Here is a 72,089-nt window from a genome sequence, read left to right on the forward strand (position 1 = left end):
TCGAATGCCCAACAGCATCCTATGCGACAACTCCATAGCCAATACAAGAAAAAAATGTCTTGTTTTCTGACCTAAATCTAGGGCAGTGCGATGGGAACACAGTTGGCTTGTCATTTGAAAACATAAGTTAGTACAAGTTAGTGTATAATAAAATTGTCAAAATGCATCACAAACCCATTTTTCAACTCATATTTGATGAGCTAAATTGTTAATGAGTTAGGTATATTCAGTAAATGGGTTTATAATGGTTAAGCCCAAATGGGTTACTAACTTATAATATCCATTTTTATAACTCTCTCTTCACTCTCTCTCGATCTCATTCGATCTCGCGCGTGCTTATTTTGTGCTCCCATCTCAATTTAAGTATAAATTTTTCAAGATTGTGTTAGACATAGAAGTGTTTGAGTAATATGGATCGGGTTCAAGTATGGATTACTCGATTTGAACTTGCAAGATTTCTCTATCTATTTAAAATGATCGTTAGTTGTCCGATTCAGCTCATCATCACTGCTAAATCATATCTTCACTAATTTAATGAGTTCAATTTAGAAAGAAAATTCAAAATGGTAAGTTCTCGATTGATGCAATCAAGAGTGATATACTTCCGTACATCATTGTTTTTCGACAAAAGGATACTAAAAGCGTCAATATTTGTGTACGGGACTCACTTTAGTGTCAATATATATATATATTATCCATTAAGTGTCAATTTTTTTGAAAAATAGTTATTTCAATGCCAACTCCGATGAGTTTCGCCGGAAATCTATCGTGATATTTACATGGCTCATCGAAGCTTCCAAGTGAGCAATAAAAAAATTGAAAAAATTAAAAAACAAGCTAAAAAACTAAAAAAAAAAATACTGGAAAAACTATGTTGAGCGGCTAGGGGTTGGAACCCTCACCGCCGCCTCCCACCATTGCCGACAGTGCTGGTGATGGGTGAGGGATTGCCAACGAGGGTCGCCGAGTGGTGCATAAGTGATCATTTTTTCTCCGATTTGGCACTTAAGTGATTCAAAAAAAAATATTGATACTAAAATGAGTGATGTACCCAAATATTGACACTCATAATATCCTTTTACCATTGTTTTCCGCTTTCAAAACGGTCAACCTTCGTTCCCTGCAAGTGATCTATCGTGATCTTACAAGATCGATTCGGTCGAGTATATCAAAGGTCATCCAAATATTAAAGCTGCCCTTACTTAGGACAAGAATAAGAAAGATTATCCCCACGGATTCGCAGATTAAGGAACTCTTTGTCAGAGTTTAAGAGTGACCCGTGATACGAGGGACACAGCTCAAAACCATATTGTAGCCTCAATAATTAGGTTGATATCAAGTTATTAATCGCGTTGTTTGAAAAGTCTAAGCCAAGATTTGTGGAATCCAAGCTGATTCGCAGACCAAATCAACCGAAATCTAACCTGCTTTGCCGGTCTCTGTCTTGGTAGGGATGAAAAAAAATAAGCAAACCAAACCTCTCGGGGTCTGGGGCGATTCTCAATTTCTAAAATTTGGAACCAATGAATATCAATCCAATCCCCTATTCCAGACGCGGATCCACCCACCTGTTTTTTTTTTCCCTAAGTTCTCATTACTTCAAATTTTCGAAACTCCAATTCCCATTCTTTAGACTTGTTCACGCATGCTCCCGCTCACACCTCTCGTTCTCACTTCTTTCTGTCTCAGTTAGGGGTGAGCCCATATCAAGTTGGAAGCAATTCTTTGGCAGTAAAATCCAGAAAAACTAGCATAATATTGTGGAAAAGAGAGCTATAAGTGATGGTGCATTGAAATTATATTAATCTAGCCCAAAAATATTTACCTCCAAACAAGAAGAAAGCACAAAACATATTGTACAACGAGCCAATTTAATACAAAATTTTTCAATTTGGCCAATTAGTCCAAAAAAATTTGCCGATTGGGCATAAACGAGTCGAGGGTGTGTACGTATTATATTACGGCTGCACGTGTCTTATTAAGACCGGTCCATGGCAAGATTAACTTAATGAGAATCATAGAATAAATAGAACACAATCACCCCAGGGTCAAATTTGGCTACGCCAGATCAAGTTGGGAGTTAATTTCTTATGCCGCGAATCTGGTGTCCTCATCGGCAATGTCCACGCGACGTTCTTATCAGGAAACATAAAAATGTTGTGGACATGGATCTAGGCATATGACGGTTTGCTTATAGTCTAAGATTTGGACACTTGGGAGTAATAGCAAGTCAAAAAAATTACTTTGAAACCACCTTAAAAAATTCGAAATTCAACGGCCGTTATTATGAGTGTGCTGACTGATGAGCTGTGGGATCTTGTCATCTTCGAAAGCCCTTCTGCGGGCCACTCCACCGGTCAAACTTTGACTTACAAGTAAGAAAGAGGGTAGTGTGAACCGAAGAGGTGGCTCACCGTTCATTGACTATGAATTTTCTTTATTTCTATTTTCTTTGCCATTTTCCTAAAAGAATCCAGAATTGTTCCCGGGGAAACATCACTGCTCCTAAATTTGTCTCGCCAGTGACCCCAAACATGTGCCAAATTCTGTCGATATGACCGTTGAAATTCGTCGTGACAGCCTACATGGATGTTAATAATCTGATGTGGCTACGCTCGAGCTCGACATATAAGCATGCTTCTATAGTCACATCAGATCCGTTTGCTTGTTGTTGTCTATAAATGCCGTCACATCGAATTTTGAATGGTTGCAGTGAAGCACATATAATAGAAGGTAATTTCGTGTTACGGGTACAAGTTTGGAGTTATGGTTGAGATGAATAAAGTTTAAAGCATTGACAGACCATAAAAATATATTAGAATTCTTCCTTGGAATTATCTCTTTATTTCTCTTTTCTGGTCGGTATGGGATTATCCCTTTTATTTATTTCTTTTTTATAAACCTCCTTTTTTCCTGTTTCTTGATAAGATGGCGGCAGATCTCTCTACGATCTTGATAAGGATAGACGACAACGTCGGCCAAAAGCACAGCACATCAATCCGCTGCCATTTTCCACAGCAATTCAAGTCCAAAGAATATGAATACGCTACATGTGTGTTGACAATAAGACTCTGGGGTTAGAGCTAGTTGACCTGGTAAAGGATTTGGGGTATCAAAAAAAGTAATTTGAAAACATCCGTCACATTTTCACTATTTACTTGCATCCACTTTTTTTTTTTTTTTGAAAAATCGAACATTTTATCTTTGAAACCACTTGACACATTCACATCAATCATCTTTTATGTTTCACACTATGTTGGTTTTGCGAGAAATGATATTTGTACCGCTTGAAATTAATTAATCAGTAAGAAATATTTTCATTGTCGACAATAATTAATGTTTAATATCTTTATGGACGATGAAAGTATTTTTTTTCGTTCATTTTTATAAAAAATACAAGTGATAATTTTTAAGAAAATGCGTTTTTCAAATCGTTCGATATTTCACAAGAGAAACAAATGGGGCCTCAATTTATGATTTGCTTTCGAGAAATTGCCCATCACCAAAACTCTGAATACTCACGTCTGCTCAAAACATGCAAAACCAACTAAAAGTGAGACCACCTTTAAACATGCAAAACCAACTAAAATTGAGACCACTCAAACTCTAAATAAAATGCTAATACGAGTTTCCAAGAAGGGGGAATTTGGTCTTTCAATGTGGGTTTTGGTTAAGAGTATATGGATGGTATTTGCAAAAATACATGTATGTAACTAACAATTGAGTCAAAAATGAGGTACCTTTTTCTCCTCTAAAACATTCTTGTATATTCTAAAATATGTAAGAAATGACAGCAAGACTAGCCTTCTTTTCCCTGTATAGCTTGCACCTCACATCACTTTTCAAATGTTTACCCACATTCCATGTACCTTTTTCCACTTTTTATAATTTAGATGATACTTTGAATTTTTGCTTTTTCATATTAGCGGCAAAGAAAAAGATTACGATGGAACACTCGAAGACAGATAATGATTCAATCTGGATTCATGTGGCACGAAAAGATTCGTGCTACTCGATTAATCTATATAATCACTTATCAGAAAAAGAAATTTCAAATTGTCTTCCAACGCTTTACATAGACAATCAATCGCCTTCAAATTATTATTCATTTATTTTCAATTTCGAACACCATACAAATTCGTTTGGGAATAAACTCTTTAATATTTTTTTTCTGTGTCTTCTTTTTGGCACATACTTCATATTTTCCATAAAAATCATTTTGTGTATACATTTTTTACCATAATCAAGAAAAGCAAAAAAATTAATGCACTATAGTTAATCCCTTTTTCTAAATTTTCATTTGCACTGCATTCCTTCTTCGGATTAAAGCCAAGACTTCAATTCACCGTGCATCGGGTTTGTTTCGCAAAAACTAAATAATTAGGAAAAAAAGATGGCTTGCATGTCTTACACAAATCAATAAACTAAAAATCAAATTTCATCATCTACGAGAGATGGCTAGTAATAAATTATTACTCTTAATGGAAACGATCTTCATCGATTAATTATTTAAAGCGATGCAAAGCTATCAACCTTAAGAAAATATTTTTCATATTATTTACTTTTAGCGAAATATTCAAAATCGAAAATAAAAAAGAAAACATCAAAAGAGGGCGAGGGAAAACTCGAGAGAAAATTTTCTCGTTTTGGGGGGTTTTTTATATTTTTGGCAAGAAGTAAGAAAAAAGAGAAGAACAATAATTGAGGTTCTTGGAATTTGCTTTCCTGTCATGGGTCCTTCCCATGCTTTGATGGGAACCAGCACATCATTTTGGACTTGGGAGACGTTTGGACACATTATATGACTTTTCGCACACGCATACCTTTGATCATCTCGTACGTTTCGATCTCTCTCTCGTTGACTTGCCCTGGTCGACTTGAAGAATCCAACTTTCTCGTGTGTTTTTTCTTCCAAAGCATTATGATTTGATAACTGTAAATGTGGACAACATGAACCCACCAAGTCAAAAGGGGCATTATAACGTTATTTGGTCCCAAAAGGTACATCCACTGTCCAAAATCATTTTCATTTATTAAAAATTACTACGTCAATATTGATAGATAAAATAAAAAAGAATTAATATTCAAATGATCAAAAAAAATATTTATGATTGAATTGGTACAATTACAATATATTTAATATTTTTTTATGATTTTTTCCTTAATTTGGATCCACCACCACAGACTGCTAATAATAATATTTTGGGCCACACGATCAATCTTGACTTACCCGTTGCCCAGTTCATGAGGTTAGTTGCTTTTCGAACTTGAAGCTTACATATTCGCGGTAGACTTCCTCGACATTAATTAAAAAAAAAAAAAAAAAAAAAGGAGGTGGTCTTGCATGATGCTTAAGACTCACACTTGTGATTGGTGCACTATTCTAACATCATTTTGTAATGTGGCTTCCTTCCGTTTCTTTGGCTTTTAAAATGCATCTCTTTGCATTGTGTCACGAGAAAGTGAAATGTGGCTCGCGTGAAGAATAAAACAATCCCTTTTCTTTCTTTCTTTCTTTCTTTCTTTCTTTCTTTTTTTTTTTTTGAAAAATTGAATGGTTAGTCAAAGAGTAGCTGTTCAAGTCGCATTAGGAAAAGTCCTATTGTCGGCGTGTGGAATACGAATTTATGAGATTAAAGATTGAGACCCTCCTAATTTTTAAAGAAAAGATTTAGGTCCTTTAAAATTATGACAAGCAAATTGATTCGTATTACCAAGTAATTAAGTAGATAGATCTTAAGAGAAGGATAAATTGGTTATTTCACCAAGAGTTTTAAGGAACGATGATGCTAATTGGTTTTAATATGCTGAACCCCAAAAAAAATTGTTTTGGATGTCCAAAGTATCTTGGATGGGGGGCTAGCAAAAGTAGGCTCACCAGTTGTCAATGTGATTCTAAATAAAATATCAAAAGTTTTTGTTTGGATTTATTGGGTAGGGATTGCGAATCTTTTGGCTGGTAAGTGACAATTGGCACGTTCACATTTGGTTTAAAAAAAAATTACACGGTAATTATTGAATTATTCGCATGTGAAACATTTTAGTTACAAATAATATTTATCCTAAATTTATGATATAAATATTCCTTTTGATATGTCCAGAAAAGCATCACCATGAAACATTATTGACAACAAATGTTTATTTTTCTTTTTTCTTGTTTCCTTCTCTTTTTTTTCTCTCCACCCTCCATTTCCAATCGTGCAATACAGCTCCGCCGCTTATCTGTCGCTCGTCACCACCCCGCCGTCGCCATTGATCTTCGTCCAAGCCGAGTGACCTCCGCCGCGTGTGCTCTCCACATCCCAGCTAGGTATAACAATTTCCACATGATTGTTTGGGTGGGATATTTCCATCCTCATTTTAGATCCAGCCACACCTTTTTTTTTTTTTAATATTTAAATTATACTATTCAAATAACAAGTGAATGTTGCTTTCGTACCATTTTCTCGAGTTGTGTGGACAGCACGTGCGGTTGGCCGCTTGGCTCGGACGAAGGGCTGTGACAATGAGGGGGTGGTGATGGCGGATGAGGGGCCGAGCTGGGTTGCACATTTGGAGTTGAAGACTGGTACAGAAACGAAAAGGGCAAAAAAAGAGGGAAAAAAAAAAAACTTGGTTGCCCATAATTTTGGGAATTGTCGCTGACTGAATTTAAAGTTTACTTCGCATTTTTTTTCAACCTATTTAACTAGTGAAGTCTCATTTATTCCAATAATTTGTGTACTCGTTATTCATTCCAACAAAACTAGAGAAGGAATCTTCGTATAGACATATTCCCCATCAAAAAAGATAAATTCTGTGCGAAATATGGCAGATTCTATCATAAATGGAAGGCAGTTTTTTTTTTTTTTACATGGGTCCAAAAGTGCGGATTAATTAGTTTTATCGTGCAATTTTAGGCTGAATTCCCTAAAAAACCCTAACTTTAGGTCCAATCTCAAATTTACCCCAAAATTATTTTTATCTCAAAACAAACCCCCAACTTTAGATCTAGTCCTAAATCTACCCCGAACTTTTTTTGTCTAGAAAAATCATCAATTTTTCTCTAATCTCAAATTTTTCTAAGACAAAAAAAAAGTTTGGGATAGATTTGAAATTGAACCTAAAATTGAGGATTTTTTCTGAGACAAAAAAAAAAGGTTCGGAATAGGTTTGAGACTTAACCTGAAATTGAGGGTTTTTTTTAGGGAATTATGTCTGCAATTTAATCAAAGTAGTCAATTCTTTTGCACTATTCTGTTTTGGATGGAGCTGAATTTCGTTGAAATTTGCATTATGTTTGCTAAACAATAGTTTGTACTCGTCTAATGTAAAAAAAAAATTAGATACTGTCATTCTCTCTTCAGAATTAGTTTTATATCTATATATATATATATATATATATATATATATATATATGTATATCTTAGGTCGTCCTTTCAGTTGCGGATAATTGTAGGAAGTATGAATTGGTGATATTAATTAACTATATCTTAGATTTAAGACTAAACCTTGAGGGTTTTGTCTAAGACAAAAAAAAAAAGAGTTCGGAATAGATTTGGGACTCGACTTGAAGTTAGGGTTTTTTAGGGAATTATGTCTGCAATTTAATCAAATTAGTCAAGTGTTTTGCACTATTCTGTTTTGGATGGAACTGAATTTCACTGAAATATGCACTATGTTTGCTAAATAATAGTTTGTCCTCATCTAACGTCATCAAAGATTAGCTATTGTCATCCTTTCTTCGTAACTAGTTATATATCTCAGGTCGTCCCTTCATTTCTAGTCTATAGGATTGAATCAAGAAGAGGTGACAAGATTTAAGACTAAATTGATAAAAGTACGAAAGGTTTAGGACTTTTTTGATAATTTTCTCGGAGAATTTGACATATACCCACTCAATCTGAATAAGAATTTAATTAAATTTGTCCATAATCAAGTTCATGTGAAAAACCTGGTAGAAATCTCAATTCCAAAAAATAATCCAAGCAAACAATCCATGCAGCACACTATAAAAATAAAGGAACAGAATCAGAAGAACACACTAGAAAATTTATTATCGAACTTCACTCAAACTTAAGCTACATCTCGGCGTAGAGCCACTTTACGAATCCACTAGCCTTCGAGAAAGTAGGAATACAATTGATGATCTTTTCACAAAATCGGAGCACAAAGAAATTGAGAACACTTATAATACCATCATGACCTCTCCTTTTCTTTTCTCTCTATTCCGCACTAAACCTATTGCATCTCTACGCTAAATATTACTGTGTATCTCCAATAAATAGTATGTTGCATCACTACACTAAACATTTGCGCTAAATATTCTACTGCATCTATGCGCTAAATATTATTGCATCTCTGCACTAAATATCTACTGGCGTATCTTTTAACCTAAAAGCAAATAAAATAGAAAAGAAAAAAAAATCCTTCAATAAAATATTTGGTTTCATTTGCCAACAATCTCCCACTTTATGATAAATATATTTGATGCACGCAAATCTCCCACTTGATGACAAAATATATTCGATGCATGCATCCATTCTCTTAAAAAAAAAAAAACTAGTAACTAAAACTTATGCCTATGCAATATTCCTCATCAATTTATATGGAGTAATGTCAATAGTAGTAGTACAGAAAATATGTTTCTCTCTATCTACTATCTTGGTAAACATGTCAGTTGAATTATTTGAACTATCAATCTTTTGTAGCTTTAACTTGTTATCTTTCAATGCCGACTTGATGAAGTGATAAGGCTTCTTGATATATATATATATATATATATATATATATATATATATATATATATATATATATATATAGTATTTGAGTGGTAAGCTGCATTCTTTGCTAATTGTGCTACACTTTGACTATCACTCCACAATGTGCTTACCGGCTACTTTCGATGAAGCTCCTCCATGTAATCTTGTAACTACATGATTTCCTTAGAGGCTTCCGTGATTGCAATGTACTGCTTTTCTGTTGTCGATAGTACAACTACTTTTTGTAATTGAGATACCCAACTCACTGTTGTAATCGCAACTGTAAAGACATATCCAGTGGTACTCCTACTACTATCTTGATCACCCAAGTGATCTGCATCTACATAACTCTACAACTCTAGATATGTACCTCTATAACAAAAGGAGTAATTTGTGCACTTCTTAGACATCTCAATATCCATTTTACTACAGTCCAACGCTCTCTCGCCCGAGTTCGGGAATATCGATTCACAATCCCACTGCCCGTAGAATGTTTAGTCTCATGCTCACCATGGTATACATTAAACTTCCCACTACCGACACATACAACACTAATGACATCTCATCTTTCAAAGCCTAAGTACTCTGACACATATCCTTGAAAAGGTTTGAAGTGAACCGCTAGAGGAGTCACAATTGATTTTGCCTTATCCATGTTAAATCTTTTTAACACACTGTTCACATTGTCTTCCCGCAACAAATCATAATTTCTTATTTTTTCCTTTCCCCAATGATTTTCATGCCTAAGATCTTCTTGGTTTCTCCCAAGTCTTTCATAGCAAACTATGATGCCAAGATCTTCTTCACTTCTTTGATTCTGTTCATATTGGAACTTGCCACTATCATATCATCAACATATAAAGAGAGACACATGATATCACCATCGCTATGCTTGCGAAAATAAACACAATGATCAGCTTCACAGTGTGTAAATCCTTTTTCTTTACCGCGGAGTTTGCTTCAAGTCATACAAGCTTTTCTTCAAGCAACACACCATATGTTCCTTACCTTTGACCTCAAAATTTCTAGGTTGTGCCATATATAACTCTTCATCTAGATCACTATGCAAAAAAGCCGCTTTTACTTCTAACTGCTTGAGATGAAGATCCTACACTACTAGTAAAAATATCTCTAAGTAGTCGATCCCTTATTTTTTAGAAAAGCACTAGACGACAAGTCTCGCCTTGTATCTAATACTAACATCTGCCTTATTTTTTATCTTCTACACCCATTTATTTAATAACTCCTTTTTACCAGTGGGCAACTCAGTCAACTTCCAAGATTTGTTTTGAAGTAATGAACTCATCTCGTCTTTCATAGCACGTCCACTACACATGAGATGTGTTGCCTCATCATAGGTCTCTAGTTCTCCCGAATCTTATGGGTAAAAAATTAGCTTTGGCTTTCTTACACATGTAGATTTCCTCAAAATAGATACTTTAGGGCCGCTGGTCTGTTTCATCATAAGTCTCTGGTTCTCTCGAATCAACTCCCAAGTTTTGTTCTGAACAATATTATTGGAGTTATCCCACATCGCTTGTAGAATGGGTTGGTGGTAGATTTATAAGTATAAGGGAAAGTCTCATCCTTTAAGCTAGCTTTTGGGATAAGAGATGCCTAAGATTGCTCAACACTAGTAATGAACTTGGTTATAGTCCAAGTTATAAAAAATTATGAACTCAATAGTCACACGGGAGATATACGAGTTGTTGCTGCATCAACCAAGGGCCCGATGTGTGAGGGGGAGATTGTTGACATTATCCCGCATCAATTCTGGAAGGAGCTGGTGGTTGGTTTATATGTGTGAGAGAAAGTCTCATCGTTGAGCTAGCTTTTGGGATAGAAGCTCAAGACAACCCAATAAATCCATGCAAGCTCGATTCGGATCATGTAATAATGAATATTGTGCCAGCGGTACTATGTAACTCAGGATCGAATGGTGTAGTATATTTATCCAAGTTATCACAAAGTTATAATTTACGCATGTTGTAGTTACACACAAATTTGGTCATTCAAATTCCCTTTTTTTTCCTCATATTAGTGATATCTAGTGAAGGCAAGATTTTGTAACTAGTTCACGTAATAGTACAAATAAAGAAATATCTTCACCTACTATATGGATGAAGGCAGAAAAAAAAATATCTTGTTAAGGAAAAAAAGCGAGATGAAAAATGTAAGGGAGCCGGGAGGAGAAAGAAATGTCTAATAAGATAAGTATTTGTTGCTTAATTAAGTATTGTTAGCATAAAGATGATATTGGCATTTTAAATGAAAAATGTGTGGTTCCATTCCGCATGAGAGTAAAAATAACCCCACATGTCTCCCGAAGAATTTATTATGCAAAAAGAAAAAAATCTTTAATTAAAGGAAGATGTGTGTCATGATATTGATGATATATAAGACAAGATTGGCAATGAACTTGGTTATAGTCCAAGGACACAAGCCCCATGAATTATCAAATCTAGGGCTTTGGCCTATGAATGTGATCATGACACATAGTAATCTATGCATAGTCAATGAGAGGAATAATTGGTCAAGAGGTCCTAAACCTATTGTGGGGTAGTGCGGCAATCAATTCAGTATTAAACATTTTAGTTGTGCCAATTTAGTCTTAAATCTTTTTACGATTTGCCAATTTTATTCTAAACCTTTATCGTATCAGTTTTGTCCTTAAACCTTTTGAAGATTTGTCAATTTAGTCATAAACCTATTATTTGGATATTTTGCAGAAAGGACTATAGTGACAAATCATCAAAAATTTTAGAACTAAATTGATAAATTATCAAAAAAATTTAGGATTACTGAGCACAATTGAAAGGTTTAAAATTAAATTATCAAATCGTCAAAGTGCTTAGAACTAGATTGACTTCCGTATAATAAAATCAGGATTTTTTGGATAATTTTCTCGTTAATTAGATTTGAAACGATTATTCTGCAGATCGAGAGTTGGTAATCCTTTTACATGTACACTAACTATGCCAACTCTCGAGGGTTGTTGTAAATGATTAACCTTCCATAGAGACCAAGTCCCCAATTATACATATTCTTAAACGCTACTCTTAACTCATTAAAGGCAATCCAATCTCTGTATTCATGATAAAATCCACAAATTAATTGGAGCAAATCAATTCAAAACTTGATAATTTCTTCTTTTACTCATAATGGTGGAGCATCTACCGCCTTTCGTGTATCCGATAAATCTTCCTCGATTGAACTCGAGCATAAAGGTTTGTGCTAGTTCCAAATTGGATAAAAGGAAAATCCGGCAATTGAAAAATTCCCATCTTGAGTGAGGAAAACAAGCATGCTTATAATACTTAGAGAACCGTTGGGCTGAGTCTGCACTTAGAAGTTACTGTTACCGTAGACAGTGACCATTTTGATCCAATCAATGAGTAAATCAACTGGTCAAGAAAATAAAAAACAATGTCAACAATCCAGCCATCATAATAAAAAAATAAATCATTTCTTGGCTGTGGGCAGCCTACAATTAGCACACTTCTTAAAGTCATCAAATTCACATACATAATAATATAATCTTACAAAAATATAGCTTTTTTTTTCTTATTTTACATTGCAAACAGCACATACACTTTAGGAAACCTTGAACTTTGGACATAGTGCTTGTACCTATGTGTGATAAATCAGTATCTTATGAGTCAATAATTGGTGTTTGTTCACATCTAACACAATTGTCCCAATTGAACGTACAGCTGCGTTATGGGTGAACATCCCTAACCCTACCAGCTAGGTACAAAGTCTCCGCACGATTCTTATGAACTTTTTTTATATTTTATTTTTGTCCTGTATGTCATAGAAACTTCAAATAAACAACTAGTCGTCACTCAGCTCTGTCCAAAAAGAAAAAATCACTCAGCAGCAATGACTATTAAACTAGATAAACAAATAATTTAATGGACGGAGGCTTTTGGACCAAATCTAGCAAGCCCATTCCCCCTTCACTTTGATCAAAAAGCGAGTTGGCAAAGTCAAAGTTTAGAGCACTTGCTAGAAAATCGCTTCCCCATATGCCTTTTCATAGCCATTCGACCCTGCTAGGGATTAGGGGTGGGGACGCAAGTATCAAAGGTACGGGGTTCTCTTCTCGTGCTTTGCAAAGAGGCTGAGCAAAAATAAGATAGAGGAAAGTCGGAGATATGACAAATAAAAAAAAATATATGCATTTTAAAATACAGAAACAATCAAAGTTTTATTTTTTTTTTCATTAACACGTTGCTATAAAATTGAGGATCATTTAATTACTTCATTGATTAATCCACAAGTGAAGGGACGGCCTAAGATGCATCATCAAATATGGAAAAATAGGGATAAAGATAGAATTGAGGAAATTAGAGGATAAAGTTTCTATATATGGTGATTAATCGGCAGTTTTGGAACCCACATCAAATATTAATTACCTTCCACTTTTATGAACTAAAAATTCTTATTAAATGTGTAGATTTTACCTTATATAATTTTTAGGAAAATTCGTAAGACTAAGGTTCCACCTCTAGTGGAAAAACTGAATATATTACATGAGAACAACATATAATGGAGAAAAGTACACTTGAAGTGTCATAACTTTTGTACGACGTTCACTTAAATGCCATAACTTTCAAAACGTTCACTTAAGTGACATAACTTTCAAAAATCGTTCACTTGAGTGACATGTTGACGTGGCAGCTGGAAAAGCCGACATGGCAACCGGAAAGTTGATGTGGCACTAGTGGAAAAGTTACCGTAGACGCCAGAAAGGCGATGTGGCACATTGGAAAAGTTCTTGTAGTACTCAAGTGAACGATTTTGCTCCGACGTAGCACTCAAGTGAACGATTTTTGAAAGTTATGGCACTTAAGTGAACGTTTTGAAAGTTATGGCACTCAAGTGAACGCCGTACACAAGTTATGGCACTTCTAGTGTACTTTTCTCCATATAATGATACTTATCATATGACGAAAATTTGCTCCATGTGAGATCAAGATGAGACAGCATGACATCTTAGAGGGAGTCTATTCCGATTGATTCAATTCGGTTTCGACCCACACGAAAGGCATGAAGTTCCGGGCCACCGTTTTGGGAAGAAACTCGGTGAAATAGATATGGATTAAATGCAATTAGGAGCATCTCCTAAAAGAATTCCTTGTCGGGGTCAACAAAATCATGAAAAAACGTTTCGATTTATTTTCTTTTACATATAAATAATGGATTTGCCTGGACCAACACATGATTTTCTTATAGTTTTTGCTTTTCATCTTTGGTAAAAGGTAAATGGACGATGAAGACACCCACGAGAGCACAGAATCGTGGTCCAACGGGTCACGTCAGCTTTTGGTTTCTTTCCAAGACGGGAGACGCGAGGTTTTGGCCTATATAAGCACTCCCCATCCCTGCACACCAGTTTTGTGTACCGCCTTCTTCACTCCCCCCTTCCTCTCATTTCTTCTCCGCTCGTTATCTTTCCATTCATATCACCACACCAGAAAATTCCCTCTCTAGCTCTGTGGGGGAAGGAAGATGGAGATGGCTGACCAGAAGACAGTGGCCAAAGATGCCGTCTCCGGCAACGGCGTCCAACGGAAGTCGATCGAGGACTTCGATCCTCCGGCGAAGCCCCACCTTAACAAGTATGCTTCCGCCTGCGCCATCCTGGCCTCCATGACCTCCGTTTTGCTCGGTTATGGTAAGTCCCTTCCCTCTCTCTCTCTCTCTCTCTCTCTCTCTCTCTCGATGCATACGATGTTGTGACAGCATGGGAAGGCTCGTCCTGGTGGCTGTCCATGATGTTTGGAACTCTCTATAACCACATATATCTCTGCCGAATGCATACAGTGGATCATAATGATAGATCTATTGCGAAAGGTCGTTTTTTCTTAAAACGGATAGGAAATGAAGAAAAGCAAAAAAGCAAAAGCAAAAGCAAATAGAGATTTTGTCATTTCTGTGCATATTCGCATCTATTTTTTTTTTTTTTTTGGTCCAAATATTCGCATCTATTGAGATGAATGGTTTCGGATAACATCATCAATTTTTTCTTTTCTTTTCTTTTCTTTTTTCGGAGTTAATTTTGAATAGAGTCCATTGTGCTTATTATTTACTATAGCTCCCGTTTTATCGATATAAAGGAAAATCAATTTGAAGGAAAAGGGAGGACAAATGGTGTGTGAGATTTTATTTTTCTGTTAGTTTTTCAATTTCTTGTGGATAACCCTTTTTTTTTTTTTCAAATTTCGGCAGATATAGGAGTGATGAGCGGGGCAGTGTTATACATACAGATGGATCTGAAGATAAGTGACACTAAGGTCGAGATCTTGACCGGGATCCTTGCCTTGTACTCACTCCTCGGGTCGGCGATGGCGGGACGAACCTCCGACTGGATCGGCCGCCGTTACACCATCGTGTTGGCTGGGGCCATCTTCTTCGTCGGGGCCCTCCTCATGGGATTTGCCCCCAACTACAGCTTCCTCATGTTCGGCCGCTTCGTCGCTGGCATCGGCGTCGGCTACGCCCTCATGATCGCTCCCGTCTACGCGGCTGAGGTCTCCCCTGCCTCCTCTCGCGGCTTCCTCAGCTCCTTTCCCGAGGTACTTACTCAGTTTCTTTTTTGTTCGCCCTAATTTGGTAGCATCTTTTTCATTTTTTCATCCGTCGTCAATTTTGTCTTTTTAGTGTTGAACGTGCATTCTTTTTCTTACGGGAAAAATTGAAGTTAGATAGGTGATTCTAGGTTTAGGGCTTATTTTTCTCATTTTGAACTTTTTTTTGTTATGGTTGCCAACGTGGAGCCTATCGGGATGAATAGACGTCGTTTTGGTGGTTCAGGTTTTCATCAATGCTGGCATCCTCCTCGGCTACATCTCCAATTATGCCTTCTCCAAGCTCCGCCTTAACCTCGGGTGGCGTATGATGCTCGGAGTGGGAGCAATCCCCTCGGTCATGCTTGCCTTCGGGGTCCTCGCCATGCCGGAGTCCCCCCGATGGCTCATCATGCAAGGCCGCTTGGGAGACGCGAAGCGTGTCCTAGCCAGGACCTCCGACTCCAAAGAGGAGGCCGCGCTTCGGCTTGCTGACATTAAGGAGGCTGCTGGTATTCCTAAGGAGTGCAATGACGATGTTGTCAAGGTCACAAAGCGAAGCACTGGGGAGGGCGTGTGGCGCGATCTACTCCTCCACCCGACCCGGTCCGTCCAACACATCCTCATCTGCGCAGTTGGGATCCATTTCTTCCAACAATCCTCTGGTATCGACGCTGTCGTCCTCTACAGCCCTCGTATCTTCGCGAAGGCAGGTATCCACTCCTCCAACAAAAAGCTCCTTGCCACCATCGCAGTCGGCTTCGTAAAGACGATGTTCATTCTCGTTGCCACCTTCCTCCTCGATCGGGTCGGGAGACGGCCGTTGCTGCTGACCAGCGTGGGCGGGATGATCGTCTCGCTGGCCTCCCTCGGAATGTGCCTCACCATCATCGACAATAGCCATACAAAAGTCATGTGGGCGGTGGCTATGTGCATCGCATCAGTGTTGTCCTACGTGGCCTTCTTCTCCATCGGGATGGGACCAATAACATGGGTGTACAGTTCAGAGATATTTCCGCTGAGGCTACGCGCGCAAGGGTGCGCGATCGGCGTCGGCATGAACCGAGTGGTGAGTGGAACGTTAGCGATGACGTTCATATCACTATACAAGGCGATCACGATCGGAGGGGCCTTCTTCTTGTACGCGGGGATCGCTTGCGTCGCATGGGTGTTCTTCTACACGCTGATGCCGGAGACGCAGGGGCGAACGCTAGAGGAGATGGGGCAGTTTTTTGGTAAATTCACCAAATGGAGGTCTGCGGCGAGGGAGCTGGATATGCAAAGGAGCAAAGTGGTGGTCAATGGTGACGGCACCGGCGAGGGAACGTTAGGAAAATGATTATACGGTGGGGGGTATCAGGTAGATATCAAAAGCCTTTGTTAGGGTTTTTTGAGTAATTACACATACATAGTGTGATGGTTGATGATGGATAACGACGAAAGGGGTTGCTTCTTGTTTGACATTTTTAAGAAACAGAAACAAATTACTATGATGAATATTAAAAGAAGAAGCCCAGAGAAATTCCTCAAGAAATTCAATTGTCGTTGGAATAAGAAATCTCCTCTTTCTCCTTTGATATTGTGTTTAGGATTTTCGTTTTCACGTACAATTTGAATCTTTACGTAGAAAAGTTAGAAAGGTTATTGTCTGAACTTATTCTGTCGAATTAATCATTTGGAAGAACGGCAATTTCCACTCGTCTTATTCAGTATTACTTAACACCATCTCAAGTTCGGAACTTGGGTCGTTCTTATTTGGTACCGCTATGCTAAATCTAAAATTTCTTTTTGCCGCACTAAGTGAATCCACGTGTACAATTTTCCAATTTAAGTCTATAAACACATGAAATTCAAATTCACATAATTCATAGGTTGAATGAGAAAAAGGGGATTGGTGATCACTACACAAATGATCACGAAAGATACGATATTATATAGGATAAATTTATCCGTCGATTAAGCTTCGAAAAAGAAGCTTTGGTTTGATTTTCCTTTTTTGAAGAAGGTACATCATACAATGGAGGAAGATTAAAATCCGCACAAGTTTCTGGTGTTGTCCAATCTTACTCATTTTACGATCTCAAATCACAATCTTACCGCGATTCAAATCTCCATCCTATCTAAAAGAGTACTTTAAACGAATGGGACCACCCAGATAGTGGAGGTTTAAGATACTTTAAATTCACGATTAGTGTAGACGACATGCTATGATGTCTTAGATTTGGTATGTCCAACATCTTTCATTAAGGCTCGAAAAAATTCGATTGGCAACGTGTGTGCTTATGCACTGGATTTGCTCAATTGATGTTTCCAAAAGCCACCATGGTAATTGACTTGGTTAACAGGAACATCTAGGAATAGGAATGAAGATGTGCGGCCGCATTCAATACGGCAACTTCCAAATTCTTCGCTTTCTTCTTCTTCTCGGCCTTTGCTTTTTGTCTCGCTTGATTGAAGAAGATTATTTTTCAAATGATGTACCATACAATATTATATCGGCTTCGCAAGTATTTCGATACAAAATATAATTTTTTTTTGCTCTCAATTTCATTGGGACGGGGTGCTCTCATCTGATTTCAATGGTAACAGGTCATGTTGCTCATTCAAAAAAATACAAATAAAAATACAAATAAAAATAAAAAAATAAAGAAAAAACTTTCAGCTGTAGTCTATAGAATCATGTGGTGCTTGTGCTTTTAAGAAGAGGGTCCACTTTGTGAATGATTGAAAGGGTGGGAGGATCGCTTATGGAGAAGATTTAAAGAGGGGCATGAACACATTTTCAAATGAGCTACTTGTCCCCTAATTATTGATGCTGGGAGGGACTGAATTTTCTTGCTCCAGTCACCGTCGGTGCCACTGTTCTCAGTCATCTACCTTTCCCCTTTTTTGTCTTATTTCTCAATTTCCATTCACTTTAGTTTGAGATTCCTAGTTCTCATAATGGTAGGACCACAAAAATTTCACACCCACAAGATTTTCTATATTGCACGGGTAAACAAGCCGGGCCCAAGAAAAGGGAAAAAAAATTTCAAGATGTGGCGCAGCATTCATATGGTACACATAAATCAGACTGAACTACGTGAGGAAAAATTGTCAAAAAAGTCTTAAATTTTTTGCACGTTTGCCAATTCAATTTTAAACCATTTAAGTTTGTCGATTCAGTCATAATAAACATTTTTACATTTTGTCAATTCAGTTCTATTGGCCAGAGTTATCGACATGGACGCTAGCTGCCCTACGTAGTACCGCCGTTCTTGGTGTGAACAATTGGTAATAATATTTTAATATTTCTCTAGTATTTTCCTTTTTTCTATTTTCCTTTTTCCTTTTTCTTTTTTTTTTCCTTTCTTCTCTCCGACTATAACCGGCATCCTCCACCGGTGTTAGGCGTGGGACGCCCCCACCGGCCCCTAGCACAAGATCGGGCAATGGTTGCCCTGGCCGGGGGCTAGTAGGGGCAGCCCTCTCCCGCTCAGGCGAGGGTGTCTCTCACCCAATGCAAGGCGATGGTCGGAGGGAAAAAAAAAAGAAGAAAAAATGTAAAATTATTTGAAAAAATAATAAAAATTTATTAAAAATTATCCACGTCGTTGTTGGAGGTGCCGCATAGGACCGTTGGCGTCCAAGTCAGAAATTTCCATTCAATAAGATTGAATTTGTAAAAGGTAAAAAAGATTTATGACTGAATCGATAAATAAAGTTTGATGACTAAATTGGTAAAAACATAAAAAAATATTTCGGATTTTTTTGATAAATCTGTCGAGCTATATGAAAGTAGTGATGACAGCTTGAAGGGTACAGGACAAAAGCTGTACCAGACTTCTTCATTAGGATTGGCTTCATCTGTCATGCAAGGGAGGCTTGCCAAAAACAGTGCACGTTCAATTAATTGCTGTGTCTAGGAATCTGACAACTCAATCTGGCTCATCTCCTGATCAAATCCGGCGGTCCAATGTTCTTTCTGAGTTGTCAACTATGGAGAGTTTAAAGCAACGATTGGGGCAGTGTCTGGTCGGCTAACAAGGAATATGAGAAGAAGTGCATCAAAATCAACTAGATGGAGTGAAGTTGCAACTGTGCATAGAACCAGAGACTAAGCTTATGTTATCGGATGCAACTACTGGGGAAAAAGTCATTTTGACGATGCCTTCAACTGATTAGCACTTGAGAAAAAAAGTCAAATTTAGTGACGCGTAATGCCTCGTAGCAAGGGAAGTGATTAGTCTTCAACTGCCAACATCGATTATCGATTATGCGTATCTCTCTCATCGATGATACTTTTATATTTCTCGGATGTTGATATTTTGAGTTGCCCGTAGATTGATTCAATCGAGGATCAGAAGATTAAAATCTTCAGATCTTTCGCGCGACGTCATTTTCACCGCGGGAACTAGGAAACCTGCATTTGAGAATGTTTCCAGATTTCGTGAGTTGGAGGTACAAGTTGTTGACATTAGGGTTTGCAAATGGGTAGGAACTCCTTCCACCAATTCACAGCATTCGGTATTGACGAGAATTATTTACACAGATCCCCCCTACCATTTCGTGTTGTCCGACCACAATATATATATAGTAAAACAGAAGAACTTGCGGGATAGAAAGCCAACATCAAACTTCTTGTGAATTTGACTAACATCAAAATGGAAATCGTTCGAAAAGGCACACTTTGACAAAGTATTGGTGTACGTACAAGGACATCTAGAGGAGACGCTTAAGTACCTATCAAGGCAAGGCAAGAAGTATGTTATCGCGGAATCACATAGAGCATTCAAGTCGGGAATACGTCTCCTTCAAACATCTACATGTAGAGTAACACGTTCCTCTGGCAATGTACGAGACACAAATGACAAGACCCGCTTCCATAACACACAATTGAAGTATGATAGCCAATATGTGTACCCACTGCAACTTTAAAAACTTAACTTGTCTCTTAGGATCGCCACAATATCGTGTGGGAGTGGACTTGTCACATCAAACGCAGTTAATGATAAGCGATCTTGGCCTTAAAGGATGCGCTCACCGTGCTGCCGCATGATCGAGAGCATTAGAAACAATGCTCGAAAAGCAGTACATCCTTGTCCAAGAGTGAGAGAATGAGTGCCAATCAAACCGAAGATACGACTTATATAAGCTCAGCATCTTTACATAATAAAATGTGAAGACAGCCCCTGTTCGAAAAGCTCATCAGGAAAACCCCCCATTGCGGCCAATAACTCAATTGCACATTAAAGGTAACTCGGACTTTCCCGTTAGGGGGGAGGGGGTTTCCCTGTCACAATTGCGACTAAAAAGAGACACCTACAAGGTAGAAGCATTAATTTACAGTGGAAGACGAGCTTCACTAAGAATCGAAGAGGAAATAGGAGAAGGGTTAATAACAAAATCATTTCTCTATGCCTTGTTGTAGATACTGTATCAGGTCATATCCAGCAGTAGTCCATTTGTTGTACGCATCTGTGCAAGTGCGGATCATGAAATTAGCCGCCTCACGCTCGCTCATTTCAGGATGAAATCTCTTCCGCAAATTGCCGATGGGGTCACCCCGGCTAAAGCAAGGCAATCCACTGTCCACCATTAACAACACTGTGTTGATGATACCATCCATGTGACGACGAGCAGCAAGGTAGCCCTTCACACACAATCTAAAAGGAACAAGACAAACATCAAGTTTTGACATGATGACTGATTAACAAACAAGGGGATTCATTAAGCTAATTATAAGCATCGTGAGCAGGAGCAGCCCTTGTAACTTAACCAAAGTCAAAAGGCATTGGACAGTAAAAGTCCCAAGAACGGAGGATTATGGCTGGCAATTTGTGTTTTATCACATCGAATTTGAAGTATAATGTACATTCGTCGACCCAAACATGGCAAGTTCATTAATCACAATTGCATCCTTGCAACCAACATCATCCAAGAACGGCCACAACAACAATAAACTAAGCCTTATCCAACTATGTGGGGCCCGTGAATAACATGTTTAGCACATTTTAAAAAGGATTTCCCATATGTGAAAGTGTTAAAACATGTTTGAATATGTTTAAAAGCATATAAACAGATCCAAATGCATGGAAATGTCATTTAATATCAATAAAATGTTAAGCTGCTCAATCAAACATGCTTAAATGTATTTATGTAGGTTGTGAAGGTCACCTCACACATCAGAAACTTAATTTGCCTTTTATACAATTAGTCAACCACATGTACGAGACAAAAGGGATTAAGTTTAACTGGGATACACTTAACCGTGTGCCAGGTTCCTGTCATGTGAACAAAAGTCTACATTACCTCACAAAGCGATTCCAAGTCTCGCTCTTCATGACTCCAGAAGGGTCAAGTAGTTGAGTCATTTCATGACTCAGCTTGAAATGTGCACTTTCAAACCGCATATTTCCACCTGGTGACGTTTCTAGGATGAAACCAAAATCGATATGTACAAGCCGTCCCATGCTGCATGAATCATATTGTTAGGGCTCCTTGATTTATCTACAGAACTTTTCAGAAATATAAAATAAGTTTTACTTGAAATATAGTATCACCAGTCAACAGAAAATGAAACCTCTTCCATGGAAAATCAGATGAACAATCTAATCACTACAGCTTGGTAACTTTACCAAAGACAAAGAGATTTATTTGATATTATGGATGACTGATCCTTAATACTATATGACCAAAGCAGTGCTCAAAACGCATGCCTGATGGCATTTCCCTTTTTTTTTTAAACATAAGTACGCCTGATGACATTGCTAACTAGGCATAAGTAGAATGCATAAACGGGTGGGAGAAAGAGGAGGGAGAGAGGGAGATGTACTTGTCAAAAAGAAGATTGCCATTATGCCTATCTTTTGGTTGAAGCAGAAGACTCGCAACTGCATAACCAGCACTACTGATGATGAAATTTTCACGTGCAGCTTCAAAACTGGGAGAACCAACAGGCCCATAGTCCTGTTGGAATATTTCATATAAACCCCCATCAGTCGTTTCACCCATTTGACTTCTGCTTCGAGTGTTAGGCACAACCTGCAGGCAAAAGAAAACGTTGCAATGAAGTGCAAGGTAGCCTGTAAATGTTAAGCGTTCTCATGAATATTGATACTCCACAGTACACACGCCGAAACCTGGGATCCATCTTCATTCAACGTGGTTAGTATTGCCTCTCCTCTAAAAGCTCTTGTTTTCCTTTATCTTGATCAAACTAATCGAAATATACGGGTTATAGTAAAAATGAATCTACATTTATCAAATTTCCCTTTCGCCCAACAAAAGCTCTATTAGTAATATACGCGACAAAAGTGAAAAATATAACGGATAACGATGGATACTATATTGTCATTTTTCTGAAAAGTATGGTAATATGATCTAACATGATGTGATCTGGATTTTTTTTTTTTGGTAAGGAATGATGTGATCTGGAGTTTATCTCATCTATTCCATAATTGAGAAAAACATGCATATTAACTAAGGACGATGTATTTAATTGTATGAACATGATGTGATATCATCAAATGTTTCATACAAGAGGGATAAACAACAAGTTTAATCTTACACAATCGAACATTATATATGAGATATGTCACAAATATAAGGACCTTCATCAGAGTAGATATAGGGTGGGTTTGGTTCAGCATTTGAAATGAGCTTTGAAGAAATGCAAATGCCTTCAACCTAAAGGGGTTTAGGAAAATGCTAATTGAATTTGGTAAAATCTCATTTGAAAATGGGCTTTGGGTTGAATGGTGTTTAGTAAAAATAACATTCTAAAGAGGCTTTGAATGCAATTTTTTAATTTTTATTAAAAAAAATTACCCATTGCCGGACCCGCAAAGAAGATAAACAATAAAAAAGGAGGCAAAATCGAAAATATAGGGAATTGATGAGGTTAATTTTGGAAGGAAAAAAATCTCTTAGCATTTGACCAAATGCTGAAAGCCCGATGCTAGTCCCTATCAGCATTGGGCTTTCAGCTTTCCCAAAGCCAACATTTGGTCAAATGCTGGCTTAAAGCTGAACCAAATGCTTAAGCATTCTCCTAATGACCTTTCGGGGCTAAAAGCCCCTTGAGAATGCTGAACCAAACCCACCCATAGTGTATGTCTTATGCGGGTATAAATTGTTTTACAACAAAACGAGTACTTTCTTTAAGTACAAAAAACATACGATGATGAAAGTTATACTGAAAATTACACATGTAGATTTATGTAAAAGCAAAAGCATTTCACTAACAGACAAATAAAAGACCCTCTTAGTCTGTGTTCGTTATTATTGTCCAGCAGATAGTGCATTAGCCCATGAGTATGCAGAAATGGGGCTAGAAGAAGGTGAAGACTTATCAGTGACAACCTCCCCAGAGCTGAAAATATGGAACTCTGAATTATTACTCCTTTCTTTTTTTTCAGACTCTGAATTATTTAAACGGCACCATCAGCACACTTTAGATTTGTAAAGTAGAGAGACCGGGGACTGGAAGTTTTTAACCTAATGCACCAATTATTAGATACTTCCCGCAAGCTCCCTGGCTCCCTCCTTTAATTGACAAGAAAAGAAGAAAAAGAAACGAAATATTAATTGCAAAGTCACAAAAGAGACCTCTCTAAAGCTAAAAGAACGACTGTCAAAATGTATGAAACCAATTTACCCACAAAAAAGAAGTACAAAACCAAATGTTCAACATCATTTCCCAGTAAAGAAATAATAATGAACTTTCAACTTCTTTTATACATAACCTACTTATGATTAGATGCCTTCTGCATCACGTTACAAGTTTTACCTTTCTTAAAACCAACTGAATTAAGCCATAGAAGACCAATGACTAAGGAACCAGATCGCTGACTTATTAAAGCGAATCTCATGCTTTCTAAAGCCATGTGTTTGCTAGTAACCACACAGCCGATATCAAGAACCCAACATCAAAACAAAGAAAATAAGTCAGGAAAAAAATGTCCATATAATAACCAATTGTTTTACGGTATAAGCAGACAAAATGAGAAAGCAAGGACTCCCACTCTCTCTCAATCTATAAACGCACTAAAATGATACTCTGACAGGAGAACAAAGAGGGTCAAAAGGACACATTGGAAGCTCCAACGATGATATTGCCTGGGACCATGGAACAAAGACTTCATAACATGTACACAGAATGCAAAGGATATCAGACAAATGACCACAAAGGAAGTGACTAAAAACCAGCAGTTCTACCTATATAATATCAAAGCATGGAAACATAATCACCTCAATAATTCCTCTTTCTGGGCCTGTCGGGAGAACACCATAAGGGAAGAGATATAAGTTAAGCCCAATTGCTTCAAATATGTCTCGGAGAAGTGATATCACTTGAAGAGCAAGGACATCTTGCCGGCAATCATCTCCAACCTGGAAAAAATTGATGGCATAGTTAGATTAATGACAGGAATGAATTTTGCTGTCAAATTAACCAGAACAACAACAAAATCCAAAAAGCATTTAATGCATGGAACAACCTAACAGGACTGTCATTCTCATGACATCTGCTTTGCACAGAAGAAACATAACTCAGACCTTGAATTTGGCCTAATTAAATTGAATTTATTCATCCCAAAGGCAACAATTCAGTGATACTAGATCCTATTTTCAGGTAAAGAACAAAATTAGCGTTACTCTTATGTTTGCGAGCATAAGATAAGAGAATTTAAAAACAAATACAAATGTTCAAAATTTACACTCTATTTCCCACTCACAAAAATTTCAAAATCTCGCTCATTTTCCCCACTCATTTTCATTCCCCTCCTTTTTCTTTTATCTTTTTTCAAACAGAGGATGTTCACTTGATCAGAACTAGTAAATTAACCATTTCACTGATGTCGAAAATACTTTCACTTTCCAATTGACCAGTTTCACAAGGAAATGGGCCTATTAAGTTTGACTGCAATTACTCACACGTCAACTTTGGTGTCCAACTACTTTATTGGTCATTAAATTCTCGATTCATCTACTTACAAAAACCTATGTGAATACCAAAGTTGGTGTAAAGCCTGCTACACTTGATATTCCAAAACCTACCCCAATCCAGTCAAACGTTGCTTAGACACACAAAAATGTTGACATTGAATTAAATGGTGCCATAATAAGATGTCCCACCAAGATATTTCATGATCAGAGTGATCAGCTAATTCCCAAAATTCATATCAGACAAGTAACCAGGAAAGCAAGCAAAGCAAGCATGTTGCATATTTGCCAAGTCTGGCCAGACAACAGTTTTTAGAGTTAGTGAGACAGAAACTGCCTGTGTACCTCTACCATCCTAACCACAACGCGAAAACTAGGATGCTAATTAAGCTGCTTCACATTTAGCAAGATGTTAACATGTCAGTTAGGGTTTGATTTAGCTGTCTAGTCGAATAGTTTCTATCCACCAAATTCAATAGCACTTTCCTTTTGACCATTTGTAGATATTTAAACCATCAAGATCAAACTAATTTTCACTCTTTGCATCACATACAACAATTTTCACACATTCACTGCAAAATCAGTTGCTGAACAAATCATTTTTGGCACAGGGACTCAAATAAGCTCCTTGAGTGCCATGCCTATGTAAACACAGAAACAACATTGTGTATGCGGAAGAATTCCCTGCAATCCATTGTAAACTTTGTTTTACAAAACATTTTTCGAACCCGACCATAAGAGGACAAACTGAAAATCCAGAAACCCCAGAGAATAATTCAGCATAATTTTCCTGAGGGTTGGGTTTTTTTTTATGGTAGAGAAATAACAGTTCATGGATACAAATAAAGTCAGCTAGGCAATTTGAAAAGTCCTAAGGAATCAAAAGCCAAGAAATACTGGGTCTATAAGCACATGATACATGGCATACTCACCTTAAATATACAAGCTTGAGGCTTTATATCATTCTGGTCACCCTCACGATCAACAACATTAAAGGTGATCATGATAGGAACTTTCGCAGCCGATTGTAGAGGTATTCCACTGTCCACCTGAATACCTCTGACAAGTTTATTAGGAGCAGTTGGTAAATAGAGGTCAACTCCCTCCATTTCAATTTTCTCCAACTCTCTGCCATGAACATCCGTGAGCATCAACTTCAAACACTACATGCTAAATAATTACCGTGGGAACAGGATTTATCAGTGAAAATGAACAATACCTCCGGATGCCAGCTCTACGCTCTTCCTTGGGCAGTGGAAATAGTACGCCGGAGATAGATGTAACTTTGTCGAAGAAATCGAACTCTCTTTTAAATAAATCGAGGGCCTTAGGAGTGAAACCATCAATTATATGCTCCCTCACAACCGGTAACATTGCTTGAAAATTATTGTTCTGAAACAACCAAATGAGATATTGTGTACAACATTAGGATTAGAGAAATTATAATCACAGAAAAAGCAGTGGTCCTTGTGCATGCGGTGAACGAGTTTACTTCATACTTGTTATGAGTGAGCTTTTCATTTTACATTTATTTGCATCGGGTTAGGAGAGAGTTTGGCTAGCTGAAATTTGGTTGGTTTCACATTTTCCTGCATCATAAATCATAATGACACGAGACTTGAAAAGAAGGCAAAAGAATAATGAGATCAATCAAGTGGGAGGCTGCTCACCTACTTTGTGGTAAAAAGAATGCATCGGTACCTAATGTAACCTTGACGTTCGCATGGAATTAAAAACTGCTTAAAACAAATCACTACAAAACGAACTGCCTGTATTTCATATGATTAGATGCTTGCAAAATGCACCAAGATGCAAGTTATCAGTAGAAACTAGGGGTGCCAAAACTGAACTGAACCACTAACCGAATTGAACTGACCAAAAAATTGTGAATTTTGGTTCAGTTCAGTTTCGATTCAGTTAGTTGAATTATAACCACTCTTTCATTTTGGTTCAGTTCATCTCGGTTTGGTTTGGTTAACCGAATCAAACTGAAAAATATTTTTGTTGTTTTTTTATTTTTCCTTTTTTTCTTTCTTTTCTATATTTTTTTTTTCCTTTTTTGGTGGCTGAGGCAGGCGAAGCAGCCGACACTGGCTGAGGGCCGGCAACCCCCGCTGGCCGCAGGCAAGGGGTCGCGAGCCCTATCCTCACCAGATCTGGCCATTGAGAGGTGGGGAGGAGGTTGCCTCGCCGCTGCATGGGTGGACGGAGGTTGGGAGGAGGTCGGTGAGGTACATCCGGGTGTAGTTGAGGGGCTGGTCCAGGCGCGGCAGATGGAGTAAGTGATCTTGCCGTGGACAAGGTCGGCATTGAAGTGGTAAAGGTGGAACGTGAGGTAGAGGAAGGTGGAGGCGATGGTGCAGCAGATGTCGGGGCAGCGGCGACGAAGTCGGAGACAATGTTTTGAGGCAAGGGGCCTGCTGGAGGACAGAGAAGAGACAGAGAGGGGGGGGAGGAGGATGGGGGTATCATGGGAAATAAGTGAGTGAGGGTGTCTTGTGGTTTTTTGGGGGGATAGAAAAGCATGTGTCAGGCTGGAAAAGATGCGTCTTCACGTCTGTATCTGATGATGATGCGCACTCTCTACTTTTTTAATTCTATTCTTGCTGTTTTCATTAAAAAAGAAAAAATAAAATAAAATTTGAAATAACCGCAAACTGAACTGAACCGAACCGAACTGGATTTTTGGTTCGGTTCATATTCAGTTCAGGGCAAGGTTTGGTTTGGTTCCAACTTACCTCTTAATGGTTCAGTTCGATTCAGTTTTTGGACAAACTAAACCAAATTGAACCATTGACACCCCTAGTACAAACCCAGTCACTTAAACCAAAGTAATTAGATCCCAAAATACTACCTTACACAGGACATCCTCGCGGAAAAGCTACTTGTCTGAATTAAGCATCATACAGAAGATTATTTGAAGGGAATATTAGTAAGGAAGAAATGATAATTACACTAAACGTCCACTTAAATTTGAAAACTCACCAATCCATCTTAAATTACTAAAAGCCTGTACTATTTTCTTCAGAGTCATGTATCAGGACAACATTAAAATTTAATTTTGTCTTCCTGATTGTTAGGATATGCAAATCTAAATGTCAGCAGTACAATAAGATGCTACAAACTAAACAATATCATACAGAGTTTTGCAAGCACAAATGATTAAAATGCCAAATACAAGATCATCATCCCTCACTGGGAAAACAAACGAAAGCATGTACAGTCTGAAAGTCGGTCATGCACTCAATTCTAGTGAATCTAATGTTTTAGAAATGCAGATATAAAAGGAATAGAGATTTTAGTTATGATATCTTCACGACGCTTCTCATCAATTCTCATAGTTTTAAATTAGTTCAGAATGTTTGAAATAAATAATGGACTGTCAATCGTTTAAGTTAGTTATTAACAGCCGAACCTCTTTTTCTAGAGATTCTTCAATAAAAGCTGTGGGAGCAGACATAAGAGAATCCTAATTGACAATTTCATAAGTTGGACTTTCATGGAAAATATATATAAAAGGAAGGAGGCATGGCTTCACCTTCACAGAAACAAGAGTTTCTTTCCCTGGTTCTGATGCACAAGTCTCGCCCTGCCAGTTGATCACAGCTTATAAAAAATATTAAGCATGACAAGAACATACTTAATTGATTCCAGTACACGATTTTGAAAAAGAAAGCATTAACGTTCACAAACCTGCAGATGCCATATTAATATATGGGCAAATACATCGCTTCTCTGAGCAGCTCTTAGTAGATATCCCTCCACTAATCTCTGCAAAATAGCAGTTAATCACACATAAATAGTTAGTATGAAGTTCACCATACCAAATGCAAATCCCTCATGATGGGTGTCTTTCAAATAATCTGCACTTCAGCCAGCCTAGACGAAAATTTCAAAACGAAAAATATATACTCACACCAATATAAATCTGCCCATTTTAGGAGAAACAAGAGACCTTACTGGTTGCTTGGAAATATTCTCAGTAGCTTGCTCTCAATACTTCCAGCTAATGTCAATTGCTTTTAAGTTAAGAAATACAAGCCGCAGATTGTGGATTTAAAAATTGCTTTCCTGTTCCAAAGTAATATGGTTTCCAGCCTGCTGCTTTCCAATTCCAACATTTAGCACTAGTCTTTACAAAGGTTTTCTCGCAGTTTCAGTGCAAATAACCGTAGTCGTCAGTAGCTCAAAAGCAGGCCTCTCTCAATAAACAGTATAGGTGACAATCTCCACAAATGAGGTTCACCATTTTCCAATTGAGTCCTAAAGTTCTACATCATGCCACTGAGTCCCAAAACTTGTCAAAGTGTGCAATCAAGTATCTTTGGTAAGTCCGTTGGTTTTAGCTAATGAAAATATCTGATATGACCAGGTTTATGGTTGTGACTTTTTTATTGTACAATTTAAGGACATTTAGCACCAATGTGTGGCTGAGTAGGTGCTAAATCAGCCTACAGAAAATTTTAAACAAGAAAAAAACAAGTGGAGTGATTTGCCTGATTTTTTTCTTTTCCATTCTCTCATGATCAACTTGAAGAAAGCTACCATGGCCACCCTTTGTCGCTGCCACAAGCCATCATCAACACGCCTACCATCCACTATCACTACCACCCACCAAATCTAATCCTCTCGCCGAGACTCCACCACTTGCTGTCACTGACTCACCATGGACAGTGGCAGCAAATCTGTGTGGTGCAACTCAAAGTTGACGCCACCATAGTCCATGATAGTGGTAGATGCGTTTGCAAAGAAGAGCCAAAGGGAAAAGACTGGACTTCCTATTCTGTTCTCTGATATGCTCTCCCTTCTGCTTCTATTTGCCAAAAGGAACTCTTGGCTTTTCTTCTTGTCTAATGTATTAAACATTTTATGTTAATTCTGATTCATTTTGTCCCACCTCATATTTGCTTACAGGTTTGTTCCAATATGTAAAGCATTTACCTGTTCCATACATTGGCACCTACCTGGTGCCCACAAAAGGTTTATTCCCCCTGTTGCAGTTATTATGTGAAATGGGATAGTCTATGCAACAAGGAATCTGAAAACTTCTTATCCTACCCAATATACTAAGACAGGTCTTAAACAACACTTTAATTCAATTAGATTCCCTACTGTGGTGTTTGGTCTGATCTGCTAAATCCAACCCAATGTGACGACCAACAAAGTGATATGCTATTATCTGCTTACCCCGTCATCGTATCGCAGTGCTTGGACCAGCTGTGGCATGAAGAATGTCACTCTCTCAGGGGGGTAGGACTCTAGAACTCTGAGAACATAGGCCATGACACGTGGATGACCCTTATATGCAGGAGTAAGAAACTCAAGAGCTTGTGTAATTGAACAAGCAGCCCAATGGGGTAATTGTTGCAGAAGCACTGAATTTTCATCAACTGCCTTTGGAGTGACAAAATATGGCAATGCTTCAGGTAAGGTCCGCACATCCAATATATGTGACTGCAAGGTAAAAATTGCAGTATGTGAGGCAGCAAATCAAGAGAAAGACCATTAGATATATAAACAAGGGAAAATAGAGGCCAGTAATAAATTGAAATAATCATCATTTAAAGGAGTAGAGATTAGTATGGCTGTGAAGCCAACAATCCTAGCACCTATGAACTCACTCAATAGACATGATAAAATACATGACTTCAATGGGAAACTACAAAGCATAAATGAGATCTCCAGCAATGCAAAGACCATCTGCAAAAGAAAGAAAATGTGGAGAAATTCTGCCCATCTACCCTTGTTCCTCCTAGTTCTTACAATGTTGAAACGACAGCCAACTAGAGTAAGAAATTGTAACAAAATTGGCGATTAGCATGGCATGATGTATAATATATAAGTAAAATAAGTGAAGTTTCAGCAAAGATACTGACGTGCCTGAAAATGTCCAGCTCGGAGCACTATATTAAAGGACAGCCAACTAAGTTGCATTTGAGATCTACCAGATGGACATAATTCGTTTTACTATTAGCTAACATAATTGGCTTACTTTTTCATAATAAGATTTCGAGACTAATTAATTAACATTAACTGAGGTTTATTTTGAAACAACAATCAAGTATCATAGATGCGACACATAGGTTAAACATCTTTCAACTTGTTAATGAATATCTTGCTTTGGCCATATGCTAGGAAAATACAGCTACTTTGTGCATGCGTGTCATCATATCAAATGCAATTATCAGTATCTCTCAAATGTAGTTACCTATTGAAATGCCCACTAAAAGCATCTATATTTTTATTGGAGAATGTGTGTAGGGTGTTTGTATCTCCAATCGTTTCTTATGAGGCTCCAGTAATTGGAGGCAACTTCACATAAGCTAATATGATAAGAAAATGACTAGCACAAATTAATGATGCTTCATATTATTCGTACATCATTTGAATTTGGTGGAACATTGGAATAAACAAGATTAAAATTGACTATCTCATTATACATATGCTCCAAAATTTTCTGGTACCTGGTTGGCATACATATTGCGATACTTTATAAAGTTACAAGTGCTTATTGGAAGATGCCTAAGCCACGTGTAAATGCACATTGATATGAAACCATAGGAGCGTGCAGAAACCTGCTAAATCTGTGAAACATGTCAAATTGATGTGGCCAGATAAGTCCAGAGAGATGTATTAACTAACATGGCGCAAGTTTCAATCTGTGATTTCTAAACAAAGGATTACGAGATAAACTCCTCCTGAAGGTTAGACTTCTCGTGTACCTCATAACATACATTTGCCATTGGACGTATCAAATATCTATTCAATATCAACTAGGTTACTAATACAACATGGACCGAAATTATTCCAGGCTAATAGCATGGACTGAAATTCTTCCAGGCTATCCATGTAGCCAACACAAAATTTGGGAAGCTGCAGGGATGAAAAAAACGAGGGCACTTCCCTGTGTTGAGCTTAAAAGATAAAGATCATAAAAAAAACAAGACACACACTTCTCTTAGGTTTCTTCCTTCTGCACCTGCCACCTTCAGCCTATCGTTGAGGGGAAGATTAGCAACGTGAGGAAAGATAGAGGGAGTGGGAGCAGCATCTTATTCTCTCAGACCACTACAATTAGAATTACCATGGAAACCTACAAAATGGCTAGAAAAAGACTAATTATGGCTGAACACCCAAAATTGGAAAAGGCCACCGAAGATAAATTCCATCAATTTGACATCGGAGAACAACATCCATTAAAGATGGACATTCTCCATAGATTCTACAGGCTCGGATTCTGATGAGCTCCTAAAGTCGGAATTCATCATGCTCCCTTCCATACAAAATACAATAGAATCTCACCTGGCCTTCCTAAGCTGATGAATGCCTCCTTTCTCTTCTTTAAAGTCCAGAGCAAACAAGTGGGAGAAGCAAAAAATGTAGAATCCCACTTTACTTACTGCCTAGGGCTAGAAATTAGGTGGAAGAATGAAGCGTTAGGATTTCCCACTTTTACAGGTCCATTTCAATATTTGAGATCTTGATGATCGTATTAGCAGTCACATTGTTTTAACAGCCTTAAGCTATACCATCCATTATATCTGAGTATTAAGTCTCCTACCCAATCCTGAAAACCAAAAGAGACTGTTTATACGCTCTAGTGTGGCATCAAATGACTTTAAAACTCCCTCACTTTTAACCGGCCCTTGTTTTCTCTGTCATTAAGTCATTTCTTTTAGACAAACCTTCCCCACGTCAAGCTTGGGGTGTATGTGTCGAGATCGAGAGAGAGAGAGAGAGAGAGAGAGAGAGAGAGAAGTGAAGGCTGCCATGACATAGTGGACTTTGTGTCAAGTAAAGTCGTCTGTGGCATGTAGTTCCCCATGAGTTGCTTTGAACTTTCTGTTAGAAACTAGACAACACTGACATGTGTGATTCACAGGTATTTCAAAATCTGTTTTCGTTGGCAAATATTAAGAAGGGAAAAGTACAGGGAACCCTAGTAATAGTGATAATGACAAGTTATATGTTTCTAGAGGTTCTACAAGGTCGTAGCAAGGTTAATGTATCAACCGCCAGGAACCCATGTCCAAGTTGGGCTTCTGAAATAAAGTTAGGAATGACAATTCCTAAATAGATTAAATACAACAATGCAAATTAGGATGTTGAGTTCATGTTGGTCGTGTTCATGTCAAACTCATGTCAACCCGCCTAACACAATCAACTAACAAGCCATGTTCTAACTGGACTCGAGTATAAAAAATGGACCCACATAGCCAGCCCCAACAAGTCAAGTCCACTATAAATGAGCCAAAAAACTCGAGGCAGCTAGGTGATGACTCATCCTATATTGGGCAAGCTCGAGCTTGCTGATGCCTGACTCGTGTGGGTTGCGACCTAATCAAGTACTCCAGTACTCATTTTAAGCTATAAGAAAATCAAGATACTCAGGGTACCATATTGAGATCATTATTTCCTGCCTCCTGTAAGTTAGTAGTCATATGTTACCGCTACTTTCCTTTGTTTTTCCTCATTGGGCTGCACATTCTCAAAGGAGATTATTGAGGTCAAGCTCCTCCTGAGTTCGCAGTCCTAGGGGATTTAACGCTTAAGTGTCGTTCAGTTGTAATATGGTTGCAGTTGGACTTTCCTATATCATGAAATTCTATGCATAGTTTATGTGCACCCAAAAGTTTGCATATAAGAGACACCTTCACAATGTTGTTTCAGTTTAATTAAACTTTGTAATTACATATTAATAGTGATTTTGCCTTCTCATTTAGCTTCAAATTGTAGAAAAATATCTATAGTTTTCACTTTTCCTTTAAGTTGGGGATTATTGTACTAACAAGCAAGTTCAAGCTTGAGCTAGAGCTCAATATTGACGGAAAACCAGAAATTGGTGGGATCAATCTCAAGCATGCCGAAAATCATTTGAAGTTGAGTTCAAGAAACAATACTGATACTAGGTCAAGCTGGAGTTGCCTTCTAAATTCTTATTTTCGTGGTCCACATACACCCCTAAGTGCAAGGTCCCATGATGTTCCATGCTGACTGACAGATGTAAGTACACCGACAAGATGGCTCCCTTACTCAGAGAAAACATGCTATTTAAGTCATCTCATGCTTAGGATTCAAGAAATATGTGTCCAATGTATCCAATGTTTAACATTTTTTGCAACATATATAAGGTCTGCCTAGCCAATTTACAGTAAGATGAACTTCACAAACCTGAATCAGCTGAGTTACTTCTGCCTTCATATGAGGGTTTGTCCTAAATCTTGAGACTAAGGACAAAGCAATACGAGGATCCACAGAGAAGGCAGTTCTTGCATATTCAATCCATCTATCAGAGCTTATCTTGAGCCGAAAACCACTTTCCCTGATGTTGAGTGCAAATATTATAGTGAGAACAAGGTCAACCTATATAAATATGCAAAATATGGATTAACAAGAAAACCAGAGGAATACTTCGAGTTGGTGGGTTGCGCCCAAACTTCAAGCCTGTCAGTCTCATGCTGACATAACATCAGAAGGAGCTGCTTCCTCTTCTCTCTTCCAACAGCATAATTCTCCATGGCACCCCAGACAGGATGGTATTTGTCATTCTGCACACCCTATTCTTATGAGATCAGCACCCAGCTCCATCAATGGGAAATATGGAAGAGCATAAAAATTGCGTTGGACCAATTATTAAGATTCTCCACACAGTTGAGTGACCTACCCCTTTAAATAAAGAGCTCCCATTTTCACGCTCCGATCCCTTTAAGTCCGATTGAGGAGAATCTACTCGCTCATTCTGTAAGTAGTGAACAAATATGGATACAGATTGAGCCTCACTCTGGGAAAAATTCATATCCTTCATTTCGTACCATTCGGGCTCATAAGCAAACCATCCCAAAGAAGCCCTAAAAATTTAACAAAAGTCATTTCCGCTTCGAACTTGAGATGAGGTACTCAAAGGAGAAAACCAACCCATATAGGCACACCATGCACTGAATAATTCATATAGTTTATGATCGTATGTATATATGCACATAGACACACATACATACACTTTTGTGCGAAACCATATAAAATCACAGGTCATTTTATAACAATGCTCAAGCAAAGGACATCAATGAAAATCTCCACTAGACATAACACTGACAGTTCTAGAAAACATATATGCTTAAAAATGAATCATCAGTAAATTATGTGCACCAGCCACTTGTATTGGATCCTCAGATTCCTATTCACATAAATCGCAATTGATAGTCATGACAAATTATTTCATCTGATCTAATTGAGTCTAGGATCACCACCAGACTTTGTCCTATGTTTATGATCGTATGTATATATGCACATAGACGCACATACATACACTTTTGTGCGAAACCATATAAAATCACAGGTCATTTTATAACAATGCTCAAGCAAAGGACATCAATGAAAATCTCCACTAGACATAACATTGACAGTTCTAGAAAACATATATGCTTTAAAATGAATCATCAGTAAATTATGTGCACCAGCCACTTGTATTGGATCCTCAGATTCCTATTCACATAAATCGCAATTGATAGTCATGACAAATTATTTTGTCTGATCTAATTGAGTCTAGGATCACCACCAGACTTTGTCCTATGTTTCAAAAGTAGACATTAAAGTAAAAGTACAGATGCATTAAGCAAGCACATCAGCATATGGCATATTAGGAAGTCTCTCTTTAAGCCACACAACCGCGCATAAAGGGAGGCATGCAAGGAACTCCTTCACAGATTAATTTCAGGTAGAGACTAAAATGTCCTACTTTGTGCAGCACAGTTTAAAAATCCTGTCTCAATTTAATAAAGAAATATCACAGTAGAGGAAAATCTGTTCTCACCTCAAAATCCGGTCTTCTAGCAACTGAAGTCCTGCTCTAAACTTAAATAGATTACCCTGAGACTGGCATGAGCAGAACTTGAGCCCAAGAAGCATGACAGTGAAGAAAGTACCAGTGGCTGCAGGATGTCGTGAAAAGTTCCATGGAAGCTTTGTAGTTCCTTGTAACATCCGACCAAGGAGCAAAAGCTGTTCCACATTGCTGTGGCGAATAACCTATAAAACAAAAAACAACAAATGAGAAAGAAATAACTGCTCCATTCTAGAGCAATGAGTTACATATGTCTTCCCTTTTTGTAGAGAAGTAAAGAGAATTTCACTATGAGGCACCGAGGGGGTGCCAACCCTTTCGGAAGAAGAGCTGCAAGCTAAAAAGAGCTCAAGCCCAAAAAAGTGCTCATACGTATGACTATATACTTATACACAAAGTGACTAGCATACTGAGAGCTTCCAATTACCTGAACAACACCTTATTTTAAATGTTAAAATAATACTCAGAAAGAATTGTAACAACTAGAAAGAAGAAACATTAAACAACAAAATCAAAATTGCATCAGCAAAGTACTATTATAAATAGCCGTTGTCAGAATTTTCAACCCTAACAGCTTGCAATTATTAGGTGGAGAGAGAATATGTGTATATATGCAAGCGATTTGAAATTGACAGTTAGGGAACAAGATAGTTAAGAACCGCACACAAGACGAAATATTAAATCGAGCATGAAGAATTTAGACTTGATTTTGATACCGTGTTAGAGTTTCCAAGGCAAAAGCTTTAAGGTGTTGAGTAGAGGGTGACTACAAATATATGCTGCAAGTAAACCCATTAAACAGGTGATGTCGGATATTTTAACAATTGTAATGCAGGCTTAACCTTTTAATAGGTTAATTTGCAACCATATGTTCTCCCTAGCTTTGATATGGAAACGCAGTATGTGTGTATTCTCCATAGAATGGCAATGTGATTATTGAATTGTTAATCAACCAACGTGAATCATTGTTTGTCCATGAAGACCTGCTACATGTTCTTTGACCTACAATGATGCTACCATCTGGTGAAATAAAAGCTTTTATGTGCAATCAAATTATAATGTTTCCTGGCAAAACCCCAAGTAGAGAATATTACAGAAAGAACGCTATTGTGCATTCAGAGATTTCATACCACCATCCACAACTTTCTACAGGATAGGCCATCCACTAGGAAGGCCCAACCATGACAGATCGCTGAACTATGGCCACATTAATAGTGAGAAACTACCTGAATCATTTTTTAACAATTTGAGTAAGCTAGCATAGAAGCAGAACAATATCAACTTTAATAACTTTGTTCCTTGATTTATTTTTCCACATTGCCGTTGGTTCTTGGTGGAAAAAATGCAAAAACATCCCGCCTTTCTAAACGGCAGATTGTCACGAGTTCACAGTAGTATGGAAACCCAGTTACTTCAACAGAGTCATTGTCACAATTATTGATAGTACAAAAGACGGTTCTTAGGATTTTTCTTTGGTAGGTGGGCCTTGGTGCTGTTCTTTTGACTGACTATTTGGTCATTAATTTATTTCTTCCTCATTTAGTCATTAATTGACAATGAAAAGAAAGACAATTCTTGTTGAACTTGAAAAAAACAATAATTGTACATGCAATGTCTAGCTCCACAATTAAGAAATAGCAGTCTTTAAATGATAATCGAAAACTGCAATTTCAGTGATGTAAACTTCACGAGAAAGAAACGGTGACCAAAAAAACATTAACTTCAACTTTCGGAAACAAGAATCTTGTGAATATCAATTTCTTAATAATTGCTGTAAAAAGAGTTTCGATTCAATTCTCTAAGCGTGTTGATGCACCTCAAGAAGTGTACTTTTTCTCTAACCATGACAACACTATGCCATATGAAGTCATCCGCCTAAGAACGCGCTTCAGTGAAATTAAGTCGAGAATGATAACTGAATACAAGGACAAATGAGACAATTAGTACCTAAAGAAATTAATCACTGCAGATTATTTCCAATCAGATCTCCAACATAATTGCAAGTGCAATCAATTACCTTCACTGCTACCTATCGAAATTTGTTAGAATGTCCAACACAAAATCTTGAGTTAATAGGTGGAGCGAGACCATAAGGCCCATAGTGGCAATGTGAGATATTTAAACGCCCCCTCTAAGAGGCAAACCGGATTGACAGTGACATCGCAAATTGACAGAGGAGGAGCCTCACACGCAAACTAAACCTAGGGCAAAACCGGGCTCTAACACCATGTTAGAATATCTAACACAAGCTATGTAGGGACACTACATGAATATGAGGCTCATTAAACCTCATAGATAAGCAATGGATGTGGGATATTCAAACAAGATCCATTGGTTCATATTGTTAAACTTTCTGACACCATTAGATTTGTTGGAAAGCACTACAATAGCCCTATAAAATTAAAACATCAACTCTATTTAAGCAACAAAAGTTAATTTACCCTATCATATTTGCATTTATGACCATTATGGACGCCACCAGCTATTGGAAAGCCACTATGCCCGTATCCGCCACTGCGGCAGCACAACCACTTCTACGACCGTGACTGTAATTTAGAGCCTTGACAACAGGCAACTGGGGGGAATGGGACAAAAAAAGCATCATAGGAAAAGATTCACTCATCCTACCTCAAAGCGGTCAAGAAAAAACCCCAGCCACAGTCTGTGAGCAACAATCTGTTCAACAGGATCACTTTCAGGCTGTGCTTCTGGTTCCCCTGGTGCAAGGTGAGGCCTAAGTCTGGCAGCGGGTCCACTGTACCTCTCTTCAGATGCAAAAAGGCCACGTTTTGTATCGATTGTCCACAGCCATGCATCAACAAGCTCAGCTAAAACAAGAGATCCCAGTGTAGGTGCAGCAGAGACCAACCATGTCCAAATGAAAACACCAGTCTCCATGGCATCAGCAGTTGAGATATAGGCAGGACACCAGCAGAGAAGGCGCAAAAGTTGAGAGAAACCGTCTATGTTTGATTTTGAGTCAAGATCCTGCAGATACATATGAAGCAATAAATAGCTATCTTGTTACTTCTCGTTTCTGAAATCACTGATTCTCTATTCTTAATTATAAGATTATCTTGCAAAAGAAGGAATCCAATTTATGTAAAAACCCAGACAAAAATGAGGAGTATATCTGTACCATATTTGACAACAGGAAGGCTGTTGCCTGAGAACAAGTTTGGCGAAACAAGGTCTTGTCCACTTCCCCGCCTTTCTCAGCAACATTCACAAATTGCTGCAGTTGCTGAATGAATTTTGTAAGCACTACCTTGTCAAATGAATCAGTCTCAGCCGGCATCTGCTGAGTAAACACTCCTGACTTCAACCTCTGAATCCCAAAGCCCAATCCAAAACCTTGAGCGGCATTGCCTGTTTGAAATCCACCAATGCTGTTAAACAAATTTCTCATGCCCGTGATTTCCCCTGCATGATTGCACTTCGCTGTTGCACTGACTATGCCAGTACTGAGCACCTCGAAATTGAAGGGTTCGGTCAACTTCAAGTTTGCCCCAGATGCTGCTGCAGCAGCTGCCATGACTGAAGGGAGGTTTGCAGTTCGTATGCCAGTCCAACAGTCATTCTTACCCGTTCCAATCCTTATCTCAGATAAAAGAGATATAACATCAGTCGCAGGCCTTGATCTCTGCCATGTATTTGCTTTACAAAGCCTCTCCTAAGGTGGACATGCAAATAAAGAGAAAAGTTTAATAAAGACCAGACATAAGATATCAAGATGCAACTACATACTTTAATGAAGTGCCTAGTATAAGGGAAGGAAACAAAACTCAAAACAGGGGAACCAAGTCCTCAAGATAAAAAAGGGACAACCATGACAGCTGCAGCAACAGAGTCCCAGAATGAGCATCTCGAATGACTCAATTGCTTTTGATTATTGGCACAATGCTACCATCTGCCTCAGACCCTCGTCCCCCAATCAACTCTCCCTCCCACCCACACACACTCGCGCTCGCGCACCAACATATCCGCTTTTTGTCATTTGATAGATGATTAATAAAATTTAAGAGACTTATTGAATATTTTATTGGCAATTGAATTCCTTTAGACGACTTTCAAATTTAGAAGAGAAGGCCAAGAGTCTTTATCTGGCCCAATAGGTATGCTGATTCTCTTTAAGTATTGAAGCTAGGCAAATGCCATTCCTATTCAGATGGTTTTATATGGATCGTGAAAAACCATAAGTGTTTCTCAATTGATAGAATTAGACTTCCAAGTGCACAAAAATGCTTTTTCCTAATTGAGTAAACCATTAATTTTCATTTGAATACTCTTGAAAGCTTTTTATTCTTTTGAATGATTTCAATATTCTTCACTTGTACATATCATGATACAGGTTAATTACTGTAATTCCAGAATTTGCATCCGTTAACTTTTCTATTCAATACACATCATCGTTAATGTAATTATGAGGACAACCATTCTTTCACTACACTAGACCCAGACATGGATAATTGGTATGAGCAGCAGCAAAAGGTGTGTGGCATGAGACCAGTAAATAAAGTATGGACCAATAAAGTTTGTCTTTTCAGAGCAAAATCTAGTCAATTGATATTGCTATGTTTAGTTCATTATCATTTAAACTCTCACTTTCTTCCATGAATAATTTATTTTGAATGCCAGACATATCTACTAGATTATGCTTTTATATATATCACCCTACAGTTTTAGTGGGTCCGCATACATTTTTCTCAACAAGCCAAATTGAAACTCCATTAGCAATAGATCCAAAGGCTTCAGTTTTACCTTGCCATCAGACATACACAAGGAAAGTATCTCATGTGCAAAGATATATACTTACACGAAGAATTATATTTCCAAACATGCCAAACTAGAGCCTTTAACTTTCATAATTGATAGTTCTTTACAGTGATCATGAGACTTTGAAGCCTGTGATAATGTAATGGCCAGGTAACTTCGTAATCTCAATGCTAGTGTCCATGCTCTGTATCTTCATCCATATTACAACACAAGATTAAACTGCCTGATAGCTTCCGTAATCTCAATTTTAATGTCTATGCCTTGTATCTTCATCCATATTACAGCAGCAAGAATTTTTTATTTTATTTTTTTCGTCAAATACAGCAGCAAGATTAAACTGTCACAATCTATCTCTGAAACAGAACAATGGCATAGAGGTACTCCCTTAGTAAAACCTAAAAGAATCTTTTATCGTTCAAGGATAATAATAAGAAATGCCCTCTAACCTCCAAGTAAAGTAGGAGATTTTGCTATTTGACTAGTCACGCATACTAAGGTTTTGTATCAATACAGTGAAACTTATTTAAGGGGTGAAGAAATTGGGACTACAGTGGATTACACATAGATACAGTCAAAATGTGGAGCCACCTCATCCATACAACTGCTAACTAAATAAGGACAACTAGCTGCTGGTAACGGAGATCATCTTCAAAGGAAGTCCACTAGAGCACTTTATTTGGGGATCAAACAGAAACAAGAGCTGGGCACTTTGTTTATGCAATGCAATTAAGTTTCACAGCACAAGGCCAACACAGACAAAAAGCTTCATATATGGACACCTATTGGAATTTCAAAATTTTCTGCATAGAATTTAATGCCTTACTACTGTCTGCTCCAGTCAGAGCAAACTCCAACCTTCGGCATGGTCAGACAACTCCACCCACTAAAAGAGCATTGTGAAGCAGGTACTTCAAATGATTTAGAAATAATCGTTTTGCAAATAAAATCCAGCCACTCCCCACCCCACCACCAATAAAAATAATGAAGATTCTTAATGCCAGATTAGCTCATTAAGCACCAGCAGACCTGAATTTCGAAGCATGTTATCAATAATTACAATAAATACTGCCGACAAAATGAAAGTGAGTAGCTCTTTGCAATGAGAGGATCAACCTGAAGAAGTCCCTGGGTAGTACATGGAGCATACGAAAGAGATTTAATGATCCACTCCCGAACGACCCGTTGGTACAATGACCGAACTGCAGCTATCCACGCGGGATCATTCACAAGAGCAGAGGATGAGCCATCATCAACCGAAAATAACAGGGAATCTAGACAAGACGAATTCCAGAGAACCTACATGCGTGCAATTCTGTTTGTTAAACTATACATGCAAACAAAGAGAGAATCAAACATAACAGAACTTAAAGATTAAAGAAAGTTTTACGCCACCAACCTACCTGTGGAAACTTGTCTCTGAGCTGAATTAACAAGTTAACAGCAATCTCTCGAATGCACTCCTCCCTCTCAGACATACTTTTTATGAGAAAACAGGTATGCACACAGAGACTCGAATCTCGTGTCACTGCCCCAAGGCCTGTGTCAGATATCCGATCTTCCTGAACCCAAATTAAAGGATCAGTAATAGTCACCTACAGATCAACAAATAAACAGGCAGATATACATAGATAGGTAACAAACAGACGGAATGCTACAAAAAGCGCATCATCTGCATAGATCTGCATCTGTGTGTACGTGTTGAGAGAGAGGGGCAGCACTACTTTGACTAACATAGAAGAATTTCTCATCACACTGAATAATTACAAGCATCAAACAAACAACCCAGCCTTTTCCCAAGATATCCAAAATCATACTGAATAATGATCCTTGATTAAATAGCTCTTCCAAAGAAGGCAAGAGCATCATTCAGAGTAATAAGCTAGCCTTATTCGCCTTTCTAATTAGATTAGGCTTCATGAGAATCTTCCTCTGGAACGTGAAACCTGAAGATGTGAGAAAACATTTCAGCTTAGAAGGCAGGCAGAAGAAATTTTAGTCCATGTCTGCACAGCCCCATCAAACATGGCATCACCTCTGATCCTAATACACCTAGTACCTTAGTGCTCTCTACTTCTCCTTTGTCACTCTAATTCCTCAGCATAACCAACCTGCTTTTTCCAAGGTTAGTCTAAGACCTCACCCAGGTAGCAATGCAAGTAATTTTTTGTAGACAACAGTCTTGCAGAAAACTACAAGTCTAGAACCAACAAGCAAGTTGCAACTAAAAAAATTAAATAAATCTATCGGAACTACCAACAAATTTAGTGTACTTCTAATTCCACAAGAAGAAAGCAAAAACAAAATGAAACAATCTATTGAAAAGCAGCACCAAGATCTTCTCACAAGATTAAATTAAATAGATAAATAATTTAGAAGGTAGTCTCAATTTCCAGAAAAAGTAAGTATACCAGCCATGACACTGCTGTTTCAAATGCCCGATGGACAATTGCTGTCAGACACTGGGAGACTGCAGGCATAAGATTTGGTGTTTTCAGGTATTCAAAGACACAACGGAATGCACTACTAGAAGAGGTCAAGGTGTCGCTTCCATTGAGAATGCCACCATTGCTACTAAACCGTATGATTTCTAAAAAAGCTACAGCAAGAAGATATGTGGCTTTTACACCTGCAAAATAAGTGAGAAAAAAGTTTCAGAAGGAGATAATTTTACATTGTATCAACCAAAATCTTGAACCTGAGGAATAAAAATCACACATTCCTAAATTACAGGCACAAAGTTAACTGTGAATGTTACGGGCAGACTATCCTGACCTGAAATTGTGCTCAATCCTCCAACATCTACTCGACCTCCCAAAGCAGCAGAAAGAGCAGCCCTGTGGGTTACAGCAGCTTTCTCATTGCCACTGCCTGTACCACTACCAGGGTTGTGGAGAGCATTAAGTTCCAACTCATCTTCAAGCCATTTAACAGAACTAACCACCTGGACAGCGAAGTAATTTGAGTCAATTTTAAATGTTGTTGAATTGAAAATTTACTTGAAATGTGGAAAAAGGTTCAATCAGGTCAAGCAGTTGATCTTAGTAAGAAAAGACCAGAAAATGCATTTATCCAAGGAACCAGAAACACTAAACTTTACGTTTCTGAACAAGCTTAGCCAATAGATTTGAAAAAGGCCCTACAAGTCTGCAATTAATCACCTCACTATAATATTCTTGCAGATAGCATTACTCACAAAATTTTGCTTTTAAGCAAACACTCTATGGACCTAAAAACATGTGAAAATAGTGACTGCCAAATTCAGTTTCTTAGGATTGCAGTAAAATACTTTGTGACATCAAGCCAGCCACCAGGCCGGGCCAGGCCAGTGCCTCCACCGAAAGTCCCAGAACTGAGTGTTCAGGGTGGGCCACAATTTTGGCAAAGGCCGTGTGACCCAGACCATGCTCACCCCTACATCCAGCATTATATCCCTTTCTGGTAACCACAATTTTACGTCAAAGAAATTAGACTCTAGACTCTCAAAAGCCCTTAAGTTTCTCTCACTCCACATTAGCAAAAAATTTGATAGAGGGGTGGCAGCAAGTATCAGTGTTCCCGTACTTAATTGCAAAATCAATTCCTTTCATAACCACAAGTTCAAGAAGCCTCAACCCAAAAAATGCACAAAAGTCCCAATGCAGATTCACCAGTTGTCTCACTCCTCTACAGTGTTCTGTCTCAAATGTGCTTTTACACATAAAGAACTTAGCTTTGCTACTTCTTTGCAGAGCCTTATTAAAAGCAAAAGCAAAATAATATAAAAAAGAAAGTTGTTAAGTTCTAATATAGTAATGGAAATTCTTGCAATGAAAATCTTTTTCTTTTATCGAGAGAGTAGACAATGGAAAGAAAATCAGTCTAAAATTGCAAAACATGATTTGTCACATATAAACAAGTGCTTCAGAAATGCAAAATTGGCCTCTTCATTAATTGAAATTGCTTGTTATGGAGGGAATGACAAGCAACCCTTACATGGATCATACATCATCATCGTGTATCTGTACTATTCATTGATGGTAAGTTATGAAGATATTTCATGATAAGCAACAAAAATTCCAGTTACACCTCCGGAGAAAAAACTCCACAACCAAATTGCAAGCTTCAAATCTCTCCTTATGCTCCTTCCCTCATTCACCAAGATATCTAAAGCAAAAGTAGAGATCTCAATGAAGAGCAAGCTAACAAAAGTAGTGAGCTTGATGGTTCCATGGAGATGGTTAAATAGATCTTTGACAAGCACATGCTTGCAAACTTTGTGTGATTAGAAGGTTCAAACCATCATTTGATTTTTATACTCTCATAGTGCTCTAACCTCTTCTTTTGAGGCCTCTATAAGATATTGTTGGCTCAAAACCATTTCATCATTGTAAATAAAAGAATGAGTTAAGAAAAACGAGTATCCCACGTTCCAGTCCCCTTATCAAAGGTACAACTTCAAACTGTCCACAAAAAAGAAGGAAACGCTACCACACCAAGGCTGCAACACCTGACATATGGCAAATGCATCAAAGAAGATAGACATCACAAAAAAACAAGAACCAGCATCCATCTGCAACCTAATTGCGGCATTATCATGCAGGGTTCCTTCATAAAATAGCTCCCAAATTAAGTCAAAGACATAATAGGAGCTATTTTTGGGTATCTGTAAGCATGCTTGTTTCTTGTGATGATAAAAGAAAAATCTGGAAATGTTTCTGGTAATCCCCAAATTTATCAAGAAAAACTGTGAATCCTGAGAAAGGTTTTGCAGGTGAGGTAACAAATTTAGTAAGATTGACTTACAAGGGGAGGAGTCCCTTGAGCAATTTTCTGGACAGCAGCAGACCACTGTGCATTCCACATGTACGGTCCACCCACAGCCTGAAGAGGAATTGAACTTATGCTTCCCATACTATTCAATGAACTAGACATTGATTTGTTGGGCATTTGAGTGTTTTGCAGGGGAGGTGCTAGACCAAAAAGAGCTATATAGAACCATAAGTTCCGAAATAACTTCAAAAGAGATGGCTCCACATCTATCGATGGATTGAAGTCTGTACATATCTCAGCAACGGCAGGAAGTAGAGGACCCAAAAAATCTGCTCCGCTCCTGCAATATCACAATTAGCATCAATAACTTCTCTACATTTGGAACACAGAAGAACAATCGTCTCATTCTATCAGCCATCCTTACTGTTGCTTTCAGAATCGAAAAGAAAGCCTTTTTCAGGGGCACCATATCAATGTTTTCACCTAGTTTCACCATTTTATCAAGCAGGAAAAGATTGAACTAGCACACAAAATACAAAGAGATATCCAATTCTGACAATGGCTTTTTTCTTTTATCACAATGCTCTGAAAGTTAATCACAGTGGTGTCTAGCAATTTAAGTCTTAAGAGTCGCCGTAATAACAAATTCCAATCATATCGTATAAATGAGGAAAAGCAAGAAAACAAGCATATCTTACAGCATGTTAGATACATTGTAGAAGCTATTGTATTCTCCATCCATTCCTGATGGAATAGTTTATCCAACAACTCATTGAAAAGTTCACCGAGAACAACTAGCAAAAATAGCTATGCCTACTCTTGATCCCATGGGAATAGCTTTCATCCAGGCCAACTAGGAATGACTTGAATTTTCTTGCACAGACGACCTTACGTTTCTCATGCCGCCACTGCCACTTTTACTACCTCAACCCCCCCGCGACTTACCATCATCATCACCACCTTCCACTCTTCCTCCTGGAGCCCTCACCACTCCATCACCAGTGACTCAAATCACACCCTAACCATTTCGCCAGTTCCACCAACAACCAATACTTTTAGAACCGTGCCAGTGAGAAAACTGGTCCAGTGATCCGTATGTGGTTCAACCAGTTCAACCACTTGAACACAAGTTGATGCACGACTATATTAACTATTTAAGTATTTTATCTTCAAGTTGAAAAACATGGGAGTAGATCTTTGAGGGAAGTGATCATAATTCAGACAAGCACAGGATTGCATCCAGGTACAAGTCTATAATGGAGTAAGCTTGCTTCATCGGTGGGTACATAGTAAGTCTTTAATGGAGTAAGGAGTAAGTTTACAGAGACCATTGTATGGACTAGTGGTGAATACATAGTGACTCCAAAAGCAGGACCCTGGATGAATTTTTCGCAAGTTGCAGCTTTATGCTTTTATTATTCATGTCCGAGAGGTTCCAGAACTGGTTGACCCACCAACATTTCTTCTTTTTTCAGATATATAATAAAGAGCATTATTAAACTGCAAACTCAAGTACATGAAAGAAAGAGAAGCAAAAGAGAAAGGAAAACGTCACAAGACTACAGCGAAGTCGGAACAAGATATCCGAATCCGCATAATCGAGCACAATACATAAGCAACCCAATATTTTAAACCCTAAAAGACTTTTGCTGTGTTCCTTTCCTATGCACCACATGACACAGAGCGGTGCAGCACCCCAAAACTTCTTAGAAATCGAGCCTCCTCCATAAGCATTCCAAAAAGGGAAAAGCACAATGACATGACTTGGCACCCTTGCCACCTTAGACAAGCTAAGGATATGATTCCAAAGGTTAGGAGCAAAGTCAACAAAGGAAGAGAGTAATAAATAGATTACCCAGAATGATTACACACTAATCATGAGAATGAAATTCCATTTCCTGAGATCCTCAATAGTAAAAATCTTGTTCCAAGCTACCATACAACAAAAGAAAGAGATTCTATAAGATATATGGGGCTGCCTGATTGCCTTAGAGGAGGATGAATGGGGGGCAAATTCCCCACGTCTTGTACCCGATTGATCCACCGGGTTGGGTCAGCCCAAAAGGGTTGACACCAGTGTGATCCCAATTTCGAGCATAGATGCTTTCACAGTCATAGTCAGACTGGACTAATGTTATCCGGTTCAACTAATGGAATCGCCAATCTCTTCTAGTTTTGGAAACATTACCAACAATGCCCACTGCCCCCACAAACACCCCCGCCCCCCAACAAAAAAAACCCCCCCTTGAAAACAAATCCCCACCATCACTCAAATTATCCATTGCCGCCACTACCAGTCTACCACAGCCACCTCCAGCAGCTGGTGCCACAGCTGCTCCCCCACAGCCAACGGTTATTCGCAAATTATCATATATTTAACGGTTATTCGCAAATTATCATATATTTAACCTTTGTAAAATTATGCAAATGTAGATTGTGGCTACTATAAACAAGTGCTTTCTAAATTCATAACTTCTAAAGTAAACCTTTTTAAATTATGGCTAAAATACATGGAACTGAACTTCAAATTATCATATTGATGAAAGTAGTTTGATTATTCCTTTTCAAATTCTTAAAAGCCAAACATAGTCCTCGAATAGTCATTTAATTATACAAAAAGAACTTTTGAATAGCTATTCTAGTGCTATTTATTCTCTATTCTATTTTTGTGGAATAGCTACTGTACCCAATTTTATCATGGATTAGACGTACTCTTAGCTTTCATCTTTCTACAGATACATTTGACATTTCTACCTGTTATTCCGCTAGAATCACCATACCGATATCCTGTTTCAGCCATCCAATGTAGGGAAAAAAATCCCGAAGTAGTGAGCACATATTTGATTGAGAATTCAAGGCAAGCTCAAGACATACGATAAGTCCAAAAAAAAGTAGCTCATTTAAACATCACCTTGAAGCTTTCTAGGAATCACATTTAGGGTTTTCTAAGCATCACACCCAAGGAGTCTGCATCACACAATCAAAAGCAAAGACTTGCTAAAATTCAAGAATCGGTTTAAACAAGAATAAAGTGATAAAAAAGGCGCAGACTTCTAAGAAGATCTCCAAACGAAAGATTTACAAATCACCAAAGACAAGTCAAGGTTTCAAGAAGGCCAAAACATGTCTTGAGCAGAAGCAAGCAAACTCCAGGGGACAGAGTTCCATCAACCCAAAGAGAAATGATACAAAATGCTTAATACATGGTTTGAAGATCTACAATGGTTGCTATGTTGGGAATAGATTCTTAGATGATAATTAAAGTTCTTTTCTTTGATAAATTAGGATGTATGTTAAGATAGAAAGTTCCTCCATAGATATGTTTCTTGTTTTCCAATACAACCATCTTCCTTGTTTAGAAGTTCTTAGTTCAACCAAGATTTTTTTATGAGTCGATATATATGATTGTGACTCTTTCAATTAGAAAAACTTCATGAAAATCATGGAAATTCAGCAAGTTTTTTCTTTGAATTCTCTTACGCAATTCTCTTCTTAAGTCTGATCCTTAGAAAACCCTAAGTATGATGCTTCGGAAGCTTTGTTAGTGTTGCCTAAAAGCATTCACTCATTCGGAGGTATCATTGATTTTCTCTCCGATTTCTCCATCAAATCATGCTCGCTACTTTGGCTACATTAGTTCATTTGGGACTCCACCAAATCTAGCACCAATGCACTAAATCTCATTAGATCTCTCAAGCTAAGCTTAAGCCTACTTCGACCAAGGTAGTAGTACAAGTGACCTCTTGGGAAGTCCTGTGCTGCCCCCATTTTATATTTTATGGGAAAAACAATTAAGTACTGATGGAGATCTCGTGCATAGAGTACAAACAGGATGGTTGAACTGGAGAAGTGCATATAGTATTTTGTGCACCCACTAAATTGCTACTTAAGCTTATGGAAAAATTCTATAGACAACAACTATTCAATATGGGACGAAGCCAGAAGCACCAAACATGTGCAGACTATAAGTGTAGTGAAGAAAAGAACACTTCAATGGATGTGCTGTACACCAGGAAAGACACAAGTCGAACTGAATATAATATGAACCTGGCTCCGATTGAGGACTAGTCGAGAGAAGCTTGTTTAACCTGGGTCACATTAAATCAAAACCTTCAAAGGCTCTAGTGAGAAGGTGACATTAGGACATGGAGAGTCAATTAAAGAGTAGAGGAAGGCCTAAAACATCATGGGAGGAGACAAAGGAATGATATAAAGCTTCCATAACTTACAAAAGATAAAACCTAAAATCAAGCACAATGGGATAAATGGATTCATATAACTGATCTCAGTTTGTTGTTATTGTTGGCTTTTCCCTTTTGGGTGGTCTAGAGACCCAGAAAGTTATGTCAAAGGTTCATCAGAAAATCCTATCCCCTCCTCAAAAAAATAAGAGCAAAATAAAGCAAAAGATGAAGGTCTGAAAGTATCATTTGTAAAAAACATTTACACTTCCTTAAAATGCAATTAGAACTATTTTTCTCCATAATTTTCAGGTAAAGCACATCGGTACATTTTTTAAACAACAATATTATACATCAGAAGTAACACAAAAGTATAGCATTGCCTCAACTATTTGTGCTACAAAGCCTGAGCTGTTTGTGATATGCTACCAGCATATATATTTTGAGGAAAATCATACCTTCCACTTTTGCTCTCCGCCGCCAAGCCTACATCTGAGCACAAAGATAGCAGACGGTGACGGAAATCTGAACGCAATTTACTACTTGTAAGACGGCTAGCAATCAGAAGAAACCCAGCGGGAAGAGTCTACAACACCATGGAATAAGTCAAAATCCGTGTAGTAAATCACATCCTCACGTCACAAACTCGACAGATAATCCTAGTACAACTGGCAAAGAATAGTAAGGGAAACTGTGCAGACCTCAACACGTTCTGTTGTGGCTTCTGGGGCCAATGTTTTGCTTTCAGCAGACCCTAAACTTGAAAGCTTGTTCAAGTAGCTTCTTGTCATCAAAACCACGGTCTCGCGAAATGACTTCTCAAAACCTAAACTCGCTATATGAGACACAGCATCAAGTAGCTGCAGCAAAAGGCAAAAGGAAAGTTTGAGAAACTAGGCTACCGAGGGATCCTTGCAGTTTTACAAAGCAAACTTATGGGTAAAATGCCAATTACAAATTAACAAATAAGCGCTCTAAAGGAGATCCATACACGAATCCGCAATAAACCAGGAGTTGAAGCATCGCCCTCTTCTAAGCTTTCAATAAAATTTGGCAGTATCATGTCCACAACTTCCGACTTGCTAATAGCAACACTCAAATCTGCTAGTAAGCGTATTAAGTTAAGTTGCACAACAGGAACTGCCAGCTTCTCCTTTCCACCCTGAAATTATATTGCATACACATGTAAACAGATTTAGTTAAAGTTGAAAAAGAAAATTTAAAAATACAGAAAGAAGCACTACACTGAAGAGTGATTGACATTGCCAGGTAAGATCCATACAATCAGAACTTGAATACCAAAAGTTAAAAGGACCAGTAATTAAAATTCCAGATAAGATCCCTACAATGAGAACTTAGGCACTTCTTAGAGCATCATCGAATTATGCAGTCACAAAACAGATGAACAGATCAAAAAAAAACTCAAGTGGACTCCAAACTAAGAAATTCAAATATTTCAAGGAGAATATGGTCATATCTTACATGCAAGTATTGTCCAGCAAATATCAACTAACTATGTACAAGAAGCATGTACAGCAGCCACAGCTATCATTTATGAGTTTCTTATCAATCACTCACTGATATTCATCAAACCTGTTCATCATAGTCATTCCTTTCCCGGACACTTCCCGCTAATCCATTGATAAAAGTGTCTATAGGAGCCCGGTCCTTGCTCCAGCCAAATTCAATCACTTCACAGCTTGCCTTCATGACACTCTCAACCATGGGTCCGTGGCTACTGGCCCATGCATCAGCCTGCTGCAAATTGTAGTCCCAGAAAAAGAATTTTATGGATGAACACATCAACTGGAGTAACATTGTGAATGGATGATGCTAGCAGGCATAATTCCATTCTTGAACGCACCTGAGCACAGGCAATCAGTACAAGGTGCTTGAGGCGAATGAGCAAAACTCGCATCTGCTGTCCACCCTTATTGACAGCAATTTGAGTCATTCCAGTAAGCAAAGCACTGAATAGATCTTCACACATCCTCAATTTTCTCCAAACAGATACTAAACATGCCTCAGCTGCCTCAGTGAATAATGCAAGAGTCTCAAGCCAAAACTTCTTTACAGCTTTACCATCCAAATCAAGAGATGGTAAGCTCTTCATCTTCAATCTTGTGATGGCTTGATAAACTGCTAGTTTTGCATTTATTCTGGCTTTCAAAGTTGGACCATGTTCATTCCAGTCCCGCTTTCTTATCTGTGTATGGAACCAACAACTCAGCAATTGACTACTTCTGTTATCAAAACATATAAATAATTTAAACTGGGAAACCCAGAGCAAGAGCAAGAACTCAACCCTGAAAGGCCGCCAACTACTGCCGTCATAAAACTATCAAAGAATCTATCTTTCAATCCACTCCATTGCTCTTACAGAGAAGTAAAATTTTATAATGAGATTGTAGTAAGGACCAAGGGGCCGCCCTTTACCAGAAGAAGAGAAAAGTCTAAAAAGAAAGGGCACCGCGTCACCAAAACTTACCTTCAAAAATGCAGGCATCGATTGGACTTGCTTCCTTGCCAGTAATCTCACCTGCTCCAATAGCTTTGAATCATCAATTTGGACTTTGTCTAGAATGTGGGTGATCAACCTATATGCAATCTCTTGCTTCTCCAGGTTCTCAACAGACTCTTCCTCAAATGAAGCAACTTGCTGTCTGAACATAGCTGCAACTCCGCCCCCATTACTGTAACCTCCCACGATGTTCCCTCCGTTCATTGCAACAGACGCCCTGGACGAGGCACTTGCCGTATCATCTACAAGCCTCGAAGCCACGCCACTCGACGAACCACTGACTTCATTCGGACTTGAAATCTCGTTACCGTGATAATTGTTTGCATTGACACTCATTGGCGAACTCTGTGCCGACGACGTTTCCGAATTAATCTGCATTTGCTCCCGCGGTGAAGGAGGCAGCAGAACTGGGAAGGCCAGCTGCTCAAGCAGGTATATCACCAACGTATCGCCATCTGACTGCAGAACGGGCGGGAAATTCTGCGAGATAGCCACCAGAAAAGCTCTGGAGTTTGCGGTTTTGTCTCCACTGTAGCCAACTGCCGCGACCACATTGTCTCTGGTGAAGGCAGCGACCTCTGCGGCAAAATCTGGCCACAAGTCCGTACCTTTCGAGAGGTAATCGAAGAAATCGGTAAAGAACGAAGCAATGGCGTCGTTATTGAAGGACTGCGGCCAAAATTTAACGTCGAAAGAGGAGGGAATCAGGCGCAGGAAATCGATAATGACCGAGCACGGCCTGTTATCGGGCACAGCTTCAGACTTGGAGAGGAAACGGGCGACGGCGAGAACCGCATTGAGGTGCGAACGCGAAACCCTACGAGATCCGGCGAGGACGGCCTCGTATTGGGGGCATCTGCCGCAAATCCACGCTAGTTTATCGGCGAATTGGGCCGGATTCCGCGCGATGAGGTCGGAAAGCTCGATCAAGGCCTCCATTCCCGCCAAGCGCCCCGGGACTCGGGGAATGGCTCTTCGACCTAGAGGCCGACGCTACGGCGAGACGCGGCCGCAGGTGGAGTCGAAGAAGCTCGATCAGGTCATCGAAGCGGAGAGATCGGACGTCGCAATGCGATCGCACGGCACGAACGCCAACAGGTCGACGGAGGACGGAGGACAGCGGTGGGAGGTGGAGAACAGGGGGGCTCGCTGAGACGAATGAAGCTTTGGCATTAATGGCGAAGGGGAGTGAGAGTTTCGATGGTTTCCATTCTCTATCGCCTAACAGCCTTCACGACGTCGTCGCTGTTCTCGCTCTCCGTGAATCTGGAACGGTTGCGACATTTCTCGGGCATTGGATCGGATCCCCCGCGTTTCGGAAGCAAAAACGTATTTCCAATTTTCAAACCTCCTGATCTTGAATTTTGATCCAGTATATCATATCGTATATAATTTTTGGATCTATTATTTGTAAATATTTAATTTAATTCATAGATTATATTAAAATCTTCGACGTGATGCTTTCGTTGAATTAATTTCGGGAAATTTACTTACGTGACTTTTAATCTATTAAGTTTGCAAGATGGACAACAAAAAATAAAAATAAAGTTATACGTGAATTATCCAAGGATGATATTCATGTCAAAGTAAGGTAAAATAATCTGCATCATCAAATAATAATGTACATGTTGAAGCTTCAATTTTATTTTCCTTTTCAATAGTTGATAATAGATAAAAAGATGGACATATTGTTTTCTGACCCAAAAAAAAATACCTTATTGTGTTCAAAGTCTCATATTGCCGTTCAAGTACACGGAAGAAACATACTGCATATTTTATCAATAATTCAAGAAGCATATTGAATAAATTATAACTTTAAGAACAATATTGCGTATTAAATTAAAATTCATAAATCGTTGTCTCTCTTTTTTCTCCTAAACACCACGGCAATAAATAATTTTATACTTGTCTTCATTATTATATAATACAAATATAGTCTCTTACTTTGAAAAGATCACAGTCTCTTTTTCTATGGCCTACATGGTAACTATTCTGATTTTCTAATTCCGTTCCTCGAAACAAAAAAGAATGAAAATCATGTTTGGTAATGTTAATAGTTCTGATTTTGATTTTGTTCTCGAGAAAAATTTTGAAGCAAAAACAAGAACCGAAAAAAAGTTGGTTCTGGAAAAATAATCACTTTTGAGAATCATAAAATAGAACACATCTCTCACTTTCTCTTTCAGTTCTTTTATCATTATTCACTCGACCTAAAACATAACAAGGTCTCATTTTCAAAGAAAAATATATAACATAATAAAAAATAAAAATAAACAATTTTAAAAAATCAAAAAAATTTTAGAAAATCCTTAAAAATAAAAGAAGCTTAGATTAGGCTAGTTTGACCTCGTTTTCATAAATTGAGATCTAGATTCCCTAGATTTTATATATTTTATTCTTTTCTAGGACAATCATAAACACATTTAAAATTAAACTCGAACCACATTTCTCTAAGCCCTCAAGGCTTCATTAGGGTTTTATGATGCAATTTATCAATGTCATGATTCCTTGAGTGAGCATTTGATTTCATTGGTTATGATTTGCCTAGGTTTAAGTGCTTTAGACTTAGTCTAGATTTGGAAATTTTGAAAAAAGACAAAAACAACATGTATAAACCCTTAGCATTGGCTTATCTCGGATGTTTAAAAATGAAATTAAAAATTTGTATGAAATACGTTTAGAAAATAATCAACTTCGGTGCCAAAAGGACGTCGGTGGGATCACCTACGTAACAAAGTCTCTAGACCTTAGATTTCTCCGATTGCGTAAAATACGATTTCTCCCAACCAATTGATAATGTTCTCGATCTACCTTCCTCAAAGATCGATGATGACTCTATTTGCATGTATACGTACACATGCCATTGATCACACTAAAATCGAATTTAATATTCATTCATTGCGATTTGGTATAGCCTTGTGAGGGCCTGAGCTGATCCGAAATTACATACTAGCCCAATATGGTCTATCCTTTTTTAAGCTTAAAATGACTCGTTATGGCATAATAATTAGACAGAATAGAACAAAAAAAATATTATATGCAATATGCAATATGTTAGAAAAGAGAATCAATATAAATTAATCTTTAATTAATTCGAAATTTAGGATGAAATTTCACAAAGTAACTACGTAATTATCTGACTTAAATGACAAAAATTGGAAAGATAAAAAATTTTCAAGAATAAAAATTTTGTGATATTATCAAACGCGTTTTTGTTCCGGAAATAGAAATTTTGTGAAGTTACCAAACACGATTTGATTCTTTAAAACTCATCTCGGGAACGGAATCAGAAAAAATAATTCTAATCAGAATCACTTTAGAATCGTTGCCATACGGGCCCATATTTTCTAAAATGTTCTCGGGTAGTTACTTTACCATTGTGATATCAAGGATAATCGCTTGAATTAAAATTTTAATCTCAAAAAGAAAGTTTAACTCTAGAAAATTTTATCAATTCCACGTGTATATGTGCAATTTCTTTGAGGAAAATTACAAACAAAAGTCATAAAATTATTGCAATTGTGTCAATTCAGGTCATAAACCTTTTTTGCCAATTCGGTTCTAAATTTTTTGTAATTATGCCAATTCAGTCCACCAATTTTAGCCACCTGGTGCTGATATGGATGTTGGCCTTCGTCGTCCGTCCAGCAACATAATATTTTAATGATTTTTTTGAATCAAATTTTTTATTTTATTTTTCATTCTTTTTTTTCCTCTTCCCCCTTCTTCTTCCTCTAGCCAACCGGCCAGCGGCGACACCTGCAAGCGGGCGAAGCTCACGACGAGCCTCTCCTTTGCCAAGCGAGGTTGGCCTTACCAGCCCAAATCTAGCGAGGCTCCACCCTCTTCCCGACCCTATCTCAAAACCAAAACCTAGATCAAAACCCCGGCTTTGGATCACATCGTTTCACTTCGAGAACCAAATCTAGAGCCGCCTTTGAAGTCGGCCTAGACGACAAAGCCGAAGCCTCGGTGCCGGCCATGGTGATGGCGAGGCTCGCCTTGGGCTTCGCCTGCCCGACGTCACCGGCCAGACGAAGAAGAAGGGGAAAGAGAAAAAAAGAAAAAAAAAGGAAAAATAAAAAATCCTATGTCGTCGGACGGCCGACATTCACGTTAGTCTTTGGTGGCCAAAATTGGTCGGATGGACTGAATCGGCACAATTGCGAAAGAATTAGGACTAAATATGAAAAAAAAAAAAAAGGATTATGACTGAATTAGCTCAATTGTAATGAGTTTAGGACTTTTTTGGTAATTTTCCCAATTTCTATGTATACTGAGTCAATTCTTTCTTGGTTAATACTGCAAAAAATCTCAAACTGTTACCCTTCGACAAATTTTACCAAACTTTTTTTAACCACAAAAAATCTCAAATTATTTTTTTAACTACCAAAAATTTCAAATCTGTACACATATAATAAATTTACCCTAAATTAATATTTTAACCACCAAAAATCCCGAATTTGTATATATGTGGCAAATTCACTCTCCACTAATTTCCATTAAATTATGACTATACCACAAAAAATCTCAAACTGATATATCTGTGACAAATAGAGTGTAAAAATCCCAAATCGGTACATCAATTGACATATTATCCAACTCAGCAATTTGATGGATAAATTTATCACGGGTATATCGGTTTGAGGTTTTTTGTGATCAAAATAATAGTTTGGGATAAATTTATCGTGGTTGTAACAATTTAGGATTTTTGGTTGTCAAAAAAATAATTTGGAATAAATTTGTCATTATTGTATCAATTTGAATTTTTTATGGTAAAAAAATAGTTTGATGTAAAATTGTCACATAATTTGGGGGATTTATGGTATTAACTCTTCTTTATTTCTATTCATTAATAATTTTGAATAAAGTGATTTTATAAAATTTTCATAATGTCAATTTATCACGGGCAAGCAACATTTGTGAATTTTTAAAGAGTAACTATAAGGGAAAACATAGTCTCCATTTTTAGGTTTCTTAAATTTACCTTATTTTCTTTCTCTCATACCCACTCATTTATTAAGGGCGTGAATGATCACCATTCTATTTCTCTATTTCTATTACAAATCTATTTCTAAAATAGATTTGAAACAAAAATCTGTTTGGTAGCGCAATTTCACTTTTTTATTTCTGCAATAAAAATTTATTCCAAAATTAGATTCTAAAAAGAAATGAGAAGTTAAAATTTTCGATTTTTCTATTTCTAGAACAAAAATGAGATATAAGAACTCTTCTCATTACTTGCTCCCTCTCTCTCGCGTCCTGGTTGGTGGTCACCGGTCCATTGATCATTGATCCTATCAATCGGTCCGCCAGATTACTGTCCATCGGTCCCTAGTCCATCGGTTGCCCGTTCGGCGGCCACCGATTCGCCAATTGTTGATGCGCGGTCCGCCGTTCACTAGCCCGCAATCGACCAATTCGTTGTCATTGTCCACCGATCGCTGACAATCCTAGAAAATTTTATACTATTATCAAACAAATTTTTGTTTCAAGAATAAAAAGTTTACGTTATTATCAAACGTGTTTATTTACTCAGAAACTTGTCCAAAAACTAAAAATAGAAACATCCATTTTTGGCCAAAAATTAATTCTAGAAACAGAATGGTTATTATTCATGCCTTAAAAAACTTTTTTTTTTCTCTTTTCACTTTTAGATTTCCTAATTACTGTTATTTTCTTATATCCACATATCTAATAGAAAACTATAGATGTTATTTTATACATAATAACATAATTATGCATTCCTTATTCCTCATACATATTTTAATATTTAGTTTTAATATATATAATATGCCAATATGGAACACGCATTATCATGCTCCTGTTGACACCTAAAACAATCCAAGAAGGCTCGTGACAAGCACGTGAGGGGGCGATAATCAGCTATAGGAAAGAGCACTGAAGCAAGGTACGTGCCGATCAAAAGGGATGCTACGTGTCGGGGTAAATTCTCGCGCCATTTCCTTCCGGAACAAGAAAAGCGCACAGAGAAGAGCCACGATCGGAGCGGTTATCAAAAGATTGGCGGTAATCCCCACGAGGTAAAAAGAAAAGGCGCGAAGACTAGGAAATCGTCATCCACGTGACTTATGGAGAAGGGCAAAGCGTGGGGCCGAAGGAAGAAACCGCTCTATAGTCATCAAAGAGTCTGCCTATAAATACCCCGTAGCAAGACAACAAACACAAAAACACTTGCATTTTCAACTAGCTCTTAGCCTTTAGCCTAGCCTAGCTGTAGTTTTTCCAAATTCCCGTCGTCGATTTAATTCCGGCGAGTTTCATATCCAGAGTTAGATGTCGTCGATTAGATTCCGACGTCTGCTCACTAGATTCAGCACCGTCGATTCAATTCCGGTGTTGTACCCTTCATCCATCTTGTCTAGTACCGTTGATTCAATTCCGATATTGTGTCCTATAATCCTCCGTCCAGTCTTGTTGATTGAATTCCAGCATTGTGTCCTACATCATTGCCCGATCCCGTCGATTTAATTCCAGAATCGTGTCGAAGTTTGCTATATACTTCTACTATTGCACATATTGAGTCATCGAAGTTGTAGAAGGTCCGTAACACGCCTTTTGTGTTAATAAAAACATCTATCGCATTTGACATTCTTTGTCCAAAATCGACCCGTAACCCCTTTTTGGAAAACGAACGGATTAATTTCGATAAAAGATTCTCGCGTTAGCAACCCCTTTTAGGCTACAGCCATTTTAGGCCAAAAGCCCATAGCCAAGAAAGCCATGTCGAAGGATTTCGACGCGCAACAATCTTTTTTGGCACGCCTAATGGGACCATTGGTGTCGGTTCGAGAGAAGTGTTATGCCACGCACATGAGGACGTAACAACTTAAACGGTGGTGGAGACGAACCCCTAGAAGAAATGCAACGAATGGAGTCATCTACGGCCCATCAAGAGAACGTCGAGGTCTCTCAACGTAACGTCGAGGAGCCAATGAGAAATCCGGAAATGACGCCCGTCATGTTAACATCGATAAGGCGCACCATCAAAGAAGTCCGGAACGAGTTTATCGATCACATGGTTCAGCAAATGACCGAGGTTTTTAGGCCGTTAATCATCAACACATATCACGAATGTGTTGCGGGACAACACATAATCACGGTCAATCCTCCCTATGTTCGGGGAGGGAATGGCTTCGTACCAGCAGCAAACGGCGTGACAACACCGCCAAACGTAGGGCACATTGGACAAAATACTCAACTTTTAGCACTTGCGCGGATCCCGCAACGAGGGGAGGCGTTGTCGGTCAACGAACTTGGACCCCCGCTAAATGCGAGCACAGGTATGTTCCCTAGACATCATATTTGACAGGATATGCCCATAGACACAAGTATGTTTCCGAGATACCCTGTTCGACAAGACGAGAATGTCGCTCGTCGGGAGGTTGCTTCCCAGCATTACCCCGTCCCTGTCAACGAACAACCGGTACCCTTGGTCATCGAAAACTAGGGGGCAGTACCCTTTAGGGGGCAATAGCAGGCTAGGGGGCAAGACCAATTTCCCTAGGTCAGAGGCCCAAGCCAATTTGGGCATCAAGCCATACGACTTGGGTATCGGCAAATGAATCAAGCTTCACAACCACCGTGTCTCGAGCATATTTTTCAGCCTGTTGTGCAACCTGTGTATCATGTACCACAACCTGGATATCAAATGCCATATCAACCGTAGTACCATCAGCCAGTATTCAATCGGGCGCCCATATACATTGACCCAATGGTAGGATACAGAGCTAATGTCTACCGAAAACCATACCCAGATTGGATGGATACGACTCCGTATCCGAGAGGATTTAAAATACCCGAGTTCACACTTTTTACTAGTGAGGATGATTAGTCCACATATGAACATATCAATCGCTTTCTAGCATTATGTGGAGATGATACACATGCGGATCACCGAAAGTTAAGGCTCTTTCCATTATGTTTGTCAAAGACAACCTTTACATGGTGTACCGCGCTACCACCCAATTCGATGCCGACATGGAAGCAGATGGAACGTTTGTTTCATGGCCGGTTTCAAAGAGCGATGTCGAATTTGTTAGTAGCCGATTTGTCGACAATGAAGCAAATGACAAATGAAACTGTCGACCGCTTTATTGCAAGGTTCAAACGGGCAAGGAACAAATGTTTAGTCCATTTACTTGAAAAAACGTTCGCAGAGTTCGCCTTCAACGGGTTGAAATTCGAAATACGAGATAGGATGGTGGGACATCCATGTGCAGATCTGTTCGAATTATCCACGATGGCGATGAAGCATGAAAGTCCGTTCAAGGAAAAAGACAAGAGGCATACCCGGAGAGGAGATATAAGTTTTGTCGAGCCGCTTGATTTCGACGAAGAATCAACGGATCCTGTCGAAGTGGCCGTTGCCCGATTAACCATCGACAAACCATATACTTGCCAAGCAATGAAGCTAGCAAGGATGAAAGAAAAGTCAACTATAATGGCTAAAGCAAAAGAGCCAGTATACTATTTATTCGATGCAAGCCGGGCGGAAGAAATTTTCGACGGATTGTTGGCCGACGGACAAATCAAGGCTAATGAAGGATAGAAGATACCATCCAAAGAGGAATTAGCATGGAAGAAATACTACAAATGGCACCATTCGTGAAGCCATAACACCTCGGATTGTTTAGTTCTCAAAAAGAACATTCAATAAGCAATTCAACAAGGAAAGATCAAATTCGGCGAGGACAAAGGGAAGTCCTCGATGGATGTGGACATCGATCATTTTCCAGTGATGACTGGAATGGTTTCTTTAAAGCGATCAAATGAGGGGCATAAGTCTCCAAATTTATGCACTCATTGTAGACAAAAATTGGGAAATGCGAATACACCCAAGGGAGGGTACCAAAGGAGTACTCGAATTAGTCAGAGAAACAAGACACCTCTTCGCATCGAAAGTGCTAGGAGAAGTCCCAACCATCAAAGAGCGTATAAGTCATTCAAGTAGAGATATGATGAGGGCGACCCTACAATTGGTACTTTGGGTGTGCCAAGTTGCAAGTTCAATTATTACGTAAGCTATGGTCCACCAACCCCATATCCTCAAGAAGGAATCCCTTATGGATGGGGAGAAGAGTTCGATAGAAATTTTCGACGAAACCCCTATGAGCCACATCGTCGACGAACTCTTAAGATACCAGGTAACCCCGTAGAGGGATTGTGGTACGAGGTAACGGAGGACCGAGAGAAGGAGAGAATCCTAACCCGAACTTAGAAGAGAATGGTGCAAAGAAAGAATAGGGTTCGCATGCTACGACAATTGGAGATCCCGATCGGCCATGAATCGGTACCAATAGCTCCTAACCACACAGGCCCGGAAAGCAAGAAATGCGGTTTGGCGGCGACGACAGGAAGAGATATAGCCGGCTCAAGAAAAAGAGGACAAGGGAACAAAGCCACGTAAACCATATGTGTCTAAATCCTGGTTTAAAACCCCCGTTAAATGGTCAGTATCCCCTCTAAGCTTTTGTATAGTACAAGTTAAATTGTCACACGAGTTTCGACTTGAGTTGACCTCAGGTGACGGCGACAACGAAGAAACGACACAAGAGAAGGAGGGTGCTCAGTTTTGCTTCAACGATGAAGTGACCATGGAATTCAGAAACCCATGGAAGATGTTTCAAATCATTTGAGGTCGCTCAACATAAATGCTAAGATCAACGGGCGACCCGTAATGAAAGTACTAGTGGATGGGGGATCAACGCTAAATCTCATTCCATACCGCTTCTTCAAGAAAATAGGAAGGAATGATGACGAGATAATCCCATCGAATATACAGTTATCTGATTTCACGGGCGAGATTACTAAAATAAAGGGAGTATATGTCGCCGATCCGACCGTCGGATCTAAAACGTCGAGGACGTCTTCCTGCGTCGTGGACGCCGACGGGTCTTATAACTTGCTTTTGGGACGAGATTGGATACATGGAAACCAATGTGTTCCATCAACACTTCACTAAATGCTGGCATTACGGAATGGGGACAAGGTGGAATATGAAAAGGCGAATCCTCGGACTTGTGTTACTTGGACCCGTATATCCGGTCGGGATAAAGTGATGCCGGATGATTGTCTTCACGTGTCTAAGCCGCTTGAGGCGGACTCAAGGGATATTGCATTTTGCCGTTTCGACAAGGGAAACACCGAGTGGATCCCAAGAAAGGAATCGATAGAGCCAATCGACCCGGTGTTCGATGGAAACTCGGTCATTTGCATGAAACCTCGCTAAGAGGTATGCGGCTTACGGGACCGAGCAAAGTAATCAAGCTAGCTAACTTGCAGATGGTATTCTAGATTTCGAAGAATTCCCAATTAAGGAGGACGACAAAGTAATCCAAGCTCAAGACCCACTGGAAGAAGTTAATCTCGGAGATGAGGCCCGCCCTCAACCTACTTATGTTAACCAATTGCTCGATCGGCGATACAATGTTCGAATGGTAAACCTGTTAAGGAAATATAAGGATTGTTTTAGTTGGAATTACCATGAGATGTCCGACCTTTCGAGAAGTATAGTTAAGCATCGATTGCCAATTAAAAGGGGATTTCGACCACACCAACAGTCTGCTAGAAGGTTCGCTCCCAAAGTGATCTTTAAAATTAAGGAGGAAATTGAGCACCTCCTTTCGGCCGGATTCATAAGACCAGCAAGGTATGTCAAATGGTCATCGAATATCGTGCCTGTTAAGAAGAAGAATGGTAAACTCCGAGTATGCATTGATTTTCGCGATCTCAATATGGCCACCCTAAAAGATGAGTACCGGATGCCAATGACCGATATGTTGATCGATTCGGCCTCCAACAATGAAATGATACCCTCATGGATGGACATTCCGGGTATAATCATATATTTATAGCGGCAGAGGACGTTCACAAGACAGCCTTCATATGCCCCGGGGCCATTGGCACGTTCGAATGGGTCGTCATGCCTTTTGGGTTAAAAAACGTTGGTGCTACATATCAAAGAGCAATGAATTACATTTTCTATGACATGATTAGGGAATTCTTGGAGGTCTACATTGATGACATCATTGTCAAGACAGACTAGGTAAGTCATCTGGACCACCTAGAGCAAGCTTTTGAGAGAATGCACAAATTTAAGTTAAAGATGAATCCTTTGAAATGTGCTTTGGGGATAAAAGCTGGCAATTTTCTTAGTTTTTTGGTCCATCAAAGAGGTATAGAAATAGACATGAATAAGGCCAAGGCTATTTTAGAATTACCATCCCCCGTTAGTAAAAAACATTTGCAAATGCTAATTGGGAAGTTAAATTTCTTGCGGCGTTTTCTAGCTAACCTGTTAGGAAAAATCGAAATTTTCTCCCCGTTGCTCAAATTGAAGAATGAACAAGACTTTGTTTGGGAGGAAAAGCATTAAATGGCTTTCGACAAGTTAAAAGAATATCTCATCAAGCCACCAGGTTTGATACTACCAAAAACTGGACGATCATTGAAGTTGTACTTGTCGGCTGCCGATACAACGATAGGGAGTATGCTGGCTCAAGAAAACAATGAAGGTAAAGAGCAGGCCGTGTACTACCTAAGTAGGATGCTCAATGATGCCAAGACAAGATACACGTCCATCGAAAAACTATGTTTATCACCGTACTACGCATGTACAAAATTACGACATTATATGTTGCCGACTACGGTACATGTAATTTGCAAAACAGACGTAATAAAGTACATGTTGTCCAAGCCAATCATTAGGGGCCGGATTGCAAAATGGGCGTTTACTCCGATAGAAATCGATTTGATTTATGTGCCGCTCAAAGTAGTAAAAGGGCGGGCAATATCTGATTTCATTACCGAATACCCGTCAGGTTTAAAAGTCGGGGATGATGAAAATTATCTTGGTATTGCACCTTGGATATTATATTTCGATGGGTCGGTGGTACCCGGTTTAGCAGGTGCATGGATCATGGTTATATCACCATTTCGACAAAAAACAAAGCTCATATTCAGGCTTGACTTCGAATGCTTGAATAACCAAGCCGAATATGAAGCCCTAATCGTAGGATTGAATGTTTTAATTGACATGGGGGTCGAGTCAATTAAATGAAGAGCGATTTCCAGCTGGTGATCAAACAACTAAATGGTGAGTATCAATGTTTGAATGAAAACATCATTAGACATCACCATCCGGTGAAAGAATTGTTGTCGAAATTCGCCGAGCACGAACTAATCCATGTCAAGAGAAGCGAAAATTCGGAAGCCAACGAATTGGCTCGGATGGCATCGGGATATCGTATATCGAAGGAGTTAGCGGATCATATTATTACCCAAGTAAGGAGTCTACCGTCAATAGATGCCCGAGTAATGATGATTGAGAATGAGAAATCTGAAAACTCAAGACAAACCAACCGCCAACAAGATTGGAGAATCCCTTTGGTAAATTACTTGAAGAACCCAGGCTTTGGCGATAAAGATTTCAAGAGAAAAACCCCGAAATATCTATTGATTGACAACGAGTTGTATCGAAAAATAATCGATGGATTGCTTTTTAAGTGCTTGGGGCAGGAGGAAGCAATGCTAGCTATGACGAAGGTCCATGAAGGGATCTGCGAGGCACATTTAGTTGGATTAAAGACAGAGTGATTATTAAGGCGACGGGGATATTTTTGGCCAACAATCACTCAAGACTGCGTTGATTATGCTAAAGGTTGTCAATCATGCCGGAGACACGGACCAATTCAGCAAGTGCCGGCTGCGTTAATGAACCCAATTGTCAAGCCATGGCCTTTTCGGAGATGGGCGATGGATATAATAGGAAAAATTTATCCTCCTTCATCGAAGAAGCATAGTTTCATCTTGGTGGCCCGAGACTACTTCACAGAGTGGGTCGAAGCGGCGTCATACAAAAGCGTGACACAAAAAACAGTCATGGAATTTATCGAGGAGCGAATTATTCATCGATTTGGTATCCCGGAGACTATTACTGTTGACCAAGGAACAGTCTTTACGGGGCAAGAAATACTGGATTTTACAAAGTCTAGGGGTATCAAGATGATTCATTCGACGCCCTGTTATGCCCAAGCTAATGGCCAGGTTGAAGCCTCCAATAAAATAATCATTGGATTGATTAAAAAACATTTGGAGGACAACCCAAGGGAATGAGATTCACTACTTCCGACAGTGCTATGGGCTTATTGGACGTCCAAAAAATCAAGCACTGGAGTTACTCCTTATATGCTAACGTATGGACAAGAAGCTGTGCTACCCCCGAAAATTACCGTGCGGTCATTAAGAGTGAGGCTCCAAGATGGCATGGCTAAAGAACAATACGATGAGATGATGTACGCCAACATTGATGAGTTGGGAGAAAATCGAGCCACGGCTTTGGAAAAGTTAATAGCTCAGAAACGAAGGGTTGCTAAAGCTTACAACAAACATGTGAGAGTTAAGCATTTTGACGTGGGAGATTTGGTATGGAAAACTATTTTGTCTATGAGCCTCGACAGCGAGAAGTTTGGCAAGCGGTCCTCAAAGTGGGAAGGACTATACTTGATAATAGATGTTCTCCTAGGAAACGCATATCAAATGATGGAAATCGATGGAAGAGAACTACAACTTTCGATTAATGGAAAATACTTAAAAAAATTCTACCCATCGATGTGGAAAATGCGAGAAGATATAGGAGGCAAGGAATGAGAAAATTCAGTTCATTCACTAAAACCTTCGTACATTCCTTTTCTCTCTCTCTCTTTCTCTCTCTCTCTCTCTCTCTCTCTCTCTTTCTTGCTCGCCCTAGCAGACCCTCACCGAAAATGCTCCTTGAAACGAACGACGAAGCCCCACGGTCGGTCTTCCCGCTTAGCGTTTTCCTCCCTCGCACGGTGGTGGGCTTGGCCCGGCTCCTCCATTATTGCCTCCAGTTTATCCTTCTCACTCTCCAGCCGCTAAAGGTGCTCCTACTGTGTATGCATAAGACCATGGGTAGAATCCATCATGGTTTTCGGACCCTCTGAAAGGGTCTCAATGGAAGCCAAGGACCGGGTCTCGTAAGCTTTGGCCGGTTCGTATTCCCGTTGCTCGGAATCCTTCAGAGGCCTTCGCAGGTGTCGCTGGGCGGTAGTCGGACGGTCGGAAACAATGTTACGAAGTTAGAGGATGTTAGCGTGAGAGGCATGAAGGGCTTCCTAGATGTTGCAGAGCTCTTTATACACCACTTCGCCGTTCTCGATCTCTTCGATCTTGCACCGGACTTCATGTTCGGTGAGATTGTGCTGAGACATGGTCACCAGATTTCGACGAAACCTCTCCAACCCATAGTCAAAGAGCGTAATGAACTCTTCATAGTTCGATTGGAACGGATGGTCGGAGAGGAGATTTTGGGGTGCGGAGCGGTTAAGCGGGGCATTCGGTTTCTCAAAGAGCCGGGGTTTCACCACCAGCATGGTGTAGGTGTAACTCAGAAGGGAGATGATCTCCTTCCAAATAGCCGAAAACTCACTATTAAAGCGCGTAGGGGGAGATGAGTTTGAAGAGGAAGACGCACGCTCCATGATGGCTTTGAGAAGTTTTCTCTAAGGATGAAAGGCAAAGGGTTTGGATGATGACCTACTCCGGGCAAGTGATGCTATTTATAGATAAAGGCCAAGGAACAGTTCATCCCACGATGCTAAGTATCCGCCCACGACCTTCCGATGATCGAGGCGGTAAAGTTAATGGGCGGTTACCGAGACGAAGAGGTATATTGTGGTTGGTGAAGTGTCTAAGTAACCATAATGACGCGAGTGGCGGATTTCCCGCTAGTTATTGTCCACATCGAACCATCGTGGCGATTCGAATTCGATAGGAAAATTGAAGATGACGTTCATCATTAAATGCTACAAGGAGAAAAGGTGGCCTCGAGAAAATCATGTCATGATGAACTTTGGAAATTTGACACTAAGACCAAACAGTTCGATGACAAATTAAGATGATAAAGACAGGTGGCGGTAATACAAGACTAGTAACATCAGATTACAACGCGTGTTGCTCAAGGCTCAAGACAAAGCTATGAAGTTGCATTTCAGCATTGCGATTAGCATCAACAATTGCTCCCTTTTGATACTTGGCCTGCATCATATCAAGGTGCGATGATTCGCAAATCGCCTCTTGCTGTTTGACTACCTTCAATTGTGCAGATAAGGCTTGCGGGGTGGTACAACCGTCACTCTCCAGGGTATCAAGAATACTACGTTGATAGGCCGGCTCATTGTCGGCAAGGAGAGAATCTGCTTCCAATTTGTCGATGATTGCCGATTCACGCTACCTTGCTCTGAAGGACCTTAAAGTCGAGCCAAATATAAGGAAGAATTCATTAATGGCAAATTCAAGAGCACGACATTGGATCGGATAGGGTAAATGAGCCAAGAAAGTGAGGAGAGCTTTAATATCATCCTCAATAGATGCTTTATTACATATAGCGGCACATCCTTCCCCCAGTAAATCATGCGGGCGCAACCATTTGGCGCAAATATATGGATAGTCGTAGCGAAGAGCATTCGATGCGCCGATTGAGGCACTCGTCATATTCATAGGAACAACCCATGATTTGTTTGGTTGGTCATTCGTGTGGCCGTCAGAAGCCGGTGAGTCATCTGTAGGATAAGCTAGATTAGTACTTGCACCAAGCAAGAATGCAAAAGCAAGACCTACCTTCATCGATTGGTTGCTCAAGTACAATGCTCGGAATATTAAAAGGAATGGGTCTTCTTAGAGGATGCAGCAAACCCAAAGGGGTTCGATAGACTTTCATAAGTACGTCCCTTACACTGGCCGGAAACAAGGAGGAGTGGTAGGAGAGCCACCACTTGTCGAAAAATGAGAAACTACAAGGATGGCCAGAGAAGGCGATGAACACAAAGCGTCCGAGAATAGTATATGCAACTTCAATATGGTCCACCATGTCGGTTACACCCCCATTGCAACTAGAAAAAGGGAAATTCATGGAATATACCACCGGCATTGGAACACCTTGAGTAAACCCAAATTGGCGACCACAATAATGAGATTATAAATTTCAAATCTTGATGAGAATTCGCCATCGCCGGATAAATTCATGGGTAAGTCATTTGGGACTAACACGCTCATCCAAAATAGAAGAGAGTCGGGACTTGCGCTAGAGGAACTATAGATATCACCATCGACAGGCAGCCTGAAAAAATCAAAGCTGGTGAGAGACAACGGTTCAATGAGGAAGTCATCGAAAGGGTTAAGGTTATCGGGAGCATAGCGAAGGATCCGATTAAATATCGTGGGTGCACCATTCCCTTTAATCCCCGATGGCTTAGTTGTCGAAGTAAGCGCCTTATCAAGAAACATATGAGGGAAGTACGCTTGGAGCCAATAATGCAAGATCCATAAAGGACCGAAAAAAGGAGCGGGATGTTTATCCATCAACGAAGATTGAGCATCCGACAACCCTCAATACAGTGTAGCCAGGAACATCCGGCCTAATCCAAAATCAACACCACATACTAGTTCATATGTCATATCAAGGAATTCCGAGGAAATTTGACATGTGGGGAGACAAAAGATATATTTGCAAAGCCAACACGGAAGGAAGGCTGTATGTTCCCCGGGAAGAATGGGTTCTGAAGATTTAGTATGAGAATCCATGAATTTACCGTATGGCGAGTCAAGACAGCAAGACATGTCGGGTAAAATTGGTCATTCGGAGGTCGAGTGTTACCATCGATAAATGGAGAAAGACCGATCGGGAACCAAATACCAAGAAGGGTAGGGGTCACTGGACCAATGGGTAAAAAGAAACAATTCGACGATGGTGACCAAAAGCAACACAAGCCGCCAATGAGGCCATACTCGGAGGGATCAATGGATATACCGCAAAATGATAATAGGACATCTATCTTGGCTTGTGCTCGGGTGGTAGTTACCTCCCTTTCCAGTCGTTTGTACCGGTTGTAAAATTGGTGGTCGAAGGACGGATACGAAGAAAATCTATAATTATTCGACAACCAAGCGGAGGTACAAATGATATATTGCTCAAAGGATAAGATTTCTTCGGAGTAGCGGGGAAAGCAATTAATCGATGAAGAAGGAGGCGGCAGACTTGTGAGATGCAAACCCAAAATAGTGTGACCATTTCCGGGCTGATGATCCATGAAAGATAAGGAAAGTTCTTTTTTGGCTTCATTGTGGGAAAAAGCGTCGAAACGCGACAAACAGGAAACTGCGCGAGAACTCATATGAACTCTACGACAAAGTTCGTGTGGATTGGCATTTGGGGGCAATCATTATTTATAAGGGATTTTGAAGTAACCAACTCGGGATAATGATGGCAGTTACTAAAACGTGGGCAATTATATAGATCGTGGCAGAGTATGGCGCAAGAAATAAGGAAGGAAAGGGGCAAAATTTCATTAAGGATTATCGGGATACATGGCTGTCTCGATCCCCTCAAGCAAATCACAGAGTAAATGCTCAAACTTCCTATTTTTATCTATGTACATATTCCTAATGCGACGCCGATCTATTTCCTGCCGCACTACCCGAGCGCAATCGACTCGTTTCTTCTCCTCCAAAGAGGCCACATACTCCTTCGGTTGGTCTTCTATGGAAGATCGACGAGAGAATCTGATCAATCGTCGGCATCGAGTCTCCTTTAGCTCCCTCTCTATTTCTAGCCTCCGTTGCTCCAAAACAGCTTCCTTCTCGTCCAGGGCAGCAAGCTCATCAATAGTAGATTGAAGGGACTGTTCCTCTTGAGTCGCAAGTTGTCCCGCTTCTTGGGTCTCGGAACTAGGAGAGAAGAGTGTCGCGACCTAAAATTAGGCTAACGGATTATCGGGTCAATTGAATCAACTAACCTAATTCGGACCCTCCCAAGTCCTACCGAATTGCGACTTAGGTTTATTCATGAAAAAAAAATTCAATTGAAGCCGCCACTAATCATTTAATGTAGGTTGATTAGAAACCTATATAAAATAGCGGGAGAACTATTTTATCTCTACGAACCGGAGAGATTAGGTTCGGGGACTTGGTTACGTGAATTAAAAATTAACGCCCTTTCGGTACCAATTTCACGAAAAAGCCTTTCCGATTGATCGATGTGAATTTGATGATTAATTGGAAAAATGTGACATGAGGACCATATATTATGCGCATAAATGATGATTTTTTTTTGTATTTTCGGTAATAAAAGAAAACATTCAAAAGCATTCAAAAATCTGAACAAAAATAAACAAAAATGCCCATAATATACCTTTAATTTTCGATTTTTCGAAAATCCTCTCATTCCCAAAGATCCGGGCTAGAGCGAGATTTTATCCGCTACATCCTCGAGGATTCGAGCCGGTATGCGGATACGCGTATAGAAAAACAACATCCCTTTTGCCAAAGAGCGGAACACGAATTTCTATACTAAATCACCATCCCATTCCACGAGATCGTGGTTAAGGCGTGTGATTTATTTTTTCCGACGGGTCTAGGCACATAGGGGAGCATATATTATGGGCATGTTTGTTTAAAGATGTGCAAATTTTAAAACAAATCAAAAACAAACAAGCACGACAAAAATAAAATAAAAAATGAAAATCAATTGAGCTTGAAAATTTGAAAATTCAAAGAGGGGTGGCCGAAAATATGGCATTGGAGATCCACCTTTCCTCATCCAAAAACTCAATCCATTTTTAATTTGAGAAATTATCTTTGAGATTTGAAAATCTAATTTTAGATAATCCTCAAAAAAAAAAAAATAGACATTCAATCCATACAAACCTTATCTCTAATCAAATGTGTTCAGAAAATCCCCAGAGATAAGATAAGATAACGACATATAACATCCAAATGACTTCGCATGTGTTAAAGATAACGACTAGCTAAAAAAATGTATCCATGAGTCAAAAATTATCTAACTTAGCCAAATCGGATAAAATTTCAATTCAGTCGAATCTTTATTCACACCAGGAGATAATATCGAACAATCACAAATTCCTATCAATAACACAAAGCCATGATCGAACACCCAATAGATAAGTTCTAGTCAACCAACGTAGCGAAAAAGATTAATCTCCACTCACATTCAACCGTTCGATCAAACGAATTGCCTAGTGCTAAAAATTCCATGCTCATGCCATAAAGTTCTGATTTTTTTTTTACGGAGACAATTCGGATCATTCATGACATGGAGAGATAGGACCAAGTCATCACAAGACAAGACCACTCAAAGATAATTCTTTAGGATCAACCGTAGAGAGTAATTCAGCCATGAAAATCTAAGTGTCGAATACCTCCCTCACCTTCTCCATCATGCTTACCGAGAACGATATCAGAATTTTCACTCTACTAAAATCTGATTTTCGGTCCCTCCCATGGTCAGAATTTTTATTCCGCGAAACCGGATTTCAAGAGTACTTTTCGACAATCGGCAAAAACTCATCCGTTCTTTGGTAAAAAATAGTTTTCCGACTTTAATTGCAAATCGAAGCATGCTCGCAAACACACGTGCATATTGTTACTAAACTAACAAGTATAGATTAACTGATAGATTAGTAATCAAAAATCAAGAATTTTTACCTTTTCCGAAACAAATTTTCTGCGGCGCGCACTTGACGATATCCACCCGAAATTTGCACTTTCTGAAGCACGAATTACTGGATATTGTTTTAGTTGCACTATCACACGTAGCACTCGGGATTAAATCTTCAAATAATGTCAAAACAAGGACCAAGAAAACCCGATCCGAAGCCGGACAAGTGTTGCGAGTTGGACTAGGTGATGGTTGTATCTTGGCTTCTTGTGGTGAGTGCGCTTGAGAGA

At 39.0% G+C, this 72,089-nt stretch overlaps 2 protein-coding genes across 6 annotated transcripts; one reads left to right on the top strand and one right to left on the bottom strand.

Moving 5' to 3' along the window:
* Nucleotides 1-14,163: 14,163 nt before the first annotated feature.
* LOC115737144 (polyol transporter 5-like) lies at nt 14,164-16,890 on the top strand. The gene is made up of 3 exons (XM_030669136.2): nt 14,164-14,421; nt 14,976-15,322; nt 15,561-16,890. Exons 1-3 carry the CDS (start codon nt 14,256-14,258, stop codon nt 16,650-16,652), a joined length of 1,605 nt encoding a protein of 534 aa, XP_030524996.1. The 5' UTR covers nt 14,164-14,255; the 3' UTR covers nt 16,653-16,890.
* Nucleotides 16,891-20,402: 3,512 nt separating this feature from the next.
* Nucleotides 20,403-53,495, bottom strand: LOC115737143 (phosphatidylinositol 4-kinase alpha 1). 5 transcript variants are annotated; one of them, XM_030669132.2, is made up of 26 exons: nt 52,269-53,495; nt 51,645-51,986; nt 51,374-51,535; nt 50,772-50,942; nt 50,482-50,640; nt 50,239-50,366; nt 45,633-45,939; nt 43,623-43,791; nt 43,259-43,476; nt 42,251-42,409; nt 41,964-42,146; nt 39,214-39,747; nt 38,703-39,062; nt 36,045-36,259; nt 34,902-35,085; nt 34,649-34,794; nt 34,409-34,559; nt 30,425-30,691; nt 28,931-29,008; nt 28,776-28,826; nt 26,457-26,629; nt 26,170-26,365; nt 24,545-24,685; nt 22,128-22,336; nt 21,605-21,766; nt 20,403-20,958 (listed from the first exon to the last, which is right to left on the bottom strand). In XM_030669132.2, the coding sequence occupies exons 1-26, from the start codon at nt 53,238-53,240 to the stop codon at nt 20,700-20,702; spliced, it is 6,096 nt and encodes a 2,031-aa protein (XP_030524992.1). In that variant the 5' UTR covers nt 53,241-53,495; the 3' UTR covers nt 20,403-20,699. The 5 variants fall into 5 exon arrangements, with proteins under 5 accessions (XP_030524992.1, XP_048135761.1, XP_030524994.1 ...); XM_048279804.1 differs by having other exon boundaries at nt 51,374-51,553; XM_030669134.2 differs by having other exon boundaries at nt 34,649-34,785; nt 52,269-53,494.
* Between the last annotated feature and the right edge of the window lie 18,594 nt (nt 53,496-72,089).

The sequence above is a fragment of the Rhodamnia argentea genome, chromosome 5, assembly GCF_020921035.1.
Source record: "Rhodamnia argentea isolate NSW1041297 chromosome 5, ASM2092103v1, whole genome shotgun sequence".
NCBI lineage: Eukaryota > Viridiplantae > Streptophyta > Magnoliopsida > Myrtales > Myrtaceae > Rhodamnia > Rhodamnia argentea.

Coding starts and splice junctions, on each gene's coding strand:
- LOC115737144 (XM_030669136.2), top strand. CDS start 14,256: ATGGAGATGGCTGACCAGAAGACAGTGGCCAAAGATGCCGTCTCCGGC. Junction 14,422..14,975: donor CTCCGTTTTGCTCGGTTATG/GTAAGTCCCTTC, acceptor AAATTTCGGCAG/ATATAGGAGTGATGAGCGGG. Junction 15,323..15,560: donor TCCTCAGCTCCTTTCCCGAG/GTACTTACTCAG, acceptor TTGGTGGTTCAG/GTTTTCATCAATGCTGGCAT.
- LOC115737143 (XM_048279804.1), bottom strand. CDS start 53,240: ATGGAGGCCTTGATCGAGCTTTCCGACCTCATCGCGCGGAATCCGGCC. Junction 50,367..50,481: donor CCACAACAGAACGTGTTGAG/GTCTGCACAGTT, acceptor ATGGTGTTGTAG/ACTCTTCCCGCTGGGTTTCT. Junction 35,086..36,044: donor CTAGAAGACCGGATTTTGAG/GTGAGAACAGAT, acceptor TTAAATTTTTAG/GGCTTCTTTGGGATGGTTTG.